At 35.1% G+C, this 72089-nt stretch overlaps 2 protein-coding genes across 2 annotated transcripts; one reads left to right on the top strand and one right to left on the bottom strand.

The window, feature by feature from the left end:
* Positions 1-13178: 13178 nt before the first annotated feature.
* On the top strand, positions 13179-32106 carry spopla (speckle type BTB/POZ protein like a). The gene is given in 12 exon segments (NM_001013447.1): positions 13179-13261; positions 13904-14026; positions 14633-14769; positions 19778-19899; positions 19980-20131; positions 20273-20400; positions 24857-25034; positions 25504-25559; positions 25661-25783; positions 28663-28805; positions 28904-28957; positions 30898-32106. Coding segments are annotated over 10 exon segments (1179 nt in total). The 5' UTR covers positions 13179-13261; positions 13904-14026; positions 14633-14691; the 3' UTR covers positions 31043-32106.
* Positions 32107-37329: 5223 nt separating this feature from the next.
* On the bottom strand, positions 37330-70739 carry nxph2a (neurexophilin 2a). The gene is made up of 3 exons (XM_693430.10): positions 70295-70739; positions 70049-70191; positions 37330-39890 (listed from the first exon to the last, which is right to left on the bottom strand). The coding sequence occupies exons 2-3, from the start codon at positions 70091-70093 to the stop codon at positions 39132-39134; spliced, it is 804 nt and encodes a 267-aa protein (XP_698522.2). The 5' UTR covers positions 70094-70191; positions 70295-70739; the 3' UTR covers positions 37330-39131.
* Positions 70740-72089: the final 1350 nt, after the last annotated feature.

The raw sequence follows: 72089 nt of genomic DNA, 5'->3' as shown, positions 1-72089 counted from the left end.
CCGTGTCAAAACATTAAAAATATGCAACAAAAGCTAGTTTTACCTTCAAACAACACAACTTGCAAACAAGTATATGAGCTCTTTCAATTATTCATTAGACAATGGACAACAAAAAACAAAATACAGATCTCAGTGTGAATTCTATTTGGGCTGTCAAATTGGCCTTTTTGCAAAGAATTGGATCAAGAATAAGAAATGCTTTGATTAAACTTATATTGAATTCATGACATTTTTCAAACTGTGGCTGAAAACTAAAATACCGTAAAAAAAAACTAAAAAATAAAAATAAAATTTAAAAAAGAAAAAAGTAGCAGAAAGAAGCAGAAAAAAGAAAAAAACTAATAAAATATTGTAAATATTAGAGAAAACACATGTAAACCAATATACAGTCAAATATATTGGGAGTATAGGAAATAGCCACTATTGACCTCCTCCATCCATGCTGGCACAGAACAACACAGACCTTCTACCATTTTAATGTTTGCAGACTGATTGCTAAGTGAAGATTTGTGTGAAGTAGTGTCAAACCGGTGCTTCATTGAATTCATACTGATCTTGGTGGTTTCTAATGGTTAGGAATGGATGGTTTCAGTTTGGTTACCATAACTAAAACAATGAAGTTTGGACTGCTTGAATGACATCCGTGTTAACTGTTTTGAAAAATGGTGGGGAAAATGTGTCAACCCAATGAGAAAGGGTTTACACATTTGCAATACCGGTCTTCTGCTCTGCTGGGATAGTGATAATAAAAATGAAGTGGAACTTAGTTTCTTTAACCAGGTCAAAGCAAACAAGAAAAACTGTAAGTCAACAGATCTGTACTTGCAAGGAAATAACCACTGAATGCATAATCCCTGCAACCCTTGTTTACATTGAAGTCAAATTCTTCTTTAACACACAGCAGGATGAGGTGCAATATGTAAATTAATCCAGTCAAGTCAACATTTCAAGATTGGTGCACAGTTCTATTTTAACGTTGCGAAAATGTGCATTTTGTTGAGCCCATTGCTTAAAATAGTGTCAAAATAATGTCTAATGATTATTCGGCGGCTTAAACTGTTGATTTGGTGGAATCTGTAAATGTCTCTAATGCTGAGTTGGTCGGTGGATTAAACAGAGAAGTGCTCAGATGATCTGAACACTGGGCCATTCTCTGCCGTGCTTCAACACAGCCAACACAGTTGTTAAAGAGATTAAAGAGGCTGTATGCACGGACTCTGGGAATGATAGATTTAGCAGGATCAAGCTCATTATACATGCAGAGAGCTGTTAGCGTGTGTGTGTATGTGTGTGTGTGTGTGTGTGTGTGTTAGTGTGTGCGCGTGAAGCTTTGCTAACTCGGGTGTGAAATGTTCTGTGTGGCTCCCACTGATCCAGCTGTGCACATCACTGCCTGTCCACACTGAAAAGGAAACATATTGCTGCTTTATTTGCATATAATGATGGATGCACGGAGACTACGTCTAAATTAGATGTGTGTGTATTGGATAAATATATCAGCTCTTTCTTTATTTTTTTTTTTTGTCTCACCTCATAGACAGAAAGTTTCTGTTTTTTTTCTCTCTAGCCAAGACTGAACTTCACGTCCTTCATCTTTAGTCTTTCTTACCAAACTCTAATTGAATGCATTTCAATTAGATTCGACTTAGACTTTGAAAGGGACATTGCTGGATTGAGGGGCAATTAAATGCTCCGTCCAATAAGAAGAACAACTAATTTTCCTGAAAGGTTATACTGTACCTGTCACAAAATTTGTAGTCTGGAGTCTGTTTTCATATAGGATTGTGAATTTTACTTAAAAGAGAGCAAGACTGCAGTAGACACAATGGGTGTTTTAATGCATATCTCAAGTAGTATCTGGAGGCAGCTTTGCATATGTAAGCTGAGAATGCATATCTCACACTTGCAATGTCTGACACAATACACTCAATGGAGTTAATATCACTGTGAGTGGTAGGCATGGGGTGGTATAAGATTCTGACGGTATGATAACCTTTGATAAAAATATCAAAGTTTCACAGTATTTGATTTATTTGTATTGTATTTATTTACGAACACGTACAAACAATAAACAAAACATTACAGTGTTTATTTTGCTTACTTTTTCGGTCTAGTTGCTTTATTAATCAGGGGTCTCCACAGCGGAATGAACCGCCAACTTATTACCTTCCCTTCCAGTTGCAACCCAGTACCGGGAAACATCCATACACACTCATACACTACGGAAAATGTAGTTTACCAGGTTCACCTATATAGCATGTCTTTGGCCTTGTGGGGAAAACCGGAGCAGTTGTTTACAAAATACTTACAACAGTGCTACCCACTGCGCCGCCACAGTGTTTATTTATCTGTGTTAATGTTAGTTAATGGAAATAGTAATACAGTTGTTCCTTGTTAGTTCAACATTAGGTAACAGCAGCCCAGAGAGTTTAGACTCTAAACTTTAACTCTAACCATTACAGTTTTTGAAAAATACAGGCAGATGACTTTGTTTTTTTCTATGTTTTGAATAGAATTTAACACAATCCCATAGTACTCTGGCTCATCCTGTATTCTTTACATTTAAGTAGTTGCCACGCAAGTCTAAATTGCTCTGAATTATCCTGACTAGAGTCCAAACAGGTCAAGGCAAGAATAACAATGTCTAAATCAAAGCATTAGCTAAAATTACAGCATGTCTTGTTTTTTATGGCGGCTTTAATGAATAAAAGAAAGTATTGCTCACTGTGACTCACAGAGAGAGTACAAAGAGAAGTCTGAGAGAAAGAAAGCATTCAAATTCATCAATGTTTATTCACTTGGCTTGAAGAACTGATAGAAAGTCTGTGTTTTGCTGTCATCTGACGTCTGATTAGGTCAGGCCCGGGTCAGATGCTCACAGTACTTTTGTTTTCCATGGTCATCATTACACGTCCTGCCATTCAGCTTGAGGGAGCTTTTTTGCTATATATCAAAAATAATAATAGCAATGTCTTGATAGCACTGGCGCCAAGATGTGGCACAGATGTTAGATGCACTTTCTACATAGAGCTGTCATTCTGTATATCTTTCAGTAAATACTTTTCTGAGTGAGACTGGACTATCTGCCACACTAGTGAATTTTGATAAATAGCTTATTTCATCAAGTAACTGATGAAATGTTTAGATTTACGCTGTAAATATATATATATATATATATATATATATATATATATATATATATATATATATATATATATATATATATATATATATATTTCACATTTTTGTGATTCATGAATGCTTTTAGTTTATGTATCCAAAAAAAAAAAAAAAAATACATTATGGAACCATGATCTCTGTTTTATTGTTGCAAAGTTTAACAAAGTGACTTTTTTTAAATATACATTTGTATTTTATATAATATCTTATATAACATAATTGCTTTAAACAAGTAAAAATATTTAAATATTCCATAAACGTCACCTTAGTTAAACTATTGTAATTGTTCTACATAAAAAGTTGACAGAACAGAGATAAAGTTCCCGTAATAATAATAATTAATAATAATTATTAAAAAAAATAAAACTAATAATAATAATAATAATAATAATAATTAAAGCTGCAAGCAGCAATGAAAGGGACCTTACACCCGGGCTCACCGCCATCTGGTGGCCTCTGGGGCTGATCACACGCACGCGTATTTACATTGCAAAACGCGAGGAGTTTTTTGCTGACAAGAAAAAACAAGCACGGTACACTTTTAAATGTCACTAGGCAAAGATTGGATCAGCTGGGTATTGTGCGAGAGTGTTGCTGTTGACAATAATTTAACTTTAAAATGTAATAATATTGTGATATTCAAGATTTGTGAAGTCATACAGCACCAGATAACTCAAAACAGCGACCACAAGTCTCTCCTCCATCTTCAAAAGTCTCCATTGTTGTCCTCACAACACTAACACTGCAGACACTTCGACGGAAACCCCGCCTCTGCTTTCCTTTGATTGGAGAATGAAAAATACACGATTGACGAAACGCGCCTTTTCCTCTCAAAGTTTACTTTTTTTCAACTGCTAGGTGCATCAGGTGGCTAAAATGCGAAGAGCACAAGGCGCATAAGCAGCACGCAAAATGCTCACGGCCATTAGTAAACCATTTAAAAAAGGCACCTCTCAATGCATAAAGCACGTTTGGTGTGATCATCCTCTTAGAATGTCAGAGAAGAGTGGACAAAAAAATTTAAGCTGATAAATAGTTTTTAAACTTAGAAAATCACTGATTTACTCCAAACTTCTTTCTGTCAGCAGGTGGCTTAACTGTGTATTGGCATGTAGATGTCTTCAGGAGAGGAATCTAATCGAACCTGGGAATTTTTAGGCAGATCGGACATGGTGTGGCAGAGTTACAAGTATTTCATCCTCCATGGTGATACACTAAATTTTGTCAGTCCGCCATCGACATGCCCTTCGGCGAAAACTCTAGATCTTCACAATTTTACATAACAAAGGGCTTTGTGTCAGAATGACATAACATTAATTAGATCAGATAAAATTTCTAGGAGTTTGTTACAATATAAAACATGTAATTTCCTGTTGCCAGCAGATGGCGCTATAACTGTAACTGTAGATAATAAAAGTAGTAGTAGTAGTAGTAAAAGTATAAAAAAAATGTTGCTTTTAAAGTGATTAATAGACTTTAAAAAGTCAGTAAAAAAAAAGAAGTAAATGGACTGCATGTTTAGCAGTTTCAAGTTACGAGTCAACTTGTCGCTTTTAAGGCAATGCGTTTATTCACTTTTAAGTAAAGTAACTAATTTTCAGCATCCATACTCCAAGATACAGTGTCACAAAATGTTTGAGAAATTCCTTTTTATATGTAATACTGAAATTATTCAATTAAAAAAAGCTTTACAATATCTTAAACCTTGAAACCTTGATGGAGTTTTTCAGGATTAAGACATATCTATAAAGCAAATCTTTCACAGCATTATCAATGTCTTTTCCTTACTCTGTAAATTTAATGGTCAGACTCAGTTCTCTGTAAAATAATAGTTCCCCTTTGGACAGCGAACTTCAATGCTATAAGTGGATTTAATCCACGTATGGGGATTTCGTTTAGAAAGCCAATCATCTAAAAGAATATGTAAACAGGCCAATGAAATTCCAAATGAATTGGCAGCGTCAGCTTGTGCACCTGATGCTTGTTGCAATCAATTTAACATAAAATCACAGCGAAAGGAAGAAGATGCAATCTTTTTGCTTCAGAGACTTCTACAGCCTTCTGAGAGAGTCAATGAGGGTTCCTCGTGCTGATATCCAGCGATTTCGAGCCTGGTCCTCCTGGTCCAGAGTGTGTACACGCGGCGGCAGACGGTCGAGCTGGACTTCTCCCTTGCCTGGCGTTCTTTGGGTTCAGTCCTCCAGAGCGGTGCGTAAAAAGTTGCAAATTTCACTAAAAGAGCAACACAGTCGTGCAGCACGTCCTTTTCAGGATGGTGCTCCGACCATGCTTTTCTGAGTTTGGTGGTTTCCTGTCCCCGGATGATGGGCACGATGACTGCGTTGCATATCTGGGGGTCCAGCATATTAATGCAGTGCCGGACAGTTCATGTCGTCATTGTGATGCCATGTCTGTTGCGCAGTTAAGATCGCGGCTAGCCCTTGCGAAAGGGCGAACCACCCCAGCTGTCCCCTGCACTGCAGCAGGCACTCGGGCTGGTCTGAGGGTTCCAGTGAGAGATTATCCGTCGCCTCCTGGCCCGCGGACCTCCCACTTCTCCAAGCGCTCCATCCAAGCTTTGAGCGAAGGAAGAGTTCCGTCTAACCAGATGGTAGCCCTTATGTTCGATGACACCGGGGACTAGACGTCCACTGCTGAATCAGAGGGAGGGCTTTAATTGTCAGACGAGGATTTAGACCCACTCGCCCCCTCCTGACAGGTGAGGCTATCAAAACGCATGCTGACACGGACATGTTAGCCATGCTTTTCCAGGCTGCTTCGGCCACAGGGTTGGAAATGGTTTATCCCCAGCTCCGCAAATATGCGTTTCCCCCAGTGAGCCTGCTCATGCAGTTACTGTGCAAGGTCAGGGAGGACGAGGAGCAGGTTTTGCTAGTTGCATCCCTCTGGCCCAACCGAACCTGGATGTCAGAGCTCCCCCTCCTCGTGGCGGCCCTCCAATGGCAGATCCCTTTGAGAGAGGACCTTCTCTCTCAGGGACAGGGCACCATCTGGAACCCTCGCTCCCATTCTTTGGAACTTACACATGTGGTCCTGAGATGCGAGGAAGACTTAGGTAACCTACCGACTGCGGTGATTAATACCATCACTCAGGCTAGAACCCTCTCCTCGAGCGCGCCTATGCCCTGAAGTGGAGTCTAGTCACTGAATGGTGTGTCTCTCGCAGAGAAGAACCCCGAAATTTGCCAGATCATCGTTGTGCTTTCTTCCTCCAAGAGAAGTTGGAGAACAGGCTGTCGCCCTCTACACTCAGGGTTATGTGGCTGCCGTCTGCGCTCATCATGACACGGTGGCTGGCAGCACCGTGGGAAGGCATAGGCTCATCCGGTTCCGCAGAGGTGCTAAGCGAATTAATACATCCCGCCCCCCTCTCATGCCCTTTTGGGATCTCGCCCTCATTCTCACGAGCCTGTGTCAGATGCCTTTGAACCTCGACTCAGTATCTTTAAGATTTCTGTCCCTGAAGACAGCTCTGCTGGTCACGTTGACATCGATTAAGAGGGTCAGGGACCTGGAGGCATTTTTCGGTCAGTGACTCGTGCCTGCAATTCAGGCTGGCTTACTCTCACATTGTCCTGAGACCCTGCCTGGGCGACACCTAATAAATTTGCAAGGTTTTACAATCTGTGAGTAGAGTTGGTTTCCTCAAGGGTATTAGGTAACCCTTGGTGATTGATTAAACAACTCATTTAAGTTGTTGAAACACGCTTGCTGCGCCATTCTTCCTAACACGGAGATACGTAAGCTTATTCACTCTGTCAGTAAAGTTCCCCGCTTAGTGGGCCCTGCTGATTCGTCCGAGGCCCCCAGCACTGACTCAGCCGAGGAGTCACTCACTGATCCTTTACCTTGAAGGTCTGCCCTCTGGTCAGCCTGCGTTTTGGGTATAGGTGTCCGCTATGCGTGATCCCATTATGCTTATTCAGCCACGGTGCAGTTCCCCCTCACAGGCGGACCCGTGTCTTCCCTCTCCGCTACCCATCTTATTATATGCGTACTCCCCCTTCTCAGGGCTAGTCCATATATTCTGCCATCATATCTACACATTGGGTAGCAGGTGGCCTCCGCAGCGTCCTCCCCTTCGGGACTGCATGCTTTTCCAACGTACTGTTGAATTTAAATACCTAGAAATTATCAAGAGGCTTGCGGCTCCCGAAAAATATATCTAAATGCGTAAATCTTCTTTGAAGTGGGATAAGTAAGGGCCAGGGATCACATTGGAAGACCACGCCTCTCTCTGATGCAGGTGCGCTCACGCTCTGCCTGGCTATCCTCTCATCAGAGAGGAAGGTAAGGTGCAGTCATTATGGCGTTTGCCAGACATTTCCCATACGTGGATTAAATCCACTTATAGCAAGTTCCCCATCCGAAGTGGGGGTGGGGTAAAATGTTTTTTTTTTTTTTTTTCTATTTACAGGGTTTGATGACATGTCTTCCTTATTTTAGTAAGAAATAAATGTCATTTTGTCTAGAGCTTTTTTTCCAGGAAATGACCATTTCTCCCAATAACATATGTTTTTGTTGTGATTAATAATCAGGGCTGTTCCCCCAAATTTTGTTTCTTGACTCTTCAGAAGTTGGAAAACATTGGTATTGTGTTGTTTTAAAATAAATGTAAATGTATATTTTACTTTAAGAAACACTCTAAATAACAACTTTAAGTGTTGCTGTCATTTATTCACTTTCTTGTCGGCTTAGTCCCTTTATTAATCCGGGGTCGCCAAAGCAGAAAGAAACGCTAACTTATCCAGCACGTTTTTACACAGCAGATGCCCTTTCAGCTGCAACCCATCTCTGGGAAACATCCACACATCCACACACACACACAATTTAGCCTACCCAATTCACCTGTAATGCATGTCTTTGGACTGTGGGGGAAACCGGAGCACCCAGAGCAAACCCAGGGAGAACATGCAAACTCCACACAGAAATGCCAGCTGAGCCGAGGTTCGAACCAGCGACCTTCTTGCTGTGAGGCGACAGCTCTATCTACTGCACCACTGTAGATAGGTTATCCCTTTTTTTCAGATTTAATATAAGTCTTTTGCGTCTCCAGAATGTCTTTAAAGTTTCAGCTCAAAACACCTATCAGATTTTTCATTATACCTTTTACACGATCCTGTTTTATACATTTTTCCACCAGGGGGCTGTTTTGTCATACTGCGCCTTAAAGGCGAGTCCTCCCCGCCTACCATTTCTACGTGCCTTTCTGCGTGCCTTAAGCTCCTCCCTCAGCTGCATCAGACAACAGACAGACTTAAAGGAATAAGATCTCACGTAGCAATTATGAGAAATACTACAGTAATAACTTTACCAATGAGTATTTGTTGTGCAGTTGCATTGATGAGTTACACACAATACCGTTACAAAGTTCACGCGCGCACACACACAGATACACATGCACACACACACACACACACACACACACACACACACACACAAACAGACAGACAGGGCGTGCTTTGCACTATTTTTGCACGCATATGTGACAGGATACAGCTTAATCTCCACTGTTGTATGGATATCGGTTATGCTAATGTAGAAAAAAAACCTGATTTAACATCCACAAACCGTGATTGAAGCATCTTCCTTTATAACTGTTCTGACACACGGCTGTGCTGATGAAGTGAAGCTGAAGTAAATCGCTGTACTTCATTACACACGTCGTGCACTGTCTTAAAACATTTCAAACATGTGAAACTTACTCTTGATCGCATTTGATGATGACTGATGATCCTAGCAAACTGAACAGACCTTTTATTATCGGTTGCTTTGCGCAAATCTGGTCTTGTTGACATGATTATACACATGACTACCGGGACATGTTAATGCGTGCAGCTGTCAAACAATTTGGTTGGCCGGGGGACCGCACTCCTACATCAAGTTGCGATCAGTCTGAAAACCGCTCCAATTGGTCCACCGTTTTTATGTTGTTAAATTGGGGAAAGAAAAAAAAAGGACTGGGTGTGTTTATAAAACCCCAATATGATGGTCTATACACTATGTCTACACATATGTCCGTCCAAACAGCTTGAAAAGTAGATTTTTCACCATAGGTGCCCTTTAAAAAAACAATGCCATTAACACTTTAAACACATAGAAAGCAACCAAATCTGACCTCAAACTTTTAAAGTTTTCTACAACGTTGTAATAAATATAAATGTTTTAGCAACCTACATCCTACCTTGGTTGACCAGTAATCTGAACATTAGAGGGACATGTTGCCCTCCTTCTGAAAGGTCTATTCAAAACCACAGTAAATTGTAGCTGCAGCTCCAGTACACAGATTACTTCCCTTGTCTTAAGCTATAATTACTATAGAACGAGTTTAAAGCAACATCCAAGAATAAGACACACAATTAGACACTTCGATGCCTGTCAAAATGTATAATGATCATTTAACTGTATTCACATCCATTGTGACCTTGGCCCTTGTCAGAAGCAGATCTTCGTTTCAAACTCGCGAGTGTTAAAAAAGAGAATGGCTGATCTGTGCAATTAAGACATTATTCTTCATTTTCATTGCTCTGATTTGCACTTGTTTTCAGTCTGCAACTTTACAGTATTTGTGAATATTGAGTAGCCAAGCCATCATTCTGGAGGTGTTGATAAATGCAAAATGCTTTTCTCTCCTCCATCTGTTGAGAATCATTTAAACTCATTGAGCAAAAAAAAAGATGTAATGTTAGTTAAGGTTCTGTTTTACATGAAGGCAACATGTTCACAGGCAAAGCAAATGGCTAATGTGCAGTTTTAGTGACGAAAAAGCGTAGTGTGGAGTGAATTTTCAAAGACTTTGCTAGTAATTTTATTAAAGTACATTGTTCAGCATGTGATGAAACGAAGAACAGACGCCTCTCTCAAAATGTAATGCCTTTACTATTCTATGTTAACAAAGAAGTCGACCTCATGATCAAGCCATATTAACCGTGAAACACTAGCTCTGGAAACCATGGGGCCAATGTGAAAATGGTGTATCATTTCAGCAGTGCTGATGTGAATGGGAATTAGTTATCACAGGCCTCCAGGGTATAATCACAGCACATTGTTTCGGAGTGGCTTACCCAAAGCTCTTTTTTGTTTGTCAGGAGAATGACATGAGAGCAGTGCGGAGGACAGCGTGAGGGAAGAGTCATCTGCACTCAACTGCTGAAGCTCACTGCACAAGCTGCCACACAAGCACAGATAAATCATGACGCTTGTTTTGCTTTTTAAAAAGCTTGTATGTGTTCTGAAGGACATTATAAACAATTTATTCATTACAAAAATATGTACAAACTAATTAAATAAATTCTAGTACAGTTGTCGGGTAATTGCATAAGCATGGCTGATTTGAAATGAGAGGCTGCATTCTTCAATAATATTTCAAGCCAATAATGTTTTTTTTTTCCTAAACTGTCTCATGTTTAAGAATTGTGCCACTAACATTTTTTTACATTTGTATTTATTATTTTTACTTTTTATTTGTTTAGCTTTTAACAGCTTGCTGTACAACCACTGTCAAATTCCACTAGCTGTGACTTACCTAACACATCAACAACAACATACTGTGCCATTAATGAATTATTATACTACTTCAGTCAACTGACTTTAGTATTCCTAATGATAAATCTTAGGGAAATAAGCCTTTTTTTCTTTATTTTAACGACCAACCTTCATATAAACAGCATTAGGTTTGTGAAAGTTTTCAATGCAATTCAGTTTTAATTTTACTTATTAGAAGTACTGTTAGAATTACGATTGTTGCAAAAAAAAAAAAAAAAAAAAAAAATATATATATATATATATATATATATATATATATATATATATATATATATATATATATATATATATATATATATATATATATATACATATATATTCATTCATTTCTTGTCAGCTTAGTCCCCTTATTAATTCAGGGTCCCCACTGCAAAATGAACTGCAGGGAACATGCAAACTCCACGCATAAACGGCTACGGAGCCGAGGCTCAAACCAACGACCATCTTGCTGTAAGGCGACAGTACTACCTACTGCGCCACTATATATATATATGACGTATACTGTTAATTTACTCACCATCATGTCATTCAAGATGTCCATTTTTCTTCAGATGAGCATTAAGATTATAAAGGAATATTTTTTTGAATGAGACAGTGGTCCTTGGTGATTTTTATAATGCAGTAATGCAGTCAAAAAAACAAATAATACAAATAGAAAAAAAAAAACTGACAAATGTCCAGAATTTATCCCGTACATGAGCTTATTTGTCCTGTTTTGACTGCTATTCATTCATTCATTTTCTTGTCAGCTTAGTCCCTTTATTAATCCGGGGTCGCCACAGCAGAATGAACCGCCAACTTATCCAGTTTTTTTTAAGTTTTTACGCAGCGGATGCCCTTCCAGCCACAACCCATCTCTGGGAAACATCCACACACACACTTATACACTACGGACAATTTAGCCTACACAATTCACCTGTACTGCATGTCTTTGGACTGTGGGGGAAACCGGAGCACCCAGAGGAAACCCACGCGAGGGCAGGGAGAACATGCAAACTCCACACAGAAACGCCAACTGAGCCGAGGTTCGAACCAGCAACCCAGCGACCTTCTTGCTGTGAGGCGACAGCACTACTGTGCCACTGCCTCGCCCTGTTTTGACTGCTATTCCATCGTAAATTGTGAAAAAACCCATTGAAGACGACTTTAAGACTAAGTGAAATCCTCTGTTGGCTGTCGTGATTTTAGCTAAATTTAGTCAATGCAATTCCAACATCTGTGCAAGAAAATATATAATCTGATGAAAGTTATGTCATCTTGTACTACTGACCTACTGTATTGTTTATAAATAGAGAAAAACATTTTACAAGTAACTTTTATTCTTATTCATGAAACAAAAAAAACAAAACTAATCCGTCTATTGTTATGCAAGAACTTTCATTTTAATTTTTACACGAGAAAAATCTAGAAAAATTGTAACCCCATACATTATTATTGTTTATTTATTTATCATTATTATTATTATTTGTTTATTATTATTATTATTATTATTATTATTATTATTATTATTATTATTATTATCATTATTATTATTATTATTATTATTATTATTATTATTATTATTTATAATAATATTAGTGGGCAAAGTCTAACTTAGGAAAGTTAAATGTGCTGGCCAGATTGTTTTTTTTTTTTTTTTTTTTTTTTGCCTAGTAAATGAATAAGCTACAGTTTTTAATAATAAAAAAAAGATAAATCATGTAATAAATTGGTTGGGTTCGACCATCTGACAAGCTATTTTAAAAAAAAGTGCTTAAAATGTCATTAAAATGTAGCATTTATACCTCATAATTAATTAGCCTAAGATGAGGCTAATAACTGCAAATACTGCACTTTTTGAGATAAAGAGTTTTGTCAGGCTATACAGGCCTGTTATAAACACCTATGAGTCCTGACCATTTACAGCAATATCCCTATCCTATGCTAGTGCTAGTACATCTGGAACGCCACTCTTTTCGGCAAGTAAAATGATAATAAAACATTTGTTTTAAAGACGTAATTAATAAGTTGGATTTGTGTCGAAGAAGTGTTACAATTTTAAACGCTTTCCTGTTGGAGCCAATCAAAATCGACTACTGTTAAGCGCTGAGAGATATATAAACTGTACAAACACTGTAATTTAACTGTTATTTCAACATTCATTTTAGCGTTCATCATATTTAGTTCGATGGGACAAAGATATATACAAAAAATATTGACGTCTTGTTTGATATCTTGTGTATCCTTTAATCTTTAACCGACATATATGAGTTGTTGGGCCAAGGCGCGCCCCCGGCCGGCGGGAAGACGTACAGCCGCGGGAACGTGTTGTGCGCATTGATGTGTGGTCACGCTCCTGGGTTTTCGCTTCCTTCATTGGCAGGATAAGCAGCACACACTGCAAGCTACTGTGATGGGCTGTTTTTGAAAAGACACAAATACACTTCAGTCTTAAATAGTGCCGATTTAACTTAGCACATCCACAAGGACCGTCCGAACCTTGACTTTAACATTATTGACAGAATGGCGAGGAAAGGTTTGTGCTTTAACTGATCTACTTTTGTCAGTGTTGAGGATATAGTTTAGCTTGCTAACCACATAGCCAACTAGCCGACAAGAATCTGACTAGCTCAAACAAAAGGCTTGAAACCTTTTTGTCCATATAAGACTAGGTGGTTTCACTGATATACTGGACTTTCAGTTAATGATATTTATCCGATATTAAACAATAGAAGATCGCAGATCTTTTAATTAGATTAGGTGTTTGCATCAAGGCTAACCAGATTCTTTTGCCATATTGACCAAGCCCAGAATACAATCTGATCTAAACAAATGAACCAAACACTACAAAATGATCTGGAATTCGTGTAGCAATAATTTTATTGTAAGTTGCTTTAGATAAATTGGTTGTCAGCATTATTTTAGCGCAGGCAATCCGGATTTGAACTCGTTGAACTCAAGTTGAAATGTAAATAACCCAATAGTGTTTATAGGTAGTCTGGAACAACAATAACGCTGTTCAGAAGCAATACTGGGCAAATATTTTGTATTAAATTGTGATTTTAGTAATTATCAGTCCTCATAATGTAATGCTGATTTAATCTTATTTAAGTTAATGACTGATTATTTAAGAGAACTGAAAGTTTATTGAATGAAAGATATGTATTTATATTCGCAGGTTGGGATGAGAAGCCCTTGGATCATGCTGTAATGTCACAGTAAAACACAAGCTAATTTCTTCAGTGTTTACCTGATACAGTGGCACCAAGAAATGAAAGTCGAGATATTTATTGAAGTTTAGGTGAGTTGCAGGCTGGTGTGCATCATCATTTTTACTCGTGTATATATACTTCTGTAAAGTCAAAGTAGTTAAGAGTGAAATGTTGTTGGGTGATTTTGTCTATTGGTTTACTTAAATTCAACTAAATGTGCCCTTGACTACACCTTGTCAACAAGGGCAGGTTCAGACCTGCCTATCAGGCCTGTGCCAACAAGCCGTTTTAGTCACTATATCAGACTTAACTCATTCTGGTGTGTTTTTGCCATCATCAAGCACAGCTATTTTTAGACCGACAGTTTCTTGTAAGCATTTTCATGGATTTGGAGCACATTTTTGTGGTGATCTTCTGTCACACTACAGACTGGGTTGTCATATTGCATGCTTCCGGTGTCAGAGGTTTCATAAAGCTTATATTCTTTCATTTCCTTCCTCCACTTTGACACCTAAATGTGTTTTGATAGATTCTGTGCCCTGAGAAGGGGTTGGCAATGTCTCTCATTTGACCATAAAATGGCTTGCTGATGGCAAAGTCGAAGATTTGATATTTTCAGGTCAGGAGGAGAGGCAGAAATTGCTGCCGTTTATTTTTTTTCTTATACTATGCCTTTGCTCTATGTTTCCATAAAGGTTAAGTGGTGAACGCTTTGGGAAAGTCAGCGCTTCTGATAGTAGGGAGAGAGTTGGTGATGTCGGGGGTCCCAACCCCTCCTCCTCCAGGGGAGATGTCCAGCGGGCCTGTGGCTGAGAGCTGGTGCTATACCCAGGTGAGATGGACTGAAGCCACCATTTCCAGACTTTGCTGAAGTGTTAGTGAAGAATTATATATGGCAGTTCTCACCTGTTAGCTTATTTACATATTTGCTAAATGCAAACTGTATTATCACATAGATTTAGTGATGTAGGAAATTCTGATCCTAAATGGAAAATTCAGCACACGCTTATCCAAGAACTGAAACAATTTATTTTGAATTCTTGTAATCGTGGAATTAATCAGATTTTTTTTATTTTTTGGTTGTTGTTGTTCTGTTGTTCTGGTCGTTGTTGTGCAAAAATTACCAGGGTGACAACATTGCTTATATGGTATGTCCAGATTACATTAGTAATACACATATTCATTTTATACAGTGCTCAGCGTATTGGAGTACACCCCCCACAAATCTCTTAAGTTCATATTTTCTATAAGATGCTTAACAATATTATTTTTTAATCTTTGTGTATATACATTAGATAAGTCAGTACTGAAGCCAAATCTGGAGCTAATCTAACAAAATAACTTAAAATATAATGGTTCAATAATTAGTTGCACATAGTTATATGTTTGGGAAAATTATAAAATAAAATTTTTAAAAATAGCAAAAATCAAGAGAATAAAAAAAAATGTTGCAATATTTTACATGAATTTAAATGTATTGTCTTTCCATTTCTAAAGATGTTCTGTGACTAAAGTATTATTTTAATAAATATATCTGTTTAATAAATATGTTTTGTTTTTTTCTGTAGCACCAATGTATATTACACATATTCACTAAGAAATGCATAAAAATTTTCAAAATGTGGTGTGCTCGTATATGCTAAGCACTGTATATAGATTGTACTTTTTTTAATGTTTGTGAAGTCATTTAATATGATCACCTGCTCGAGAGTATGCTCTTTTTGACACAACCAACAACTTTGTGGCTAAATTAGGGTTAAGCGATTTATTGAAGGCAATTTTCATGCATGTTTTTTCATGCGTTCAGATGGAGCAGTGTTTACTACACTGTAGAGATTGATAATTACATTGATAAGCTACACAAAAATGGTTTTAGAATGAGATTTTATTCGTCTTTAATGATAGAAATAATCATTCTTTGATAATTCTCAATGAACTACAGCTCTGTAGTAAAGGTTGCATGTAAAATTATTACTTAAAATAACATGGTTTTACTCCAAACTCACATTTACTCCAAACTTCAGCCCAGAATTTCCTGTTTTGTGTGTTTGTGTATTTGGAAAGCATCATGGGTTTTTCCTTGAGAGCTCCTCTGGCCTTCGGAGGAGATTTACTGCAGAACACACCATGCTTCCCTGACAAGATATGCATGACAATTACATTTACAATTTGAATTTGATTAGTCTCTCAGCCCTAGAGCCAATTACTGAAACATTGACTTAAATTAGTAATTTGTGCAATATTTAGGGAGGCAAAACAGAGTTGCTCTGACATGTACAAATGTTTTGCTCTCACTTTTGTTTGTAAATATTTCTGTTGGCAAACAAAACAAAACAAAACAAAGACAATAGTGTTACTGAAATGTAATTTAAACTCTACATAGGTTCATCATGCAGTGAATGCTTTTGTATTGTCAGGGTGTTTTTGTTAATTACTAGGGGGGTAACGATATTAAAACTGAACCGAAATATCGCGATACACCAACCACGATATGTATCGCGAAACTCTCGTGGCGTACCGCGATACTCTCACGCCCCCTGCTGCCCATTGTTGAGGTTGACGTCACTTGTCTCTAACTAATTGAACCAATTTAAACACATCTTTATTATCATATTTGATTAAATTGTTTTAGTAATGATGAGGTTTTTTTCTAAATATTATATTCTAAAGTTAGTATTTTAGTGCATGTTATGTCATGTGACTTGAGTAAGCATCACACTCCTTACGCAGGATGGCTGCTTTACATAGTACTGAGATTGCAGATCCCCCAGACACATTTAAGTCATCTGTATGGAAACATTTTGGTTTTCCAGTTGAGTACAGGAATAGAATTTGTGTCTTAGACAAAGCCTTACTTGTAAGGACAAACATTTAAAAAGTGTGGTAATTTCACAATGTGAGGGTGTAAGCAACAGAACTGCCAACAAAAGTGATTTAATGTACAAAAGTAAAACCAGAATGATGCCCGAATATACAAAAAAAAGAGAAATATTTACACTAATAAAAATAATATAATAAAGTAACAAATTCAAACAAAAGTATCAAACAAAAATTAGTTAAACTTGAGCAAGGGGGTGATAGTGAAGACAAACAAAAGAAATAAATATAATAAAACAATTCTAACTCATGAATAACCCCTCTTACCTCGCTAAAACTGATGAAAAGAAAAAAAAGGTCTTCAGCGCCGTGCGCCGCATTCTTCCCTATACTGAATAAAATAAACAAAGAATACCTTCACCTCTTACCTGATGTCTTTAACAATACATTTTCTACGTGTTTGCAAAATGGAAATCATATGACATTTTCCCTATCCACCTTACACTAAGACTGAACTTGAGGAGATACAGCTATATTGTCGGAGCTAAAAAATAATATACAAATCATTTAAAATAAAAATGTACAAACCTCACAAAATTTCTTAAAGTGGGCAAAAGTAATGCAAAATAATTTTACCCAAACGAAAGTTAAGCAAAAACAATGAAAATCATAATCATGTAAGAAAAATACACGAAAAATGAGATCAAAGGAAAAAGCGCTCTCTCTCCCGCTCTTCCTGACATGCTTTTTACATTCCCGCGCTGCGTCGCCAAATGATGATAGATCGGTCTCTTGACCAATCAGCTGTCAAAAAGGCAGGCCTACAGAAATGACAGCCATCAGCTGTCATGAAGGCGGACCTACATAAATGACCGGCATAGAGGGAGCAGGAGAGAGAGAGATCGGGAGGCAAACATACAGCCGGGTACAACCCTAACATTAGTTTCAGACACAACCGCAATGTATTTTACTGGTGAATATGTCATGAAAAAACACTTTACAAACACATTATATGTATATTTTTCATTAATTTAAACGGAAACTTATCTATCTAAATGAAACAATATAATCAAAAATGAGCGTCTGTGTCAGCACAGAGATCAAGCCTCTCATTGGAGAATGTGGATATTATGGTGTTTTTGAAGAAGATCTTTCACTAGTCTACACTGCAGTTATTTATTTAATTTTAGTTTACTTAGTTAAGATGGCTGCACTAAAGAGAATAGTTTTTTTCTGACTAGTCTATATTGGAGGTATTTATTTAATTCTAGTTGTTTACTCGGGTATCCTGACTGTACTAAAAATGCGATGACAAAGTTAATAAAGAAAAAGTTAAGATGTTCTTGTTATTAAGTGAATTGTCCCTTAGCATTGCTGTTAGCATGACATCAACCCTAACCCCACAGCAAACAGAAACTGAACCGAACCGTGGCTCCAAAACCGTGAACCGAACCGAACCGTGCCTTTTGTGTATCGTTACACCCCTATTAATTACACATTGTTAAACATTTAAAAGGTAGCACATTATGCCATAAATGTCAACATTTTAATAATGTAATAATACCTATACTTCAATCAAACCACATTTTTAATGTTTTTTTTTTTTTATATATAAAAAAATGTAGTCAGCTGTACATCACCATGATCTAAAAAAAAAGTATTTTAAAATTAAGATTTGCATTCCAAATGAACCATGATTCACTTACTATTTAAATTCCATTACAATTTTCTGTTATAAAAAAAACAAAACTTGCATTTCACCAGATCCTCTTATTTAAGCCCTCGGATTACACACACTGCAGCATTATTTTAGGAACATCAAAGCCTTATTTTTAAGATGTTTTAACATTTTTAATAGGTCCTTTTTTAAGATAATATATAATATTTACATTTATGGGCATGCATGGAGTAAATAACGCAAGATTTTGTATAGCATTTCTTTAACTTCAAAACTTTAAGTGTGTGAAATAAATCCTTCTGTGAGATGATTTCATAGTCATATGGTAAAGCTGTTAAATCTTCTGTTTATTCAACAACTGCTATAGGGCTTTCCTAGGTGTTTGGCTTTTTTGTCCACAACAGTGCCCTCTGATCATTGGAGGGCATTGACTACTGACGCTTCCCTGATAAGATGTTCATGACAATCACAGCTTTCTATTAATTGCAATTGGGATTTCATATCAATTGATTATGTTGAGTCTTAAGATTCTATTGTCATTCAAAACTTTCACAGAGAAAAAAAAGTAGACACTTGAACTTTCATACAAAAGTTGAATATGGATCTTTCTAATGTCCTGTCACTGGTATCACTGGGTTTTGCCTTATTTTCACACAAAACAAAATCTGCTGCATGCTGCTCTGTGAAACTGTTGCAAAACTTTTTTCAGTTGTGGTTGGAAACTTCTATACTTTGAAAGGCTGTTCATTAATTTTGTGGTCACCATATGAACAATGCATGGAGATACTAGGTTATTTTAAACATCAACATGATTTTCTGCAAAGCTGCTTGTTACGAATGAAAAGAAATAAACTTAAAAATATGACTTGAATTTTGACTTATTTTAATTCATCTTTTTTAATGATCATTCTAGGAAATTATAAGTGTAGTTTAAGCAAATGCATATTTTGATATTTTGCTTGTTACGGCACTGTGCACAGTTTGATCTAATGAAGGGTAATCAGAGCATTAAAGTAGATAGGGTGACACGTTATTGTGCAAGTGATAATGAAACTCAAGCAGTCATCATAATGTGGTCATGCTGGTTTATCAGATATGGTAAAATGATACTGAGACAAATTTCCGATGGGTAGGTTTTAACCCCCGGCAAACACAAAGTTGATCAGGAGCTATATGGTTGTTGAAGATGTGAATTCAGTTGTTGATAAAAACTAGAGGAAGTGTGTGTGTGTGTGTATGTGTGTTTTCAAAGCGTTTGTTTTGTTGCTGACTAGGAATGACTGCACGTTATTGTGTGCTGGCAGTTATCAGCTTTCACTGATGGTAATCTTTGGTGATTTTATAGGTCAAGGTAGTGAAATTTTCCTACATGTGGACCATAAACAACTTCAGCTTCTGTCGAGAAGAGATGGGTGAAGTATTGAAGAGCTCTACCTTCTCCTCAGGGCCTAATGATAAGATGAAATGGTGAGCAGCCATATTCATATGTGTTATAATGCTGTTATGCTCGAAAATGATAAGGTTTCTCCATCTCTCTTCATCTTTAGGTGCCTGCGGGTCAATCCTAAGGGACTTGATGATGAAAGTAAAGATTATCTATCACTGTATTTGCTACTAGTTAGCTGTCCAAAAAGTGAAGTCAGAGCCAAGTTCAAATTTTCTTTACTGAACGCTAAACGAGAGGAGACGAAAGCTATGGGTAAGTCTAGAGAAATAAATCCTTAATTAGAAAATATTTATATCTTTATTGGAGACTTGTTTTAAATTCTACGTTGGTTTGTTATGTCAAGTGTCTTGAACCAAAATCTAACTTAAACCCTTACTTCCCTTCCAAACATAGAAAGCCAAAGAGCCTATCGCTTTGTCCAAGGCAAAGACTGGGGCTTCAAAAAATTTATTAGGAGAGATTTTCTGCTTGATGAAGCAAATGGGCTGCTACCAGATGATAAACTCACGTTATTTTGTGAGGTGAGTATGCGTTTACTTCATAATCTGCTCATTACCTCAGACTCTAACCTTCCACGCATGACAGTATTGGTTTAAGTCAACTTCACTTGATTAATCATTCCAAAATGAGTTATTTCCCATAAAATTTGCTTGTATATGTTTATGCAGTGTTATGAGCAGATTGTTTTCTCAGTTTATTAGGTTATTCATTCAGGATTGATGCACAACATTATTTGAATATACATCCTGTATGTTTATTAAATGTTTAATTGGATGTATATGATAATACACAGATAATACAGCCACTTTTTTAGGTCTATTTGCCTACTGCACATCTATGATGTGAATCTCCTGCACCATCACATCTCAAAAACTGCTTTATTGGACTGGTATAGAGGTCCTCATGTATACAAATTTGCACACATTTTATGTGAAAACTGTCACACAAGCACGCACAATGATTTTTTAGATCTGTAAAATAGACTTGTATGCTTTAGAAAATACATGCATCAACGCCACCTATAATTTTAAATTAGCCATATATGGACATTATAACTACTAGGTTTACATTGCGTAACCTCATCTGTATATTGTTGTGTATGTATTTAGACTAGGTACAAGAGTATATGGCATAGGGACTTTATTTGTTTGTGCCATGATATTTCATATTACATTGCTAAAAACATTCAATATCTTAATTAAGTTTTAAAAAATAATGTCCATACAAAATACATCTACCAAAATTGTAAAATACATTTCTGAGAAAGTTGTCAGAGATCTCATTCAAACCAAATTGTATATGGTTTTGTTTTGCATCAGAAGTATGCCGTTTTGTTAGTTTAACGCACTTGTCTGACATTAACACATTACTGACAGAGCATTTTTTTAAAAATCACACCAGCCCATCTGGCACCAGCAACCATGCCACCATGGCACTCACAAAATCGCCTAAATTATCTTATTTCCTCTCCATTCTGATGCCTGGTTTGAATTTCAGCAAATCTTCACCACATCTGCATGCCTAAATGTGTGCAGTTACTGCCATGTGATTGGCTTATTAGATTTTTGCATTGTGTTGTGCGCCCTCAGATTTATTCAAGGTGCAAAGGCAGCATTTGTCTTTATTATTTGTTCTATATGCCGTACTTGGCATTTTAAACAAACAATTCATTTGAACGGAAGAGCTTTTTTCACTAATCAGCAAAGAAACCTAAATTAGATTTTGAAAAACTTCTTCCCTGTTTGCATTACCTATTTGCAGCCAGGACAAATCTTTTGTCATTTGCTTGAGTCAAAGTTGCTGCTGTCTTTTAGTTACACTGACATGGTCATTTGTGTGATTTATTATTGATTTTACCTTTAAAACATGAAAAAGTGGCACCTGCGAAATCAGTGACTTTCGACTTCTCTCCTGAAGTAGACCGCAGATTGGATTTCCTGCACGTAGCACTGATCCATTTGTATGAATATGCTAGTAGCCGTTTGACAGATCACCCTTCTCTTCAGAACGTAGCAGGATAGAGACGTCACCTAGAGCGGCAAATGAAATGGGTTGTCAAATGAATTTACTGTAACACAATTATGAGTCTTGCTTGAAAAATAGCCGACATGCCTGTTGAGATCTGCTGCAGGGCTTAATATTTGCAGGGAAATTGGCAATATCACAAGGCAAAGTTGGAACTAAATGTAAATTGCAGATAATATGTTTTCCCTCATTAATTGGACAAGTTTTGTAGATGATTATTGCCGGAAAAACTATTAAACAACTGCAGGATGCTTTCATCAGCAGCGTTTCTGATAGCTGCATTTATATATCATTTTGCTTTTTATTTTTTCTTGCATAGAAAACGAGCCAGATTGCCAGCACTCTAAATGAGTTTGTCAACAGAGAACATATTAATAGTAGTGCTTAGCACTTGCGTAATAATAGGACCTTTCTTTTCCCTGCCCAAGCTTCATTGTAAACTTCATTGTTTTTTCAAACTGTTAAATAATTAAAGTAATAGTTGGTTTAAAAAAATAAAGGTTGGTAGCATTTGCGGTCATTCATGACATCGTAGCTTTTATTTGATTGTATTTAAATGCAAATAATCTTTAAATAAAAAGGATTTAAACACCCTCATGACCTTTTTCCTAAATGACAATGATCATATATCTGTATATATATATATATATATATATATCTGTTAAAGTTTTGACAAGTACCTTCACAGCAGCACAGCCAAACCTGGATGCACACTGACACAGAGAGAGAGAGAGAGCATTTAGCTGTGAAAAACATTCAGTCTTTAGCTATTTTAAGCACACAATGTTGTTATTTTAGAAATTATGAAAGTTAAATGATCACATCTTATAATCTTCTATGATAAAAGTTTAGATTTCAGATAAGGGCACTGATGATAGTTATCAAAAAGTAAAAAAAAAAAAAAAGTAAATAACATTTTGAGAGTATATTAGCTACATTGTTTATATTAGCTAAATTGTGTTTTTTGTCAATATGTGGCAGTAAGTACAATCACTTTGTCATTGAGCTGTTAGTTGTAAAATTAACCTTTATGATTGGGTCATCAAATCATTTGCTAAAGTGAACATTTTTTTTTTTAAATGGACAGCACTGTGGCATTATCATTTTTTTCTAACCAAAGTAAATTGCATACTTTTTATTTTATTTTAGGTTGTCTATTGAGAATTTACTCTATGCGTTTATACAATTTCTAAAAGTAAGTTAATATTGCAAAGTAGCATACATGAGAGTTCTTAAAGTATGCATAAACCTTTTTTATTATTAGTCTGCAGTTCCTAGAGAAACAGAATAGTATATGAGAAGATTGTGGGAATGGCTTTTCTTCTTCTGCAAGCTGATTTGATTTAGTAAAGTAGACATTTCATTCATAAAGATTGGGAAAAGGGTTTCAGGAGAGTTATTACAACCTAACAGACTGTCAAACTGACAGTTGGAGCAGTGTGGTTAACTATGTTAATCATGCCCAATGCCTTAGACAGATGTAATCAGATAATTTAACTGTAAACAAACAAAAAAATGCATTTTCAGATTGATTAAAGATTAAAATGGAAAACTTTTTATGACATGCACAGATGAATTGTTCACCTCAAAACTAGCAGTGTGTACTAACAAAATTAATATAGTTTGTTTTAGTTTCATGTGTTCGACAAATATATTACTACATGCCATATTTTCCTTATCCCTTTACCTGCCCCACCAAGAATTTTTTACAATTTTTTATTGCATTGCATTTTTAACTCACTAGTTAACACACCTTCATTCCTTTTTTTAACACAACCCATAATATCTAATATATCAATCTCTACCAAATGGTAGATATGTCAGTTTATTGTAAAAGTACCAGAATCAATACATAAACAATGAAAATCTGAAAAATATGAAGTGTAAGACCAATTTCTTAAAATAATAATAATAATAATTAGGATAAAACATTTGAATGCTAAATCGGGCAGCATGGTGGTGCAGTGGGTAGCACTGTCGCCTCACAACAAAAAGGTCGCTGGTTCGAGCCTTGGCTGGGTCATTTGGCATTTCTGTGTGGAGTTTGCATGTTTTCCCTGTGTTGGTGTGGGTTTCCTCCTGGTGCACTGGTTTTCCCCACAGTCCAAAAACATGCAGTACAGGTGATTTGAATAAGCTTCTCAGTGTTGGGTTGCAGCTAGAAGGGCAACCGCTACACAAAACAATTATAAATTGGATAAATAATAAATTGGCAATTCATTTCACTGTGGCTAACCCTGATTAATAAAGGGACGGGAAGTATGCCAAAACATATTTCAGATTCTCATTTAACATTTTTTTTCTATTTTTTATTTTTTTTTTTTTCAATAAAACCAAAATCAAGTGTAGTAGTGCAACAGGATTATGTTAGAATTTTTTTTATTTTTTTGTTAACCAACAATACTGTGTGTGTAAACCGTTATTTAAAATAGTCATTCTTTAAATTAATTTCAACAGTCATTATTAAAATATGGTCAACCATTTGTGAGGGCAGGCAGTTAAAGGGTTATTTCATCCATTATTATTACAACTTTATTACTATATAGCGATGCTCATCATCTTTTCAGCCTAATATTGTCATCGACTAACTGTAATCCTTTTATTGTCTTTAAATTTATATTATTTTTGCTAGTTTCTCTACTTGAGTATGTGTGCACTAAATCAATCCACTCCATTTATAGACGCATACAGACATGGAGAACATTCCGACTTCTTGTTGCATTTTAATATTCACATACACCAGGTCACATTCCAATTTGAAATGCTGAATAGGTGTACAATACTATGTTTGTACCATATTTGCCAAATGTGGTCACATTCCACAGCTAAATGAAAAAATATTGTTGCTATAATAGAAATAGGACCATGTTTTGAAAGGTTTTCAGCAAGTCACACTGCAAATCCAGACCTAGTGGTGGTTTAATAGGTGGGCTCTTCTTTTATGTTAATTAGGTAAGTGTTGTTCAAGACTCTGTGAACATCTCCGGACAGTCCAACATGAACATGTTAAAGGTCCCGGAGTGCCAGCTGTCTGATGATCTGGGGAACCTGTGGGAATGTTCACGCTTCACAGACTGCTCTCTATATGTGGGGGGGCAGGAGTTCAAAGCCCACAAATCTATCCTGGCAGGTGAGTCTAATCCAGACCCCCAGCTCTGCTGACCACACCAGCTCAATGTCCTCCTCATCCCGGCGACGCAACCTCAGCATCCACCGTTCTAAGAGCTTCTGTGTGTGTGCACGCGCGCTTGTGTTTGTGTGTCTGTGTGTGTGGTGGGGGAGACAGTTTGTGTGACCTTGGCGGTAGTTTTGTTTTCGTTTTTCTTTCTGAGGTCGTAATTCTTCAATATGACAGATCTAGATTCATCACTGGAAATCTGTAGTGTGATCCACCACTAATGTCCTCTAAGGGCGACTGGGTTTGATCATGAATGTGACTTTTTTTTTTTGTTTGTTTGTTTGTTTACCACTGTGGATTGACTCATGGGTCAGGAATCATGTAATGAAAACTGGACACTTGTCATTTGCTTTTTGATTGTGTCCATGAATCCAGAGATGCTCATATGATGTGACTGACAGATTTATTGCTTTCTTGACAGCGAGATCTCCTGTCTTTAATGCCATGTTTGAACATGAAATGGAGGAGAGTAAAAAGGTATGCATTTGATGCCGTTCTTATATTGCAATATTGTTGCAGATATCTTTGCTGTTATAAAACACACGAGTTCATAAGCTGATTTATTTTTTTCTTTGTAGAATCGAGTGGATATCAGTGATGTTGAACCAGAGGTTTTTAAAGAAATGATGGGCTTCATATACACCGGAAAAGCACCAAATTTAGAGAAAATGGCTGATAGTTTATTAGCCGCAGCTGATAAAGTAAGTCTCAACATTTTTGGTAAACTCAAAATAATGTTTATATATATATATATATATATATATATATATATATATATATATATATATATATATATATATATATATATATATATAGAAGATCCATTTTTGCCATATACACATGCATTTGATTAAAAAATTTTGGGTCTGTAAGATTAAAAAAAATAAAAAAATTACAACAACTAGATTTTTATTTTATTTAATTTTAATTTAATTTGCATTTAATTATAAATATTTTAAATAAAGTTTTATTAACTTATTTAGCAAATTAATGCATTTTTTTATCTTCTTATTTCTCAAATGTTTCGTTTTTAGTATTAAGCAGAATGTATTTTCAACATGACAACACGACTAAGGCTACGTTCACACTGCAGGTCCTAAATCGATTTTTTTTTTTTTTTTGCCCACTTGTGCCTCATATCTGTTTTTGTCTTGACAAGTGTAAACAGCCCAAACTGCATGGAGTCTGATCTTTTCATTTTAGATTTGTGCCACTTTCATATAATAAATCAGACACAGATTTGTTGTTTTGCAAAGCGACTGCAGTGTGAACAGTTATGTAGGATTTTATGTGAGTTTTGCATAATCTTTGAGTGACATGCGTCATCATTCTGTGCTGCAAACCTCATCTAGAATAGCACACGGCAATTACTTTACCACAGAAAGTTGGTTGTTCATTTCTTTAAATTTGAAAGCAAAACTCCTGCTTGTTAACGATTGGGGCACAGGTTGATCGTGAAGCTGAAGAGCGTCAGAGGGTGTTGTGGATTGGGGATGTGTGCGCAAAGGAGGGATTTTAAAGATGAACTTTCTCTCTCAGAGAAAAAAAGAGCAGGTGCTCAAGCACCCTAACCCCCCTTCTGCACGTGGCTGCTGTTTATAACATTGTAAAATGAAATAACTCTGTAAACAGACATAAACCAACTCCGCCTTCACAGTTCAGTCTGCGGCTGCTTATTAACCCTTGATGAGTTCACTACACCGGTGGTCAGAAAGACGTGCACAGCGGTTGCCATAAATCACAAATTATCAGTGTTTTCAATCACAGGTGACTTATTTTAGATTACAATTGCCGAAATACACATTAGTAGTAGCAGAACAACCCTTTAAAGTTTATGAAATACACCACGGTTGTCTGTAAAAGGGCAATAATCATATAAAGCATAATCTGACAACGTGCTTTATACTGTTAACACATTGTGTGCATAATTAGACATTTTGTGCTGTCTGCATGGGCATTGCTAGGCCTATTTTAGGGGGGCTGAAGAAAGTAACCAGCAGGCCCATGTCTTATACAGTACAGATACTTAATAAATAACCTACTATAAATGAAAAGAATTAATGTATGTTTTGTTTTCACAAGCTTTAGAGACGTAACATAAATTAGATAAGTGGGAAAACAACACAGCCAGGAACTATATTTCTAACTACAGCTCCAGAGGTGTAGTTGCAAGTGCTCAATTTTGCAACGCAGATTGCGAATGTTCGTTGGAGTGACAAATTTGGGAAACGGCAAATCAACAAACTATGTTTGTAACAACGGAACTTGCGACCTTATTTAGCTAACGATGGTTTTGGGAAACGCACCCCAGTTTATGATCATGATCTGTTCACACTGCAAATCTGATATTGCCCATATTTATAACAACAATGTGAACAGCTATACAAAAAAAATCAGATCTAAGAAAAAAATCAGATTTAAGCACAAAGCCTCGCAGCGTGAATGTGGCCTAAATGACAATAAATAATACATAATTTTAAAGTACCAAATCAGAATGGTTGTCATTTGGGAATGGCTAGTGTAAATACAGCTTTAAATTACAGGAATAAATTACTACAATATTTTTTTTTTATTTATTGTTTCAGTTTATAATTGAATATATTACAAGATTTACTGCCTTTAGAATCAAATAAATGCAATATTTATCTGTGCAAGATAGAGCTGCACAATATTGGAAATATTGCTAATTGTTTGTTCTCAAGCAATGCGTATTATGCGATATGAATAACATTTCACCCAATGCTTTGAACAGCTCTATTTGGAAAGATTTCATTGATTTATTCAACTGGTGTGATCAAGTCTTTTTCCATGGAGTATATCTGCACAAATTATAATAATAGCTAAAAATAAACAAAAAATAAATAAACTGCGTTTTAAGGTTTTCTGAAGAGTCTAACATTATTCAAGTACATAAATCAAACAGTCAAAGGTAAATAAAGTCATTGTTATATAAATAATAATACAAATAAATATTTTTTAATATCTTTATATTTTAATCTTTAATCATCTAATCCTGCTACGTGACTATTGCAGGTAAACACATTGCGATATCGATGCTCAAACAATATACTGTTCAGCCCTAGTGCAGGACGCTTATTTAAAGCCATTAAAAAAAAAAATCTTACCAACGTTAAACTTCTGACAGTGTGTAATTACCTTTTTGGAAACAATGCAGTAGAGTTAGTGTTACAGAATGTTCACTCAAACTGCAACTGTCATCATTTACTCACCCGTGTGTTTCAAAGCTGTATGAATGACTTGTGGGAAGAAGGCAGGTTAAGCATTAAAGAAGAACAATTCAAAAGAACAATTTAAACCTCTACTACTTTCATAAATGTTCATTTAAATGTAACCTTTTCTCTATTGATATAGTCTGTCTTAGTGATACTTTATAGTGCTTCATCCTGATTGAAGCTCAAATGTTTAAGAAGATTACCTAGTCAGATAATACACAAGTATTGTTTATGTTTTTATGGAAAGAGCATCATTGCTGACAGTCTTGTCGTGTTTTGTCCACACTCATGCTTTTAAATGTGGTTTGAGTGTTGTTCAGTAAGAGTCATGTGTGTCTTTCTCTCAGTACGCTCTGGAGCGCTTAAAGGTCATGTGTGAGGAAGCCCTTTGCAACAGCCTCTCGGTGGAGAACGTCGCAGACACCCTCATCCTCGCCGACTTGCACAGCGCCGAGCAGCTCAAAGCACAGGCCATAGATTTTATCAACAGGCAAGCGCCGCCAAAGAAACTCTGCTTGATAAATTCCTGCTGCCATGGCTGTTTACCAGCCTGAGAATGAGAGTGTTTTTCTTCTATCTTATCCATAGGTGCAGTGTCCTCCGACAGCTGGGCTGTAAAGATGGGAAAAACTGGAATAGCAAGTATGTAATTAGCTGATATGTGTGACACAAGATTAATACCGAGCTCTTATCTGCTCTACTAGATGCATTAGAATTCATTGTTTTAGGTTCTGGGCAGCTCGAGCTGCTTGGCTGGTACCAGCGGTTTGCGCATCTCCTGATACTGGTTATTAATAGACTCTGACTGTCTGAAACGTCGAAGAAGGGAACATTTCTGCATTATAAACATATCACTAAGTCACTATTACAGATCCCCGGCACCCTGCTGATCGTACTCTTCAGTACAGAGTTAGCTTCTGCATTGGTGCCAACTCATTCAATGGAAAATTTAGTCTTTCATATAAATAGAATTGCTTGAATCTTCAATATCATCGCTGTCAGAAGGAAACTCGCTACTGTATTTTTATTTTACAAATTAAATGGTGTTGTCAGTGATTTACATATGGTTAGACTTTAGCATGTGTCAATATATTAACATTCCAGCAGATGGAGTTTATGTTTTGTCTAGAAAACCAAATTTTTGTTGTTTCCGTCATTAGAATGGCTGCCTCTGAAGCATCACATCACATTACATTTTCATCTGCTTACTGGTTATAGTGTTTATTGCAGCCATGCGGGAACTTACTATGCTGTAAAAGTCAATATAGGCTATGAAAACATGGTGAGGCTTGATTAAATGCTATAGGATTTAGCAATCTGAATGGTATGTGAGTACTTTATACATTCACTGCCAGATTTTTGTATCCTTTAAACACAAGGCTTGAAAAACAGATGGAAGAACAGCAAACTGTTTACAAACACTTGTTTGGGGAATTTAGCTTTCAAAATTTTAGTTTAATGAATACAAATACATTGGTTATCGCTAATCATAAATTAAGGAGAAAAATATAAATAATACTGGATCAGTTATAACCTACTGAATGTGTGTGTGTTGATTGCCTGCATTCACCTGTTATCAAATTCACATGAGTTTACTATGAAAGGCTGTGTACACATCTAACATGCTTGGAAAAAAAAAAGGGATGCCTGATCGATAGGCCAGAGATCGGTATTGGCCAATAATCACATTCGCCAATCTGGCCAATCTTATGAATAAATCACAGGTGTTTGTTTACGAGTTTACACACAGAGGAACTAGATGGCTAGTTGGAGAGCAAAATACTAGAATGGCCTTGTATGCATTTAGGCTTTTTTACATATAAAAAAAATATTTTTCGACAATATTGCAAGTTCTGTAAAATCTGGCTTAACATTTTAATGAAATAAAGAAACATTAAAATTATTTTTTTCAACTATTTAATAATATACCTTTTTGTAATATCCTTACTGCAATAAACAAATATGTATTTGTAGGTGTGGATTTTAACAACTGATAAATCAAATATGCGTTCCAAACTTTTTCTTCATTGAGACATGTTAAATTCTCCTTTCATCATTTTCTTACCAATTTATTATCTGTTTAATCTATGATTTTCTGTTAAGCTACTTCTGACCATGACATGTCCACACTTAATGGTTATTAGATACATGTTTGCGGGATTCCATCCAACATCCTTCATTTATTGTCTTAGGTAAGGAGAGATCTTCTCCTAAGTGAAGATTTATGAAACTTGTAAAACATGCTCCAAACTGCACACTACTTCATTTTAAAACTTAGTTGAGGTTTCAGAATTAAGTTATAAGACCTAATCATGAGCTCTTTTTAATAGTTTCCATTGGTTAAAAATGTGGAAAACCAACAGACATGCTTAAAGAGTGACTAATAGTATTGATTTCATTTTTTAAAAGTCATAATCTGTAAATACAAGGTTTTAGTCTGACAGTGATGACATTCACCATTAAATTGAGCTTCTCATTTTTTATTTCTTGTATCCCATTAGACTGGATTAGTCCACATTGTCATTATCGATTTTTAATGTGTCTTGTGTTAATACTGAAACGTCTTCGCTCTTTCCTGACAGTCATGCCACGGACATAATGGAGACCGCGGGCTGGAAGTCAATGATCCAGTCTCATCCTCACTTAGTGGCGGAGGCCTTCCGTGCCCTGGCATCGGCGCAGTGTCCCCACTTCGGCCTGCCCAGGAAACGCCTAAAACAGTCATGACGCCGTTCCTGCTGCTCTAATGGGCCTGTCATTGGGCAAAAGCCAGAAAACTGCAGAGTTTGGGCTCTATCCCATTTTCATCCGACCCGACGGCACATGACTGCGACAGGCTGACTTCTAAATGACAACCTTCTCGAGCAACGGGTTCGGCATCTGAGCTTTATTTTGCGAATCTTTCTGTCACTTCAAACAGCCTTAAACTATCTGCCATGACTCTTGTGTGGAGTATTTTGAATTCTCTCAGTTCTACTCTGTGCCTGCCTTGTCCCGTGAGACCAGGCCTCTTCCTCGTTGCACTAGTTCCCAAAGTCTCGCTGTTTTGATATGGAGCTCTCTAGGAATACGCCAGGAGTTTCATCCACACAGGAAATACTAGATTATATTCCTAATGTTTAGTTGTGCGACTAGACATCAAATAAACGTTAACACGATGAGCGCAAGGTCATTTATTTACACTTTTTGAAAAGCTAGCTATGCCCCATATTGATGGCACGATTTCTATGTAAAGACACCGTTTAACCGTGTGGGCAGGTGAGAATACTAGTACTATTCCATATTGTGAAAATATGCATTTCAGATATTTGTATTGATGTATGTAATGAGGAGTTACTGTTTGTGTCCTGCTCCTTGACCAGTGAAAACACTTAAAAGTGTCATCTAGTCATGGTTTTACAATGGTTTTTAGACCCAGTGTTCCCCTTGAATTGGTCTGACATAAACAGATGCTGTCTGGCCCATTAATGCATTTGTGTAACCTGATTGAACTAGTCAAGACAATCCATGTCCAAACACGCTGGAATATTTGGATGCTAAACATGTCACGTAGATGGATTGATGAAAGTGTGATTGGGAGAAACAGATGAACTGAATTGTTTTTTGTTCAACTGTCCTGTTTCAGTTGAACTGACGGTGATTTGGAGGATTTTGTACATTGCGTCATGCTATACCGACTTGTTCTGGTAAAGGACATGTTTTGTGAAGAGTCTGGAATTTGTTCCATCTTTTAAAAAAAACTATTGTCTCCAAGAATGCCCGCATTAACTCATTAAAACAGTTTTTCAGCACTCAGTGGTGTTTTGTACATGATTTGTTATACTTTTAAAGGTTTGGGGTTGGTATAGTTTTTGTTTGCTTGGTTGGTTTTAAAATACTTAAGGCTGATTTATACTTCTGCTTCAAGCGCATAGCCCTCACTGATGGCGACGCTGACGCTCACCTTTTAAAAAAAATGTAACTACATGTTGCAATGACCTCAAGGTCTCTGATTGGTCGCCTTGGTAGCGCTGACGAGTGTGGGCAAAGGTGAGAGCCGCGAGAGCCTGATGGGGCGAGTGTTTACAGGTGTGGAGTCCTGTGAGGAGCTCTAGATGGGAACTGTTGTTTTGTCTTTACCTTATGATTAAAGTTGTTGCACGTCCACCAATTCCCGCCTCAAAATGAGCGAGTTTGAGCCACTTTTACATTTAAGGTAGCGTTCAGGAAAAAACTTACTCGACACAAACAACACATGTGCCGTAGGTCAACGCAGAAGTATAAACAAGGCTTTAAACTCACTGCTTTTTTTGCACATTTTTCATAAATTAAACTGTTTGGACATGCAATTTTTGTCAAATTTACATTAAAGGGCACCTGTGGTGAAAATTTTCTGAAGTTAAAATGGGATCCAAAACCCCGTGATTTTGAGGCCCACCGCAAAATGACATAGGAGTACAGTTATCCCCGCCCACCAAATTGATTGACAGGCGCCATGTTTCTTAGATAGCATGTATACACATGTCCACAGAACATTTGTTTTGCAAATAACCTGGGATTAAAATATTTTTAAGGTTTGGCCTAACAAATTTAAAGTGGTCTCATTTAAATTCTGCCTAAATTTTATCCTGTCAGACATTTTCTTTCCAGGTTTAGACAGGATATTGAATAAAACGGTTCATTTTGTTTGTCACAGTCAGAAACTGTGCTGCATATCTTTTGGAATTGTCAATTCTCAAAGAAAACATGATACGAGATCTGTAACAAAAAATAGAGAAAGAATCTTATTCATCTTTTGGTAATATCTACAAAGTGTCATATTCACAGATGCAATTTTAACTACCAAAAGCCATTTTATTCTGCTATTCTAAAATAATTACAAAATTATACGAACATCTTAAAGCAAATCACTAATGAAAAAAAAAAAAAAACATTAAAATCTTTTTTTTTTTTTTTTTTTTTTTTTTGCTTGAAATCTTTCAAGATCCTGTAATCTCACAAGACCTTTACCCTTTCTTGGTTTGTTTACTTACAAATATATTTGTTTGTCTTATTTAAGTTTATTTTTTGTGCACCCCTGACCCCTTTTTTTGTATTGTTCTGTACTTTATTTAAGCATTAATAAAAAAAATGTGGTAATGGTGAGCGGGGAAAATAAGCTAATTTTCATTTAAAGCCACAGGCTACAAAAAAAGCTATAGTATACTCAGACACCAAAATAGGCAAATTCTGGAGTCTATAATAAATAATCTGATGGTTCTATCAAGCTGAAACTTTACAGACACATTGTGGAGGCATAAAAGGCTTATCTTACATCTTGTAAAAAGGGTAAAATAGATGCCCTGTAAAGGCCATGTATGTAAAACAATGTTTTAACAATAAATTAAAATTAAGTCTGTAAGAATTCAACTAAAATTCTTTGAAATTTGAAATAGAATTTTCAAGACGCATCTATATTGTAACTGGAGCGCGTCTTTGCTGAATAAAATGTCTGTGTGTGTAAATAAATCCACTGCTTAAAAACACACAAGACTTTTGAAAGCTAGAGATCTTACATTATTACATCAATATAGCTTTGTGATTCAGTCATTTCTTCACTGGTAGTAGCAGTTTCTCTCTGGCAGTCAGCTAAACAGATTTTGTTTTATGTTTAAGAACTAAGATTTCCGTCAATAAGGGCGGTCTATTATTTCATGTTCTCATCCTGAGCAGCTTGTTACAGTTAATACATTTAGCAGTAAGTGAAATGCCATCTGCAAAATGACTAATGTTTTGACATTTTGGTTTGGTTGTTTGCGAATAACACTTGAAGAAGGTGGAAAGAGGTGATGCAGTGAACAATATTAAGAAAATCAGGCATCGAGCTGAATTTAAGATTACAAATTGTTAAACGTAAGAGTTGTTTGTTTGTTTGGTCACACTTTTTTTGATGGTCCGTTTGTTAAACTAATTTTCGTTAGATTATAAGTAGACTGTTAAGTTGGGGTTGGGGTTTAGTGTAAGTTGTACTTGCAAAGTTTCTTATAGTCAGTTAAATGTCTGTTGAAGGAGCAGTATCAGCAGATGTTAAGCACGGTCTTCTAATACTCAAATGGACCATCAATGTTACCATTTGTTTTTTTTTAACATTGCTAAATATTAAACAGCATTAACACAGTTGAACGTTTTTGGTGCCGTAACCACTGTGATTTCTGCAGCAGCTTCAGTAAATTGTTCTCGCACCCTCCATGATGGGGAAATCAGGGCTAATTAAAGCGAACAGCATGCAGTCCGTAATCTGAGCTATCAAACACACATCTTTTTTTCCGGTGCCAACATGCCGCTTCATGCCAAGCGCTTTCCGCGGCTCCTAGGGAACTCGGCGATAACATCACACTATTAGAAAACCTCTCTCCCACTCCTGTCTGTCTGAAAGACAATCTTTAAGTGCACCACTGAGCTAATGAGACGTTGCGGATTCATACACTTGTTCTTTTTTTCTGTCAAAGGACAATTCGGTTTGGTCTTTTGTTCTATTCATTTCTTTGCAAATCAGAGGGTAGGAGGCCGTCTACTGTATGCTCAAAGTCAAAAACATGACAATCCCTTCTGAAAGAAACAACAAAGATGAACGCTTCAGTCGTTTCCATGCGCATTTAAACTAATGTAACACAGGTCCATACATCAGAAAGCCTTTTATTGAATAAGCCCATGTTTTAGAGCTGGATGAAATGAAGCACATATCACAGGATGTAATGTTTTCATCCAGAGGTAATGTGATATTTTACTGATAGAAGAATCAGTGTTTTATGCGATCGTAAAAATGACGGAGAATATGCAGATGCTTCACTACAAATCTCACACTGCCTATATTCTCTGGATATGTTTTTTATTCTTTGTGGCAGTCATATAGAGTAAAGCTATAATTTAACTCTCTATGGTACCATTTTGCTATGTGCTAGCTTCCTTTGCAACAGAAACCAAATTGTTAAACGTTTTCTTGTGGAATGCCCTATTTTTAATGTTATCAGACAACAATTTTCATCTGGAGAGACTTTAAAGGAAATATTTTTAAATGTGAATCCTTCTAAAATTGTACAAATTTTAGTAAAAGCAAACCTTAAAGAATAATTTTATATTGTTATCTTATATATTATCATTATTATTATGTATGTATTTTTATCTTGTGTATTTATTGCTGTTAATGATTTGTAATTGATATAGGCATAGAAGCTATGGCAATAAACTCAAAACTCTCTCGCTCTCTGTCTACTAACAATAGCTTTTTATTTATCAGTCATTAAAAAAGAATGGCTTGTAAAAATGTTAAAACTAAAAGGACCTTTTAAAATTCATAACCGGTATTTTGATGAAATAGGATTTAATTTGTTGACATTAGATAACTACATTAGGTAATGTAAATCGGTCATGAAAAACAGCATTTGTACATTTTATTTCGGGTTAGTTTCGGCATTTACTGATGTCTTCAAATCCAGTTGTTTTAAATAACATATGTTAAAGCACTGTGAAACATGTACAATAATTATTTTACTACTAATAAATGATGTAGAGAATGTATTTATTTAAGTGAAATTATATCTGCGATTAATTCTAGTTGTGGTGTAATAAAATGTGCAAAAAGAAGCCTTTTTATAAAATATTCACTCCTACTCATGCCTACTGGCTATGTTAAAGGGTCTCATTATATAATGATTAGAGGGGGGAAAGTGGATGTAATTTGGCTGGATATTTCTGTCATCAGTTTGATCTATGTAATATTAAATATTGTAAAAGAGTTCTTAAAACGTTTTATTGCTTTAATCTTTCCTAGCTGTCTTTCAATGTTACACTGAAGAACCTCTGAGCTTGAATTTTTAGAAATGCCAACTGACCCAACCGGGACTCGAATCAGTGCGGCGAGTTGCTGTGCGGTGATAGTGTCCTTCTTTGTAAAACATGTACAATTTAATTTTTACTACTAATAAATGATGTAGAAAAAGTATTGGGGATTTATTCTAGCTGTGATGTAATAAAATGTGCAAAAAGAAACCTTTTAAAAAATATTCACTCGCATGCCTACTGCCTAGGGTCTCATTAAATATTTATTTAAGGGGGAAAATGGATTTGTTTTTGCTGGATATGTATGTCATTAGTTCAATCTACGTAATATTTAATTTTGTATAAGAGTTCTCAAAAAGTATGTTTTGTCGCTTTAATCCCAGCTGTCTTTCAATGTTAAACTGACGAACCTCTGGGTTTGAATTTGTATGCCTTGTGAATCGTAAAGCACACCTACTTTGATTTGACTGGTCATTTCAGATGCCAGAGGAAAACCAGCATTAACTAACTTGTTTTGCTATTTAACAGTTTCATTCATTCATTTTCTTTTCGGCTTAATCCCTTTATTAATTAGGAGTTGTCAGCAGAATGAACTGCCAACTTATCCAGCCCTTCCAGCTGCAACCCAACACTGGGAAACACCCATACACACTCTTTCACGCACATACACTATGGACAATTTAGCTTATTTAATTCACCTATAGCAAATGTTTTTGAACTGTGGGGGAAACTAGAGTACCCAGAGGAAACCCAAGCGAACACGGGGAGAACATGCAAACTCCACACAGAAATGAAAACTGACCCAGCCAGGGCTCGAACCAGCAACCTTCTTGCTGTAAGGCGATCGTGCTACCTACTGCAACACAAACATGCCCCTATTTAATAGTTTTACTATTTTTAAATAATTTTGCCACATGACATTTTGTTTTCTCTCCAAAACTCAATTTCTTGTTTTGTTGACCTGTTTACTTAATCAATAGGTTATATGCACAGCTACTATTTTTTCCTCTATAATGTTTAACTTCTGGTGAACGGTTATTGTGACTGTTTTCAATTATATACTGTTTGTTGTACATCGTTGATGTTATAATGTAATTACAATATAATTAGTTAAATAGACTTCAGCATTGATTTAGGTGTTCAAGCATAAAACGAGATGAAAAGTTGTTTACACGCTACACAAATCAGGATCAGCAGGCTAGTGCAGAAACCCCAATGTAAAATAAAGTTTTATATTTTAAAGACATGGCGTGGAACAATGTTATTTAATGCAGTGCTTCCTGTACATTTGGAGATCCACTTTATATTGGATATCGATCAGGCAGAGAAGATCATTGATTTTTAAAGAAAGCAGACCTTAAACATGCCGATTTTGTAATGGTATACAGATTACTGGAAGCGCTTGAGCCAGGTTACTGACAAATTAAAAGTCCTTCTGAAAATACCCTATTAAAAGTGAATTCATTTTAGAAAATATTACACTCTTCAAAATAATTTTACTTGCCATTTTGAATAATTACTTTCTGACTGAAATTTGTTTCATCCCCCTATATTTCCCAGTGTAAGTATGTACCATAGAGGGTAAAAATAAAGATTATTTTACAGATATCGAGGACAAACATAAAGTGAACAGTTTGAAACTGTGAAAAAAAAATAAAGCCATGACAAGTCATGTGATTAATTCTACATCTACTTAATTTTTCTGGCAAACACCAAAAATGTAGAAACATGTACGCTGTATTGAGAGGTTCAAGTAACTAAGTAATCCTTGAAAGGCAAAATACACACAATTTTATAATCACATTTATACACTATCCACAAAATTGTACACAGGATCATAAACTAAATACAATGATAAACAGCTATCTTTGTGTCAACATGTACTTGATGATAATGCTTGTGTGTCGAGACAATTAGAGTACCGGTACAATTAATTATCCACTTCGATTAGAACTGTGATCCAAATCGCTTGCTCCTGATATGATAAGAATTAAATCAGTGGCCAAAATCTGTTTGGCAATCACACAAACATACACACACACATATGGAACCTGAGAATTCCAGTTCTGATTATCAGACTATGGTATTTCAACTGGTTCATTGCGACACACTGACACACTATAAAATGTGCAAACAATAGTGAATCCTTTAGGTGATCTCTAGCTACAGTTTTTGCAGTACAACAAGGTTGACTCACACAATGTGCGTTTGCATAAACGTATATTTACTCCTGAAACATCTTCACTTAGCGAGCACACAAAAAAAGTTTAATTCCACTCCAAAGTCACTGGCATGAATAGAGGTTTTGCTACATGACTGACATGCTAAATTTCAGTTTTTGGCTTCAGTCCCCTCTGTCATGGTTTGTAAGTGAAATTTCCCACTATAATTAATGTTAATTAGAGCCTGGAAATGTGGATCTCTGTGGCGAGACCATGACAAAGGGTTGTTAACCGGCTGCCAGATTCACTAAATCCACCTGTCCAATGAATTGTGCTCTCGTGAGACATCACAAATTACTCTTTGAAATTATACACAGATCTCAATTCACACATAGGGCTTTTGTGAAATGCGAGATGAGGCATTTGTGTGTGATGTCTTTGCCCCGTGATTTAACCCATTCGCACTTATCTTGACAACTGCTCAAACACACACATACACACTAACACACACTAACACACACATAAACCTTACAATAAAAAGGTGTTTCACGTTTATATTCTATCCTTTGTAGGTCTCGGAATTTATTAGCTTGACAATTAGCGAAAAAGATGGAAAAATTCCCAGTCTAACTTCTTGGATGTGGGATGTTTAAAGCCACGAGAGAGAGAAAAAAAAACAAACCCAAATCAGTTTTGCCATCAAACGAACGTCACGACTGCCGTATCGCAAAAGGCAAAGGCAGAGGTTGAAGCACATGCCAGTAGTGTAGCCTAATGCGAAACATCTGGATTTATTTTAATTGCTTCTAAATCAGATGAAACACATGGTGAGGATGAGATAAGTCGTTCTCACTGTTTTAACCTGTGGATGCGTATGGCGTGTCGCTGTGATAGTTATAATCTGGACAGATTTTCTGCACCAGTTTATAGTCAGTGCTGTAAAAGGCGATGTAGATGCATATGACTTTGAAGGGCTTGGAGCACAGCCAGGACACGTGGCTTTGGGTGGACTCTTGGTAGCACACGTTGGATGGGTCATAGCTGCAGTGTGAAGTCTTTTTGCTGCGGTCCGTCTTCTGGTACTCGATGCGGCAGTTGAACGATTTCGTGTCTTTTGTCTCTAGGGTGGACTGCTGGGCGATCTCAAACTCCACCACCTTGGAAGGTGGTACCAGACTGACCGAGACGTTGCCTAAACCTGTGGAGTTGTGGCGGAAGTAAACGCTGAACGTGCCATTACCGTGGTCCACAATCTTGCCTGTTATGAGGAGATTCAGTTTGACAGTCTTGATGTTGGAGTTGAAATCTCCCCAGCCGAACATTTTTTTAAACTTGCCCGTTTTCACGATGGGTCTGCGTTTAGTCCTGCTCTGCGTCTCTCGGACATCTGTCTGGTTAGATAACCAGTCCCAGGAGTCCTCGATGTTTTCTAAATACGCAATCTCCCTCCTGTTGCTCTTGAACCCAGGGGATCCGCGGGCGAATAGGCGCAGGGGGTTTAGAATGCGAGGACTGGCGCTTTTAGGGGAGGGTTGCTCCTCGTTTTCTGCCTCGCCCCAGTCCACAAGACCCACCTCTGGAATATGGACTCGTCTGCATGTGACCTTCCAGCAACACTGGACAAAAACACAAATACACAAATATGAGAATTCATAATATTGCTTGTTTTTAGGTAATATTAACCTATAATCAAATAGTTCTATTAGATTGTTTTGTTTTCAGCAGCTTTTGATTACTTCAGAATTCGTTTTTCCACATTAGTTTTTCAAATATTAGTTTAAGATTTTAAGACTTTCAATCAAAAAATTATTGGTGTATTTGACTTTCTTCTGTCAGACAAACACAGTCTGAGACATTTTTAATTTTATCCTGGCTTTTTCATGCTGTATCATGATGTTTGGTAATGGCCAAAAGCAAGTTTCCCAAAGCAAATAAATCCATTGTAAAACTAAGCCTCCAGTCACCAGGAGGTTACCGCATGTCTTTTTTTTTTTATATAATTTTTTTTCGGGGTTTTCACCTTTATTTTTGATAGGACAGTAGAGAGAATTGACAGGAAAGCATGGGGAGCAGAGAGAGGGGAAGGATCGGCATAGGACCGCGAGGCGGAATCGAATCCGGGTCGCCGCGAGCACCAGAGTGCATGTGTCGATGCACTAACCACTACACCACTGGCGCCAACATTACCGCATGTCTTATGAAGAAGACTGAAGTGGATAATACGTTTTATGTCAAGTCAGAGGTCAGCCAAGAAGTTGTTGACAATTCGCATTTAGCAGCCACCGTAAGTCGATGTTTAAAAATGTTAAATATTTTTGTTACAAAAACACATCGATCTACTTCATGGTGGCGTATGAGATTTATATGCTTTTGGGAGCTTCAAAAAGGCACTCAACACCATTATAGAACATGGATACAATTTTAAAATACTCACACTGTGTTCTTCTGAAAGAAGAAAATCAAAATAAGTTATGGTTGAGTAAATTATAGGGTAATTTTCATTTTTAGTCAACTATTTATTAAAGCGCATGTTCACATTTGTAGTTCTGTTCTCTAGGTTCACTAGATCCGAACCAAAAAGGAAAACAATACATTTGGTACAGGTTCACTCATTATTTACAAAATATTATTCTTAAAAATGAACAAAAACAACAAACAAACAAAAAAGCATTTTAGTTTTAGGAAGAAATATTTTATGATGGAACTTACCAAACATCTATCAATGCTGTATATGAAGTTTATTTATAAACTAATTTAGAGAGGATCACATGCTTATGATTGCAAGTGGCTAGACCCGCATTATCCAATTCTCAATGCACTAATCAGACGACTCCTAAGCTACTACAAACACCCTGGGTTATGTATCCCCGCTATCTTCGTTTTGAAGAATCCCCCCTTCCACCCCTACTCCTCCTCCTTCCTAGATGGTTGACACGGTGGCCCAGTGCTTAGCACTTTTGCCTCACAGCAAGAACGTCTTTAGTTCCAGGCTTTACCAAACCAGCAGATGTTTCCAATAGTATCTGGATGCAGCCTTTATGATGCAAGCTGAGATTGCATCACTCAGCAAAGCAATCTCAGACACAATGCACTCAAAGGAGTGAGTGACGTCACTGTGACGGGTAGGATAAGGGGTGGGGTTAGGTGAGTGCATTAAAAAGCATTGGATGCAGCTCAGTTTGCACAGCACCATGTCTGCATCCAGACCCCTCTCGATGTAACGTGGGTTTCACCCAGGTTTCCTCCCAACAATCAAAAAAATGCAACCTAAGTTTATTGACTAATCCACATCAACACCATAGTCTTGCCCCTACCTAGTACCTATCTCTTTAAGAACAACTACTCTGCTCTTCAGCCACCATGACAGGGGAGTTCTCAAGATCTACCTGAGCTCAAACTCCCCTCTTGCCTTGCAATGGGAGGGAGCCTCAGGCTCGAGGATCTTATGGACTCAGGGCTCTCTCCTGGTAAAGCATGCCAAAGTAGCTTATAATCAATCATCAGCTAAGTGTGAACTCTTGAAAGTATTTTAAACAGTTAAGAACTCCTAAAGATCATAAAAAAGAACCAGATTCCTCCACCACATACACACCACATTTCCAAAACCAGTTGTGAACTAGTAATGCAATAGACAACATTACACCTATAAAAAGATAAAATAAATATGTTTGAACATACCAATAATGTCTTTTATTTTGTAATTGAATGTCATTGATCTGAGTTTAACAAAATTTTCAATCTGCTGATTGTGAACACTAGTATTAGTTTAAGGGGTATTATGAACCAATGTCAAAATAAAATTTCACAATAAATAATATATATATATATATATATATATATATATATATATATATATATATATATATATATATATATATATATATATATAAATATATATATATATATATATATATATATATATATATATATATATATATATATATATATATATATATAAAAATTATATATAAATTAAAATACCAGGAACTACAACTTTGGTATGCATATCTAATCACATAACAAAAATTTCTATAATTTTTTTTATTATATTCCTGTAATGGTTTTACGCCAGCTCCAGTTCTGGAGTTCCGTTTAAGTTTTAATGATCATTCATATTTATGTTTTGGTCTTGGGTGATTTAATTTTGGCCAGCCTATCGAAATCCCACCTAAACTCCTGCAAATCAAAAGCACAGAATTGTTACACCACATTGTTTTTATAGCCATAATTAATAAATAAAAGCAAGTATACAGGCAAAATAACCTGAATATACATCAGGGAATATAAATCAGAACCAACTTTGGGGAAAAAAAAAATAATAAAATATATATATATATATATATATATATATATATAATGTTTTTTATTTTATTTTATTTTTTTGTTTGGTTCAAATATTTTGCTTATGTCTGGTTTGTTTACATGGTAAGGGTGTGGTTTGAGACCTGTAGTGCATCCAGCCACCAGGGGGCGATCAAACTACTATATAGTAAGTGAAAGTGAGTAATTTAAAAAGAAGCATGTCCAAATCAAAGGAGTAAACAAGAAGTACAACTTCCAGCAAGATTCGGAAACGAGGACATAATGGATGTTTTACAACTCCATCCCATGAGATCCACAAGCATTTATGAACAGCAATGAAACGATGCAACTAAAGCTGGTAGGTCAGCTGAAAGGACCTCCCTTGTGTACAGGCTATGTAGTTTATTTACAACATTCAAGTAATGATTTAAACACATTAAATTTATAGCACATAGTAAGTGAGGTCCATCCCTAAAGTTTACTACAATATTGAATCTTCAATATTGTCACTGGCAGCAAAATCAATGTTATAGTTTATGCCCTTGTCAAAAGAGGAGTAAGGCGTACGAACCAATTAAAAAAAAAAAAAAAAGAAAATAAGAATTTAACATGAAATATGATACATTTAAACATTAACCTCCACAGAGGTAAAAGAAAAAAGTTTCAAATAATAATAATAAAGAACTTAAATTACTGCTGTAAGATTAAATAAAGTCAACCCTAATATTCCTGATTTTTGTTTAAATGCAATAAGATACAAGGAACATTTTTTTCATTTTATGTGGGAGTGTGAGGAGGTACAAACATTTTGGGGAAGAGGTGACTCAATATATTTCACAATTTATTTCCATTCCAATTCCTTTAAGACTTGGATTATGTAAATTGAATATGTATAAAGACCGTTGTGCTTTATCTCCTAAAGAGAGAAAATTAATTGATTTATGTTTAGTACAAGCAAGGCGTTGTTTTATTATTATTATTATTATTATTATTATTATTATTATTATTATTATTATTATTATTATTATTATTATAGTATTTTTTTATTACTATTTATTTTTTATTTGTATTTTTTAATAATTATTTCATTTTTATTTTCCCTATACCGGTCTGGGGTAAGTTTTGAGTATTGGGGGCTGATTTATTGTAGACATGTTATACAAACAAACAAACAAATAAATAAATAAATAAATAAATAAATAAATAAATAAATAAATAAATAAATAAATAAATCCTTTGAAATCCTGGAATCACAGAGCACTCCACCCCATATGAAAAATCTATATTTAACCACTTTATATTAAAAACATGGTGAATGTAGAAGACCTGGATAACGTTCATAATTGGTCAAAAACACAGACTGATTTTAAGACGCATTTAAAAACAAGATTGGATTTAGAATAGCAGGGATGCAGTTTTACCATGTGCTGTCTTTATTTGGCTAAACTATTATTCTAGCATTTTGAATTCAGCCTCTGTCTGAGTCAGTAAGTCAATGAATCATTCCACCAGTTCACAGTAAATCAGAAGTGAAACAAGCAGTTATCTTATGAGTGAGTCACTGAACCATTCATCATTTGTTAAGAAGCATTTCACATATCCAGATATGCTTACATACTTTATAGAAAGCAAAACAGTATGTGAGCTGATGTCAGGATTCATAGTATTCATAAAACAGTCAATGAAAGGTACCTGATTAACCTGCTACTTTTGGTGAGATTTTAAAATGCAGATTCTGATGTACACTACTATCCCATGAGGCTACAGATGATTAGATGGGATGTGAATGGCAGTAAACCAGTGGAACTCAAATTATAGGTCACTTAACTGTAAAAACATGGCAGATGCAGCACATCCGAATCGTCATCAGTACATCCAAATCATTCATAATCACATTTTTAACTGAAGCAAGTTTCAAATTAGTATATACAGCATGTATTCTTTAAAAAAATCTGATTAACAAGCTTCCTGTAGTTTGTGATCCATGAGTTTTCATTTATTTCTCTTCTCTGTCAACTTGATGTTGAAAATTCAAAAACATTTTAATTTTGAATTTGACATAAAAAATCAGGTAGCAAGATGCTGATACTTTTTGTTATTGTACATATATACTGTATATTGTGTTATATGTGTTAGGGAAATTAGTCAAGTCAATGTACAACAGTGGTTTGTTCTGTAGACAATCTAAAAATATATATTGCTTAATAAAAATTATTGCTAAGAGGACTAATAATAGTGACCTTATAATGTTTTTTTTATATATTTTTTATTTTTTATTACAGAGGAAATTAAACAAATAAGACTTTCTCCTGAAGAAAAAAATATTATAGGAAATACTGTGAAAAATTCATTGTCACAGGAGGGCTAACTGTGAATTCTAGTATATATACAGTTGAAGTCAGAATTATTACCCCGCTGAATTGTTTGCCCCCCTGTTTATTTTTTCCCTGTTTTCTGTTTAACAGAAAGAAGATTTTTTTTCAACACATTTCTAAACATAATAGTTTAAATAGCTTATCTCTAATACCTGTTTTATTTTATCTTTGCCATGATGACAGTAAATAATATTTTACTAGATATATTTCAAGGCACTTTTATCCAGCTTAAAGTGACATTTAAAGGCTTAACTAGTTTAATTGGGTTAACTAGGCAGGTTGGGGTAATTAGGCAAGTTATTGTATAATCAGAAAAAATAGCCTAAAAGGGCTAATAATTTTGTCCTTAAAATGGTGTTTAAAAAATTAAAAAACTGCTTTTATTCTAGTCGAAATAAAACAAATAAGACTTTTTTTCCGGAAGAAAAAAATATGACCAGACTTCCTGTGAAAATTGATCTGCTCTTTTAAACATAATTTGGGAAATGTTTAAAAAAAGATAAAAAAAAAAATCAAAGGGGGGGCTAATAATTCTGACTTCAACTGTATAGTTCTGACTGTAACAGTTGTCTGATTCTTGAATTTGATTGGCAAAAGGCCGTGAGATATAAAAGTAATGTCAGCCTCTTCACCCTTGTGTATTACTTCATCCACAGAAGGCTACAGCAAGCAGAGGACTACAGTTTGACAAATATTGCAGCTGTTGGACAACATAATGTACTTTGAGACTTTTTTAGGCGACAATATAATTGTTTAGATTGCAACTATACAGTTTATTTTTAAGGACAGTTCCTATTTGAAATATTCATAATTCTGAAGATTCAGAGATTCGGTCAGCCTGCGATACTGAGCAGCAAAACATAGACTATTGCAGTTCCGTTATTAATTGGTGACAAAGACCGCAAAATAAGTCCTTAGGGGAGAAAAACAACAGATTGTTCAGTGTACATTTCCAACTTCTGGTGAACAAATCATCAGAACAGCTAAGTGACATCCTAAGTCAATCTCTCTTTATTGTATTTTGTATTGCTGTATTTATACCACAGGAACTGGTAGTGTTTGCTTTTCTCTGGCTTTTTCGGGCTTAATCATTGTGATCTCCCGACAGATAAACAGATAAATATGGGAAATCTCTGTACACCGATGGCATTTCATGTCATTCAGCCTTACAATCTTAAAATGTGAGCAAAATCACGTTTCGACATACTTTTAGACATTACGCTAGAGAATCATTCAACTACCAGCTCTAAAGTGATGTTTGTGAATTAGTAATGGTTTCTGCTGTTCTGACAGTCAGCTGCAGATGTGAATGAGTGATGGAAGAAAGTAGTTCCACTTGCAAAAGGGTTTTTAAAGACTCTCCGTGTTTAATTTTCTTTTTATGTACACAATTATGCCGTCAAACTGTTGTAAAAACACAATATTTCACTTGTAGCAAGGCTATATGACTGTATTTCATCACTGATGGGAAACTAAGCCACTTGGCCTGCGGCCTTGAGCCATTGCAGTGCCAAAATACAGCCATATCGTACTGCTACTCGTGTGATATTGCTCATATCTATACAGTTGAAGTCAGAATTATTAACCCCCCTGAATTATTAGCCCCCCTGTTTATTTTTTCCCAATTTCTGTTTAACAGTTTTTTTTCAACACAAGTCTAAACATAATAGTTTTAATAACTCACTTCTAATAACTGATTATCCAATCTAAATATTTTATCTTTGCCATGATGACAATAAATAATATTTTAATAGATGTTTTTCAAGACACTTCTATACAGCTTAAAGTGACATATAAAGGCTTAACTAGGTTAGTTAACCAGGCAGGTTAGGGTAATTAAGCAAGTTATTGTATAATGATGGTTTATTCTGTAGACTATCAAAAATATATACAGCTTAAAGAGGCAAATAATTTTGTCCTTAAAATGGTTTTTAAAAAATTCAAAACTGCTTTTATTCTAGCCGAAATAAAACAAATAAGATTTTTTCCAGAAGAAAAAATATTATCAGACATACCATGCAAATTTCCTTGCTCTGTTAAACATCATTTGGGAAATATTTAAAAATTAATAATAATAAAATTAAAAGGGAGTTTAATTTAACTCTGTGTGTGTGTGTGTGTGTGTGTGCGTGCGTGCGTGCGTGCGTGCGTTTGTGTGTGTATATATATATATATATATATATATATATATATATATATATTACTTTATTATATTTGATTTTAAACAGGTACTTCATAAAGAAACATTCAACACCGTTGCTTTATTGCTCAGAGATATTAGTTCATAATGGTACCACTTTAATTTGAGAACGCTCTTGTTGACGAGTAAAAACAGACAATACAGCTGTCAGTATGTGTAAAACGCAATATTAAACTCACACACTTTTAAAACTGTTTAAAAAAAACAGCTTTCACAATGTCATCTGTGCTGTTAGTACAAATATTAGCGCAGGTGTGATTTTCACAAATAACTCCATTTGCAAGGTATAATGTTAACAATCCTAAAATCTGTTGACTTGACTGTTAATTAATAATAAATCTGTTAATTAGATACATGTGATTAAAAAAAAACATGCAAATTATCTGCAAAAGTTTTTTTTTTAAAGTGTAAACAACTAAATTTCTGCATGCACTGCAGTGTTGATCCTGTGTGCCGAATAACCTCTTTGCTCCAGGATTGAGTTCTGGTCCACTTAAGATAAAGTCTTAATAATTTGTAGAAATAAGCCAAACTAGTTTGGCTGGTAATTAGCACAGGCTGCCATCCTGAGGCACGGCTGAGAGGATCATTTGCTGAAGCAGATGTGAAAGTAGGGCTGTTTGAAATCGCACAGACGAGCAACCCTGTATTTTCCCTATAATTACTAATTTTGCTGTAAGCTTAACAGCAGCATATGAGTACTCACTCAGCAAAGGACTACATTCATGAAGACATTTCCATCTAAAACAGTCCACAGCGCATTAGCATTTCAGAGGCTGTGCTTCCTTTTTTCAAATATGGTTAAAATCGCATGTAAACAAAAACCTTTTCAGATTTAGACGTGTGTAAAATGTTGTTGTCAAACAGCATAACAGCTCGAGAACATCATGCATAAAATAATAAATGATGCAAAAAGTCAGTAACAGCCCAGTAATTTGAAAGTTCCCCGTATAATGTGAAATCAATGTGTCTCCCATGGATTGGAGGCTTTGTTCATTTATCATTCTTCACAAAACTTAATTAAGACGATACCTCCACGTAAAAACAGAGAGAGAGAAATGCAGTGTACGTGTCCATAATGAAAAAATGGTCTTCGAGTGAATCTCTCCAGCATCTTCTGAAAGTCCACTGCACATGATGGGAATGGGAAAAGAGAAATTGAGATTTTGGTCTGTGATGAAACATTTATTCACTTTTGCGTCCCCCTGGTCTTGTATGGTGTTCGGTAAACTAGAGCCCTCGAATCTCTGTTCTGGCTCCTGGTTTTGAGTTCATTTTTCATTTCGCAGACCTCAATGACTTGACAAGGAAAGATGAATACCATTCACATTTAGAGAAAATGCAGTGAGAGACATCTTCAGGTGAAGCAGGAAGGAGATGATAATGCTAATGTGGAAGCAGTTAAAGGATGATGAACAACTGGGGAAATTGCTGTGACAAGTGGAGGGATCACAGGCAAAATAAAACGCTTTACTGCCTTGAGAGGAAAACTTAAAAGGTTGTGCTGACAATCGCTCTCTATCCTTTCCCTCTCCCTCCCTCTCTCCTACATGCAGGGTAGCAGTCGTTCTGCATGCTTTTTTGATAATATGTTTGATGTGTAACTCAGGGCAAGGACTAAAACTGTGACTTTTGTAGAGGTACACAAGGTTTGCTTAGAGGAAAGTCTAAAGAAGACGTTAATTAAGACTTAACTAGTATTAAGGCTTAAGTCAAAAATTATAGCCAGATATTTACCTTCCATATTCTTCTTTCACAAATAGCAGTTTAATACAGTCAAGTCATTCTCCTTTCTTATTTTCTTTACATTTTAAGGGGTGTAAACCTGAACAATGGTCCCAGCATATTTTCCGTTTTACATTTTTAATTTCTATAGCTTCTGAGAATCCAAAAAGAGTCACATATTGATAAATGATGTTATGATAGCTGTTTTAACATGAAGCTATGATTGAATTGCCTTTTGTTACAGTTATGAAATTATTTGATAACAAGCAGCAAATGTTCATGTCGAGTTTGACCACTGAAACTGTCCAGATGGTATTTTTGTTTGTGGTATATTTGTAACTTTTCAATTATTGCACTAGCTGCAAAATGTTAAACCTAAAACCTTCGTTTGATGCTACTCAATACATAATTTCCTAAAATAATAAATATTTTATAAAGTTTTATAAATAACTGAAAAAGCTTCCGAAACCTGTGTAAATATACACTGTGAAGATAGTTAATTATTATTTATTTAAAGTTTAATCAAGTGATCTAATCATTTCATCTTTAATTTTAAATGTAACTGATGTAAAATCAAATCAAGCTAAATCTCATTTAACTTGATGAAACGTTGAAACGTGCATCTTATACTAACAATAAACAATTGGTTTGCTCTCAAATATATTAAATTCAATATATTCATAATATTAGGTTTAAAAACTGTGTAGTTAGTAATAGGGATGTCCCGATCAGTTTTTTTTTTTTTTTTTTTTTTTGTCTGTGTCATTTGATTTTAAGTATGGAACCCAATCCGATACTTCTATAACACATAAAAAAAGAATAATAAATGTTTCTTGTTTTTTATTTAATTCACCTTATTTTTAACATTCAACGACTCTGTTAACAAACAGAGCATTTCTGTGAGCTAAATAATAAAAAAGGTAAATAGTAAAAAAATTAAAACAGTAAATATAAAAAAAACTAATATAAAAACAAATAGCACCTCAACTTAAAATACCCGGCAGGCAATCCAAATTACAAATTACATATCTCACAGCTTGCTATAGCAATGGGTTCGTCATCAACTTTATAATACCTCCAGACCGCAGACATTCCGCTTTCAAGCTGCTTCCATGTTCTACTTCTTTTCAGCCCCATGTTCTTCAGTCTGCGACCCCAACCAGACCCCCGCCCCCATTAATAATAACAATAATTAATATTAGAGTGATTTCCGAATAAACATGTGACTCTGAAGCCTGGAGTAATGTAATCTTTAAAATCCCTGGAATTATTTATTTAATTAAATTATAAATATTTTTGAACAGCTATTTTATAGTGCAATAACATTTCCCAATTTTTACTGTATTTTTGGTGAATAAATGCATCCTTGATAAGCAGAATAAGCTTATTTTAAAACATTTTAAAATTGTACTGACCCCAACTTCTGACTGGTAGTGTATGTTGAAACATCTTTGAGCAACTAAACATGTCTTTACAGATTTCTTAATTATGATAAAATAATAAATTAAATAATACAATATATTATTAAAGCATTATTAATTTCTGTTCAAATAATTCTCACCTGAAATGTTTGTTTATACATATACTGTAATCTGTGTCATCAAAGCAGACATTCTATTGTTTCAAATACCTGTGATTTGATAACATTTTGTACAACGTGTCAGTCACCCACACACTAAAAACCTGATATATTTTGGTTGTGACAGCGTCATAATATGACATCCACAAAGTGAGAGAAGAATCAGTCTAGACGTTCATCTGTAATGAGCATTATGGAGCAAGCTGTCTGCCAGTCCCTGGGGTGGACATATCTTTTACGGCTTGACATAAAGGTAATTGCTGTGGTGACCAGAACCAGCCCTCTAGAAAGTTATTAAGAAGTCAGGGACATCTCGGCGGCGGATCATGGATGAGGATGCTGTTAAAATGCATTTCTGCACCTCTGATGGCTGTGATGGCTCTCCAGCCCCGGGGCAGGAATCTGTTTGGATGTCAGACCTGCACCTTCTTGTCATTTTCTGTCCATTTCTCTTTCTTCTGCTGTCGGCCTGTTTCTGCAGCCCCAGAGACTGTTTGTTCAGCAGGGTGGTAACAGCTGTGATCCGTACCTCATTTTGAGAATTTACCTGCTTGAGCTCGACATTTTGCCTTCGTTTACAGTGATGGTTCACCTAAAAAGGGAACTATCATTGCTTTGAGCTATCATGACTTTTGGCCAGATTTGCTGTCTGGACAAATCAATGCTAGTTAACGAAAGTCAGACAGTGAACAGATACTGGCCAGTCAAGAGGTTTTTGTTCCCTTCTTGTTGCCTCAAGCAGTGAATCTGTCCAGTCAAAAGATTCTTTCTCAGCAAGAAAAATGTTTCTGAGAAAGTTTGTTGTGTTTGGGGACATTTTGAAAAGCAGGTAGTTTGTGATCCTCAAATTGTTTCAAGCTGTTTACTTTAGCAATGGAGACAAGATACTGTAATGCTTCAATGTTTACTATTTAGTAGACTGCTTTGGATGATTTTTATAAGGCTGCTATGATGCATTTAACGGTCATCAGCATCTTAAATCCTTTAAAGTTTTTAACATTTAGATTTTTAAATGTATAAACATTTATACATTTATTGTATCTTTTATATATTTGCATCAATTGTGTAAATATACACTGTAATTTGCTAATCTTTCATTTTAAATGTAACTGACTTTAAATGAACTCAAGCTGAATCTCATTTAACTTTAAATAGGTGGAAATGTTTAAACGAGTATCTTATAATAACAATTAACAATTGATTTACTCTCAAAATTTTTAAATTGAATATTGGTGATATTAGGTTAAAAACTGTGTCATTAGTAATATTAATATTTTAAGAAATAACATAAAATACTATTTCGAATGAAATTACTAATTTTACTCCAATCGTCAATGATCAGAAATTATTCTTTATGATGCATTTACTGGTCATCTGCATCTTCAATCCTTTAAAGTTTTTAATATTTAGATTTTTAAATAAATGTATAAACATTTATACCTATTAATGTATCTATTAAATTAAATCAAATTACAAAAAACAAATTACAGCATGTATTGTAAGGACTAGGGCTGCACGATATTGGAAAAATCTAACATTGCGATATATATATATATATATATATATATATATATATATATATATATATATATATATATATATATATATATATATATATTTTTTTTTTTTTTTTTTTTTTTGCGATTAATATTACCATATAAATACAATTTCACCCTATGACCTTATATCTCTATTTGGAAAGAATGTTAGGGATGTTTCTACAGTGAGAGTGCATCTCTATGAAATTTAATAAATAATCGATAAAACTTTTGGGGTCTGCCGACACATTTTCGTTGTTGTCTATGCTACTTGCAATGCTTTTCTGTATTTGCATGTGATGTTTATATATTCATCCACATGTTTAGTCAGATGGATGAATTCATGTTGACTTTTTACATCACCATAAAATCTAATAAACAATTAGGGTTGGGCGATATTGCAAAAAACAATATCATCCAATCATATCATTCAATATAAATAATAATTGAATATTTTTTAACAATACATTTAGGTATATTGTAATTTTTTAGTCATTTAACCACTTTATTTTAATTTACCAGCATTACTAAGACAAATATTTTTAATAGTCGAAAACAAAAATATTTAAACAAAATATCTGATCTCTTAATAAAAAAACATTAAGTGATAAAGAGACTATTAAACTTGATAAATAAAAAAAGTGTGCAATGGTAATGTGCAAACGCTGAACAGTCAAAGCAAACTTTAAGGTAGATGAAAATCTGTAGAGTGTCAATAATAATGATATAGTAAACCTCTGTAAAAACTCTGTAAACAAAACAAATTATGACAATCAAATCTAAGCTTTCAAGTAAAGGGACAAAACATAATTAATCAGATACATATTACAACATTACAAATTGTAGTTTTAGCTATACAAATTATAGTTGAATGACTATATTACCCCCTATGCCAAAAAAAACTTTCAGATCAATTGCTAGTGGCTGATAAGGAAAAGAAACCAAAAATCGCTCCCATCATGCAAGTCGCATGCCTCCATTGTAAATGAAAAACTTACACCCTAAGCTTACTGGCATTGCTTCTAAGGCATGCGCTCAGCAGACACATTTTAATAGAACTAAAGTGCTTCACACCTAAACTACATACCAAACTTTTTTTATTGTCGATATTGACAATGGTGTTCTGTCAATAAATATTGATAGATAGCGATTTTATAACCCAGCCCTACAATCTATAAACTTTGTGGGGTTCCCGACACATTTCCGTTGTGGTCTGTGCTATTTGCAGTACATATCTGTATTTGCTTGTGTTGTGAGTATTTTCATGGATAACAATCTATAAAGAAAATTAGGAAAAAAATACAATTGAAATAAAGTGTTTTATCATTCCCCAAGTCTGGGTCAGTTGGCGTTTCTATATGGATATGTTAGATGTTGTTGTAAATGTTAGAAACTCATAACAATATTTCCATTTTACTAAGGGTGTAACGATTTATCGTTGTACGATTTATTACAATGCAAAAATGTCTCAATATGCATTGTGGCGTTATGACGATTTGATTACGATATGACGTCCGTTTTCTCTTATTAGTTGAGCTGTTTGCACGTGAGCTACGTTCCACCTGCTGTCGCATGTGAGTTCAGATTGCAGCAGCAGTAATGTTAGCAGATCAAGATGAGTGGAGTTATAATAGAGGATGGCCCATCCTCTCAAAATCAGACGTTTGGCAACATTTCGGTTGTACAGTCATTGCTTTAGACTCATCCGCTTTTTGACACGCATACTGAGTCAAACATAGCCGAAGTTTTAAAGTCTTCACAGTGATTTACATACTTTGCACAGCGACATGGATACCTCCTAATGGTGTTGGAAGAGTCACATACTGTATTTATAAGGTACAATTCACCCTAAAACATCATTCTGTCTTCATATAATGATGTATTGGCGGCCGCAAAATCACACATGACGTGAGCTGACAGTGAGCTGTTACTATAGAGGGCGGACTATGATAGACGCGTGCGTGTGCGTCCGCTTCAGTGAACAGAACCTGCAGGTTTAGACTAACAGGTAATAAAGTAGTAAACAACATTCAGTTTGTGGAACAGAGTGATCGTTCAGGAGCCGCATGGGAAGTATGAACAGCAGTGGAAATGAAACCGAAAGCGTGCACATTATTGAAATAATCATATTGAATTTTAGAGTTATGATTACGACGAGCATGAACTCTTTTGATTACAGAAGTACACAAAAATGCACGTCAACATGATACACTTGATAGCGCCGACATCAGCAACGCCGAAGAAATAGTAAACCTGCCTAAACTGCTGAAAAGAACCACGACTGTCCTGTGTAATGAAAAGACGGCCACCCTGTCACTCATCATGCCCAACATGAAGACAGCCATCCATAAAAACCTCTCAGACAGATACACATCAGTTCAGGATTATTTTATAGAACTGCTGATTACCCGGAAATGTAGATTGCACACACAAAAAACGCAAGTAACCAAGCAAAGCCTTAAGCTCTTACTGTTAAATTCAATTGAATTGAATAATTTCAATAATATTTTATAAGAAGTTTTTAAATTGTTTTATTTTCCAGAGACAGTCCTGTTTAATTTATTTTCTTAAAGAAGGTTCAGTTTAACAAGTTGAAACAAAAGAAATACATAAAAAATAGTTTACTTGGTAATTAATTTTTTTTTTTTAATAAAATTTGCATTTCAGTTTAATTTTAAATTTTTATTCCAAATATCGTGATACATATCGAATCGTGAACAGTATATCGTGATACACATTGTATCGTGAGCTGAGTGTATCGTTACACCCCTACATTTTACTGTCAGGGGTGCATTACTTTTCAGCTAACTACATAATTTTTTTTTTTTTTTTGTCCTGTGCTCTACTCTCTCTGTGTCTCACTTCAGTTAATCCTCATGTCACCCCTGTTAGCTACCCCAGTGACTGTCTCCGCCCTCTTTTTAACCTGTTGACCCTTGTGAGTATTTAAGTTCTTAGACTTGGACGCATCAGAAATCGCATACTTCCCTATTATGTAGTGTGTGAGAAACAGTATGTGAGCCGAGTACTGGTCTATCTGAATTTATGGTATTTTTAAAAAAGGTAGTCAAGAAGTACCTGGTGGACCTACCACTTCTATAGTGCACAGCAAATGGATGCTACACTCACACATTGCTGGATGTGTGCATATTAATGATTGTGAGTGATACGTAACAGTTCTGATTTGTGTATTTTTCTGAGGACTTTTGTTTAAACATTTTCTAAACTCTTCTTCTATGTAATTCAACTATGCCTAGGTATATACAGTTTTTCATTCTATTGCACCCAAAACATGGGATCTGCCTCATTTTTAAATGTGCTCTTCAGTGCTCAGTATGGCTGAACAATATATATATATATATATATATATATATATATATATATATATATATATATATATATATATATATATATATATATATATATATATATATATCTCGTTAGGAAAAAGCTTCAACAGAGAATGTACTTTTTAAAGAAAGTATTGTCTTTTAATGGTGTCAACACATTGTTGATCATGTTTTATAGTGCATTTATTGAGAGTATTGCAACATTTTGTGTAATCTGTTGGAATGGAAAGGCTTCTGAGGCCCGGAAGAGGTCACTGGGGAAGGTGGTAACTACAGCCAGTAAGTTGTTGGAAAAAACTAAAGAGCATTGATAGTATATACAAAGAAAGAGTACTAAATAAGGCTATCATGATTGTCAATGATGAAACATCCTTTATCAAACAACTTCCAACTGTAACCATCAGTAAACAAATATACCATAAAAAGTACCATGGTAAACAAATATAATTTATTCTACAAGCAATTGAGTTTTTTAATTCCTCCTCTCTCAGTAGCAGTTGATGGCTAGTAGACGGAATATTTATTTAGAGTAGGGGTATTATGTTTTTAAATCATTTATTTATCTATATGCCAGATGTGAATTGTCAGAAGTCTCTGTGAGTGTATGCTGCAATTGCAATTTCTCTACGAGGACAATTAAATGTGTGTATCCACAATAGTCACATCACAGTTTTTATTTTTTATTAAATATTCAAAAATAAAGATAATTATAAATTTATATACTTTAAAATATTTATACAACGATGACCATGTTATTTTGTTTAATTGTTCAATTTCTATGCTTGAATAGTGTTAGACGCTCCAGAACACTATACAGCACTGTTTTATGACTTTTATTTTTGCTGTCATATTTATATATGCTTGAATTTTTATTTTATTTTAGATGCACTACATTAAAACACTTGATGACCCCAGTGAATCTAAATTAATGAAATCTTTTCAAACAGAGCTATATTTAAATCATCTGTGCAAATATATTCATATCGCAATACATATCGCAGCAAACAAAATACTGCAATCTTTTTTCCAATACCGTGTAGCCTTAGTACTCAGTTTAATGTTTGGATATTTATCTTTGTCTGGCCCATTTCACATGACTGTGAGAAGCTAGCATGCCAGAGAAGATTCATATGGAGAGGAGAGACGGGGTTAAAGTTGTCTTGTTAACATGTTTCTATTACTTTTTTTTATAACTTTTCTGTTATCTAAAATTGTATGCAAATATCCTGAGAGTATGGTGAGAATGTAGAAAAATGAGTCACAATCAAAGTCAACTCAATAAAATGTCTTTCTGGGATATTTTTATGTGCTCTTAAAGGAGTTTCTGAATGTCGCTATTCTATATAGTTAAAATATGCAGAAAGCTAAAATTGGTCAGGAAAAATGTGGAAAAAGTTCTGTAACATGGCCAGAATATGAAAAAACAAGCTTCAAACACCTGTTGTTTCAAAGTCAACAAGTGTATGAATCCTCATATTGTCTTTGGGGGAAACCGGAACACTCTCAGGCAACCCAAGCAAACGCAGGGAGAACAACCAAACTCCACACAGAAATGCCAAGTGAGCCGAGGTTCGAACCAGCGACCCAGCAACCTTCTTGCTGTGAGGCGAAAGCACTGCCTAATGCGCCACTGATTTGCCCCTAAAATAATATATATATAGGATATTTTCAGTATGTCTGATAATATTTTTTTCTTCTGGAGAAAGTCTTTTTAGTTTTATTTTGGCTTGAATAAAAGCAGTTTTTAATTTTTTAAATACCATTTTAAGGACAAAATTATTAACCCCTTTAAGCTATATATTTTTTTGATAATCTACAGAACAAACCATCATTATACAATAACTTGCCTAATTACTGTAACCTGCCTAGTTAACCTAATTAACCTTGTTAAGCCTTTAAATTTGACTTTAAGCTGTATAGACGTGTCTTGAAAAATATTTAGTGAAAGATTATTTACTGTCATCATGGCATAAAATAAAATAATTCAGTTATTAGAAATGAGTTATTAAAACTATTATATTTAGAAATATGTAGAAAAAATCTTCTCTCCGTTAAACAGAAAATGGGAAAAAAATAAACAAGTAATAATTCTGAGACGTAATAATTCTGACTTCAACTGTCTATATGTATATATCTATAGTTATAGAAGTCAAACACCAAGCACCTCAGTATTTTAATGAGTGCCTTATAAACAACAAAAAAAAAGATAAAATAAGAAAATAAAAAAACAATACAACACTCATTGACTTTTTTTTAAATACCGTAGATTTTTAAATAATATGATCATTATTGCCTAGTAATAGCTGTTTGAATGACAGCTGTTTCACTTTGATTACACACACACAGCCAAAGGATCATTATGAAGTGATTATATGAACTTAAAAAAAAGCACACACACACACATACACACACACACGCACACAATCACACACACACACACACACACACACACACACACACACACACACACACACACACACACACACACCAGCAAGTCTTGTTTATCTGTTTAAGTTTACATTACTATGCCTTTCTCTTGTCTTGCCTTGCCGTGTTTGACCTCTGCCTTGTCTGTTTGTTTATGCTGCTCTCCGCCAGTACTGACCAATCGTCTGTCCTGTGACCACAACTCTGGACTCACAGGTGCAATATAAAATTTAATTTAATTAAGCCAAAAGTCTTATTAAATACACAATATAAATCTAAGCCTAAAACATCTATTGTACTACACACATTTGAGCATTTTCCCTATATGCAAATCTTTTGTTTTAGCCAAGTTACTCGTGATTCAACCAAGCTGCAGTTTCTTGTTAAACAGCACTGAACGCGGCAGCAGCTGCCTCTCCATTACACCTGTCCAGCCCCCTGTTCCTCCCCAAAGTCTCTGTCGTTTTATTCCTATCTTTGTCTCTTTCTCTGTCTCTCCCGCTGTTTCTCCAGTGTGGTGTTACAGGGCATTTCATTTGTAATGATTCACACAAAGAACAGTTTCAAGAGAAGGCCCCAAAGGCCTGGAGGAGGCAGGTGGGGGCCCGAGTCCACACACGGCCGCAGAATAGATTGCTACCCTGATGGGTGAAAAAGCCGCATACCCGAAAGCCATCACTCTTAATCAAGAGCCGAGCTGCTAACAAATGGCAGGTGTTCAGTGGAGAGGATCAAAGACAGAAATCCTCACCCTCAGCCAAGCCCAGGTCTGATCACTAAACTGTACGCAGGACTGCATGTCTAATGCCATATAATCCCCACTGTCATTAGCACCTGACCCTTACAGCGCCAGACGCCCGTGCATGGCTGGCTCAGTCACCAGACCCTTAAATCATCCAGCCAGAACTGTAGCCAATCAGAGCTCTGGTCACTTCCAATGACTTGCAATTAAAGTGATGTGAGGCCAATGAAATGCATGCTTGAACATTTGTATGGAGCTCTGCACTTTAAATTTGAATTCGGAACATGTGAACAGTCTTCTTTATTGATAGCGTTCAGAATCACACATGTACCATCATATTATTTCAGCACTTTTCTGCTTAATAATATGATAAGGGCGTTATGGTGCAATTGTTATGGTGTCATTATACATGATGACTAAAAAGTGTTTAATAACATTACAGATTGTTACAACTAAATGTCTTAAAACAGTTTTCCCTAACAGGGATCCTCAGCATGCATTAAAACAAGCTAAAACTACTAAATTATATTTTTATCTAACAATATATTACTTTAATTCAAACTTTTTCTAAGAAGAACCACGGTTATCATGTTTTGTTTGTGGGTAAAAGTCAGGTAGCCTAAACCGTATTACAAACCTTATTTCTAGACCTTGAAAAGTCAATAAATCTTTATTGATGGAATACAAATCCATCAAGAAATTTTTATTGAAAATATATCCACTCAAAAAATATATATTTTTTACTCGTTTAAACTACTTCATTAAAATGAGCTGAAACAACACAATTCTTGATATTTCATTGGGCCAACGTAATTCTTTATGTTTAATCCACATACATTTGTTAAAAGTGTTAACTCGATTTGTGTTGGGACAACATGAATGAATTGTGTGGAACCCTGCATTTTTTACAGTGTAGAATAGTTATGAAAATACTGTAACTACCGGCGCATTACACAGTTTCATTGCGCACATTCTGGCCCTTTACAATATATACAGCTAAACTGTAAAAAAAAAAAAGTCAGAAAAAAAAATTATTTTCACTTTTTCTTGTTCACACAACTTTTGAAAACATCAGCTGCACTGACCTAAAATTAATTGTCAGTAATACAAAAAACATTTAGTTGGGTTAACATAAGATTATTTGTTTTTCTGGAGAAGTGAACTACTCCGTCACATTTAAGTTGTGCCAACTGATTTTTTTTTTGTCTGCAAAACTGGAATGCCTGAAGTTGAGTAAACAAGCAAAACATAATCCTTATTTCCTTTCATTTTTTTTTTTTTTTTTCGTGTACTCAACATTTTTTTCACCTTTAATTGATAGGACAGTAGAGAGTATAGACAGGAAAGGGTGTGGAGAGGAGAGAGGGGAAGGATTAGCATAGGACCTCAAGGCAGGTATCAAACCTGGGTTACCATGAACCACCGTGCCATGTGTCAACACACTAACCACTACACCATTGGCACTGATTCACTGGCCTAAAATGTCTGAAGTTGAGAGAACAAAAAAAAAAAAAAAACTTGTGTAATGGTGCCAATGGTGTAACGGTTTGTGCGCTGACATATGGCAACCCGAGTTTGATTCCCATCTTAAGGTCCTATGCTAATCCATCCCCTCTCTCCTCACACTTTCCTGTCTATTCTCACTCTAATATCAATTAAAGGTGAAATAATAATAATAAACGGTTAAGTCCACAAAAGAAAATAAATATACATATTTTTTGTTCACTTAACTTCAAGCATTCCAGTTCTGCAGACAAAAAATGTTAAATAGGCACAACTTAAAAAGTTTTCTTAGAGAGTAGTTTGTCTTTCCAGAAAACTACACTGTAAAAAAAAAAAAAAAAAAAAACAGTAATGGCAGTAATTTTTTGTCATTTCAAATTATATTCAAAATTTAGTCAAATGACAATTTCTCTAAATTAACAGTTTGACCTTCATTTTAGGTAATTTATCACTGAAGACAAATTACTGACATTTTTGTTTTTTATACAGGGAAATTACAGTATTATTTATATAGTATTTGTTCTGTTATTTTAAATTATATTCAAAAGTCCGTAAAAATTACAAAAATTATTTGTAAATTAACAGCTTTACTATTATTTATGTACTATATAATTAATTACAGTAAATATATGACAAATTACAGTAAATATTTACAGTAAATAAATATTACAGTAAATAAATGACAAACTACAGCAGTTTTCCCCTGTTTTACACAGTGTTTTTTCCAGTTTTTTTGGAGTACATTTAAAATTATATATATATATATATATATATATATATATATATATATATATATATATATATATATATATATATATATATATATATATATATATATATATATATATATATATATAAATGACTGGCAGCTTATCTAAAATAGAAAAAATCCGCTTAAATGCACCTGTTCCAGATTCCGCTGATTGCACACACACACACACACACACACACACACACACACACACACAGTCAGAGGATCGTTATGAACTGATTACATGGACTTTAAAAGCAGCACAGACGCATGCACCAATTGCTTAGTCTTGTTATACTGTGACTGTGAACATTGTTACTGTGTCACTGTGAACATTATGATGCGTTTCTCTTGTTTTGCCTTGCTTTGTTTGTTAAATGTTTACGTTGTTTGCTGTCGGGACTGACCAATTGCCTGTTATTTGACCATGACTTTGGATTCCCTGCATACATCTGTTTGCCCCTATGTTGACTGTTGCTTGCCTGACCATCTCTGTGTAATAAAACTGCATTTGGATCTGCACTCCTTTGTCAGCGTCCCCTCCACGTTACAGTTCCACTTCATTTAAGATTTGTAACTGAATGATTCTATATAACTTAAACCTCCACATGTTTTACATAAATACTATTCAATTAAATGAAACAACTGTAATTTTAAAGTTGTGAGAATTCTAATCAGTTGTATCTCGTTTGTTGTTTTTTTCCAGACTTTTTTGATCCTAAATAAAACTGCTAAATTATGACCATGAGCATGTCTTTGCATTTTATTAAAGAGTGTAATCTTAATGATTTAGTAAAAATTATTTTAAATAACATTGTTTTCTCTTGAAAACAATGCTATTTTAGCGCAGTCACTTTATTGATGGTGTTCGATCATAATAATCTAGGAAAAGTCTGTTAAATACATGTTTCTTTGTAAAACTTTTAGTGTGTAACTTTATTGAATGGATTTGATCGTAATAACAAGTGGTGCTCGCTGCAGAGCCATTTGAGGAGAGCTGAGCTCCAGCGAGGGGGAGCTTAAGCTTGAGCTCCACCTGTTTTGCACTTCTTCTGCGAGTGATGTCACTGGGGGTAGGGTTAGGGGTGGGGTTGGTGTACGCATTAAAACAGCTTACAGGAGGAGGAGCGACAGCTCATGCTCCCCCTCGCTGGAGCTCAGCTCTCCTCAAATGGCTCTGCAGCGAGCACCCTCTCCGTAATAATCTAGGAAAAGTCTGTAAAATAATAGAGTTTTTCTGTAAACATTTTAATGAAAATATCTATAGATTCATTATTTTTTGCACATTATTTAAACAAAGAAATTTTACCGAAAGTTTATGGTTTTTGTTTGGCAGCCGTAGCTGCCAGTCATTTGACCGTTTTTTTACAGTTCTTTATTTATTAACTATTTTTACAGTGTAATAAATACTCTTAGGTTAACCCAAGTAAATGTTTTTTTTTATTCATTTATTTTTTTTATTCTGAATACTAATTTTAAAATGTAAAAAAAATGTAAAAATAATAATAACAATTCCTCACTGGATTTATCATTTAAGTTTAAATAAAGCATCATTTTGTTTCATTCTGCACACTAATAATAATTTTTTATTCTACATTTAAAATAAAAATGTAATCTACAGGGTGGGCCATTTATATGGATACACCTTCATAAGCTTATAGGGAATTTTACAAAAACAGTGGTGTGCTTGGTTTTAAACGTAACTTTATTCTTTCGTGAGTTATTTACAAGCCTCCTCACATATACTAATGTGCCACAAACAGAATGTTAATATCAACAATCATTCCCATTTTATTAAGGTGTATCCATATAAAGGGCCCACCCTGTAGGTTAAATGACAATTGGTCAAAAAACTAACAAAAAAGTCATTTTTTAGACGTTTCATTTTTTAAACAGCAGCAACGCTCATTTTTAGTCATAATTATTACTATGTTGTTCACCTGTGTCTTGTTTAACAAAGTCAGGTAGCTCAAACCATTATTTTAATTTTAGAAATAATTTTATTAAATCTTTAATTCCAGACCTTGAAAAGTCAATGCATTTAAATTGAAAATATATTTAGATGCAATGCTGATGAAATGACTGTAACCACCTGTGCATAAAGCACACATTTTAGGCATATAGACACACTGTATGTACAGCTGTGTTACAAAATTAGAAACTTAGAAATTCTCACTGCATTTATAATTTATAATTTATATTGACATAAACATTTTTGCTTTGTTCTTCATACTATAAATCAGAGATGCCCAAAGTATGGCCAGAGCCCAAAGTTGGCCCTCTGAAACCTTTGATTTGGCCCTTCCTATCTGAGAAGAGATAGAGAGAGCATGTTGGTGGTTGGGGCGAATGCCTTTGAAAGAAATCCTCAATTTGAATTTTGTCCCTAGGGTAGTAAAAAATCACCACCCTTTTAATAGTAAAAATGGTCAAGGAAAATCAATCAATTCAATTAGAAATGTCAATTTGGAAATCATTTTTTGGCCACACTTTTACACAAACTAATACTTTTAGCTCAATTAAATACTAATTAGCTGCTTATTAATAGTAAGTTAGTAGTTGGGTTTAGGTCTAAGGTGATCAAACTTGATCACACATAAGTGCTAATAATCAGTTAATATCTTAATAATAGACATGTAATAACCCTGTAGTAAATGGTGTCAATTGTTCCTGAAGCAAATTTGTTAATTAAGTTTTAAACAGACTGTTACAGTAAATATAATACACTATTTTTTCTGCATTATAGGGTCTGCTGACATCAAGTGGTAGGTAGGGTTTGGGAGAGGATTCATGTGGTAACAGAATGAACTGATTATGATGTCAAATTTAGTAAATTCCTTAACAGCTTTAAACATGTTTAATTAATTGCATGCATTAACACTCATTTGACAGCTCTAAATATAAGTCAACAACTGTGGGATCAAGCTGCTGACAAACGTGAAAACCATCAAGGGGCAACATGAAGGGAGTCAGACAAGGTGTTATAGTATTTCAATTGACTGTACATCATAACCTGTTAATAAGACCAGGATTATTGGGTGAGGAGGGATGTTTTTGTTCTTTTAATACCTGTCCGTTCTTTGTTCTACACTCTGCTGGTGTAACTATCATCCCATCAACACCTCTACAATCCTATTATACACATCTGTCTGATCTCTGCTCCAACAAATGTGTTTGACATTTTCTCAGCAAGTATAACAGCTATGATCACAAGTTTCACATGCAAAAACAATACTGCAGAGAAACAAATGCGAAAAAAATGTGCAGAGCAGTTTAAATTTCCTGTTTGGGAGCACTTCTGATGTTTCATTTGCAACAGTACTTTGTTTAACTTATTAATTTGCCACTTTGCTTTGGATGGAGATCGTACGAATATAAATGGCGAGAAGCACACGTGTGAAGCGTATGCAGGCAGACCTTCCTGTCAGCACAGCGCTAGAACTGACAGTACAGATGTCTCTGTTCTTTGATTAGAATGAATCCTAACTGTTTTTAGACATGCCAGTCCCTTCTGAAGACAATGAAGCAGCAGGAGCCAAAAAAAAAAGATGATAGGCTGACATCATGACCACATCAGAGTGACAGAATAAGAGAAAGGGATGAATTAAAAAATCAAAATAATGTTATTATAGTAATTTTGAAAATGTTCAGAGATTCACTGAAATTAAAAATATCATAGGAAACGGTTTTCATTTGGAATATTATTGTTATTATTTGCTTTAAAGATAATATTACATACAATTGAATTTAATTATTAGCCCCCCTAAATTATTATTCCCCTATTTACTGTTTCCCCAATTTCTGTTTAATGGAGAGAAGAATTTTTCAACACATTTCTAAACATAAGTTTTAATAACTCGTCTCTAATAACTGATTTATTTTATCTTTGCCATGATGACAGTAAATAATATTTGACAAGATATTTTTCAAGACACTTCTATACACTTTAAAGTGACATTAAATGGCTTAACTAGGCCAATTAGGTTAACTAGGCAGGTTAGGGTAATTAGGCAAGTTATTGTATAATGATGGTTTGTTCTGTAAATTATCGAAAAAAAAATATTTGCTTAAATTTCCCAGAGATGGGTTGCGGCTGGAAGGGCTCCGCTGCGTAAAAAACTTGCTGGATAAGTTGGCGGTTCATTCCGCTGTGGCAACCCCGGATTAATAAAGGGACTAAGCCGACAAGAAAATGAATGAATGATATTTGCTTAAAGGGGCTAATAATTTTGTCCCTAAAATGTTTTTTTAAAAAACATTTTCTTCTAGCCGAAATAGAACAAATAGAACAAATAAGACTAAAGTCCAATTTAAAGGCTTAACAATGTTAATTAGGTTAATTAGGCAAGTTAGGGTAATAAGGATAGATTTTGTGGTTTGTAACAGTGGTTTGTTATGTAGACAATTGAAAAAATGCTTAAGGGGCTAACAATACTGAAATTAAATGAATAAATAAATAAATAGATCTTAAATCTGCACACAGATGGAAAGTTAATCTAAAACATAATTCATTATAACACCATAATTTTAAAATCACTCTTTTTTCTTTTATTTTATAAAGAAATCTGTTATCATAGTTCCCTAAACCTAAAACTAACAACACAAAACTAATTCAGTTTTGATTCTTGTGTTAATTAAAAAAAATAATCATTATTCAGCTAGTTTTCAACAATACAAAATAGAATTTGATGTCATTTTGATTTAATTTCGAATATAAATTCACGTCATTTTCATTTAATTTAAAATATAAATTCATGTCATTTTTATTTAACGTCAAATTCATTTATTAATTTCCTTCGATTTAGCCCCTGATTTATCAGAGGTCCTCACAGAGGAATGAACCGCCAACTATTCTGGCATATGTTTTATGCAGCAATTGCCCTTCCTGCTGCAACCCAGTAGGAAATTAGTTTAAAATTAAAAAGATTAAACTATATAGGTTTGTTTTAAGATGTCCCTATAGAACCCATCATTGCATATCACACGAGTCTCTTGGTTTTCTTCAACCTAAGTTCCGTAGATAATATCATTGGTATTTGTTTCCATTGAAATGTGATAGTTTTAGTTTCCCTTCTTTATTTAAAACAGTTTTTTGTTCCATTTACCTCTTCATATTCCTTTCGACATATCCAACAGTATTACTTTTTTGTTCCAAGTATTACAACAGAAAGTGGTCATAGGTCCCTTTAAAGCTCCTTTTGACTGGAATAATCTTCCTTCTTCTTTTAAATCAATTAAGACATTTAGTCTTTTCAGGACTAATTTATCATCTTTTTTGAAAACAACTTGTAAATGATATTAATATTGGTTCCAATTTAAATGCTTAATATTCATTTGTATATCAAACTGATGTAGTTTTGATTATATGTTTTTGTTTGCTTTTTTGGGAAGTGTTTCAAGTGTTTCAGATAAAGTGTGCTTGTGTGTTTGTTTTGATTAGCTGTATGTTTGTACTGATGTGTTGTACTCTGTTTGAATTATGTACTTCTTAGAGACCCCCTCGGAAATAAGATGGTTCATCTCAAGGGGCTATCCTATTTAATGAATTTAAATGTAGACAATTAAAAAATATCAATTACATGTTGCTAAATTAACAATTATTATACTATAAATTTATATATGTTTTTGTGTCTGTACTGTAGGTGACATTAATACAGTGTAACAAAGACATATAAACAAGGAAATTAGTGAAGTAAGTAAAGGACCACAGGCTGATAAGTACATGACCATAGTCATAAATAATCCACAAACACATGCCGGCCCCTGTCGCACACACCGGGTCACAGAGATGCTCAACAACACATCTATCACTTTGAAAAGCCTGAAACACACAGACCTGTCCTTCAGCTCAGGAACACTCCGAAATCACACTTTCCAGCCCATAAGTGGAAAAGCATTGATTTTATATCTCAGGTAATGGATGATGCTGGTATTACATCCACGACAAAAATAAAAGTCAGAACTTTGACAAATGACATAAACATAAACTGTCTGATGTGCGATAAACCTTTTTTAAGACTAAATATTAGAATTAGCTATTCATATGACTGATGAATTAAACTTAAGATCTATTTGAATTAATTTCCAAATTCTTAAAGTAACAATGAAATCTTATTTGTGAAATTGAGTTTTTAATTAAAACATCATATTAGAATTCCAAAGCCAAAGATTGCACTGCAGGCTAATTCTTGCAGCAACTAAATAAATGAAATTAAATGATATACATGATTGTTATTGTATGTCATTCATTGCCATTTTGTTTGGTAAATATCATTTTACAAGAAATAAAATAAAAATAATATGATAAGATAAATTATTTTTAATAATAATAGCAACTTTAGGACATAGAAAAAGAGTCACAGTGATTGGGGGGAAAAACCCCTTTTTGACCAACTTTCCAACATCACGTTCTATTTGACAAATATGTCAATATTCATTCATAAAACATTTGTCTGAAATTAAAAGTCTATTACTTATAAAAAGCAAAAGTAACCTATGAATGACAGGAACACAAATGGCATCTGCTCTCGAGTGTGACATGGGTTTCTTGTATTTTTCCACACAAAATTAACAAACATGCCAAAGCGCACACCGCCCAGCGTCACTGCGTATGGCGGTAAATGTCACCGACAACATTGTTTATGAGGGATTACTGAGGCCAAGCTTCTGGAAAACAACAATGACCCCAATATAGACACAGATACACATCACTGGTGTAAAAACCCAACGCTGATAATGCCAATCTAGAGTGAAACGCTCATATTTACAGACACACTCGTCTCAAAGCCTCATGTAATCTCTCTCACAGGAATTTCTGGGTTACTGGACCTATAAAACACATTTCAACACATTCTGGCATTCCTTTTCCCTCTCATTTGGTGTCCTCGGCCCAGTTCTGAGAGCCCGATGTACGTTCTCCTGTCACATGGCAAATCCAGCAAGAGCTTGATGTGAAGACTCGGGCTGCAGCAGGTTCTGAAGAATATAAACAGCGTTTTCATTGTCCGGAGGGACGGGTGTGTGAAAGAGACGAGGGCCTTATCACAGCCCAGCAGCTCTGTAATTCGCCTCCGTGATACAGCACCAGAGCGGAGAACCTTACACGGCTGGCACAATCCAAAGACGGATTAGTTTTTCTGACATAAGCTTCCTGAAAAACTAATCAATCAGGCCATGCGGCATTATCAGAGGCATAAGATTAAAGCGTGGCTCCTAATCCGAGCACTGTAAATTTTTAGTAAATTCTCAACCGCTAGTTTTCCTCCAGTAAATAAATAATGAAATCAAAGCTAATTGCATACAAAGAGAGCTGGACGACCTCGCGATAGGGAATTTACTGTGAATCATTATTCCGGCTTTAAATTTGCTCTCTATAAACCATTAAAAGTCTGTGTATGCAACTGTGCTGAGATTTCAGTCAAGGAAGGGTTTCAGATGAAAGAACTAGTGCAGACTCCTATCAAAACCACACATTTCTCTGCTGACATTTTTCTCAATCGCTTGTATAATGAACATCTGGGTGCTGCTGGAGTTGGTTATACGGACATTGCACGCCACCTTCCTAAACGACTCATCATTTCAATCAACGAATCGGCGCTTTGTACAAGCTTAAGCACAAATTGATGGCTGTTATGTTTCTTATGCGTGAACAAGGGTACAGCAGAACGGCGGGCGATCTAAAGAAAGCGGCGCTCTGGCAGAAAAGGCCAACCGTGCTGAACTTTCTCAGCCGTGCAGAGAACGATCTTTACACAAAGATGAGGAATGAAAGGAAATGTGTCTAAACAATAGAGTCGTGGGGTTGTGCTCGAGCGGAATTAGTGCTGATCACATTGTTCTCCGTCCTGCTCTCAGAGGTTGACTGCAGCAGATGTCATGGAATGAATAGTTATAGTGTGTAGGCTCTGACCCTCTTATCTGTCCCCAGGGTGCAGCACAGATGCTGGGCTGCTTCTCCAGTAGTTGAATCACTCTGTATGTGTGTGTGTGTGTGTGTGTGTGTGTGTGTGTGTGTTTAAGAGAGAGAGAGATACTGTAGGGACTCTAATCCATTGGGACGCTGCCTTTAGAGGATTGTACCAAAGTGGATGTCCTCTTAGACAGAACCCATTCCCACAGGTACCATTCCTCAAGAGTGCAATGGACAGCCAAAAATTAAAAAATGATTATGTGCAAGGCTATGCTTCCTAATTAACTACTAACTGAAAATGATGTTTGTGCTGTTTTTTTGACACTTTAAGTGATTTAGATCACTAGTCGAGAGCTGTGTTTTTAATTTTAATGTTTTTCTCCATTAACACACATGGCTAGACATTTATTTACAATAAAAACAACAATAAATGGTAACACTTTACAATAAGGTTCATTAGTTAATGCATTTACTGACATGAACTAATCATGAATAACACATGTACAGCATTTATTAATCATAATTGAACATTTACTAATGCATTATTAACATCCAAGTCCATGCTTGTTAACATTAATGCACCATGAGTTAACATGAACTAACAATGAACAACTGTATTTTCATTAACTAACCTTAACTAACATGAACAAATACAGTTGTAAATGTATTGTTCATTGTTTGTTCATGTTAGTAAATGCATTAATTAACATTAACTAATGAACCTTATTATAAAGTGTGACCCAATAAATGATACACACTTTTCCTTTAGCCTATAACTATAATCAGAAAATACTAAATACTTGTTACATTTTCCCTCAACCGACTTTACCTGGAATATTGACAATATTTTGCTTTATCTGTTGTCTATCCAAGCTTGAATCAGGTAAAGCTTAAAAAAAGTTTTGAAATGTGAAAATGAAATGTGCTATATAAATAAACTTGACTTGCCTTGCCTAATAAATTCAGCATTCCTCTGACATGATACACAACCTTATTTAATTACCATTCTTCTTTGCAGAAGCATGCAATATTTTATTTATTGCATAAATAAAATCAAGCCCCAGGTGAAACAAATAGCTCTGTCAGTCTGAAGTCATTAACAGTATGCTGTTGTTTGATGTCAGCATCTGATTGCATGCATGAGAGAAATAAAAAGTTGGTAAATCTCTAATGACATTCTGAAAGGTAAAATATATACAAAACAGACAAAAACAACTGATTATGATATATTTAAAGCAGCTAGCTTTACTAAAATACTTTAGCTTTATAGCACTATGCAATATATATATGTATAATATATGACTATTATTGCTTAAAGTTGGCACATCTGCAGTCATTTTCACATATTTGAAAACAGAAATGTTATCACTTACCTTGTGCAAACAAAACATGAGCAACACGGCTGAAATAATCTGCATCTTGATCACACAAATTTGTCTTTGAGTCTTAGTTGAGGTGGGAGACGCAAATATCCAGATAACAGGTTTTATAACAAGGTGCCATTGCTCTCAACTACCTGAATAAAAATAAAAAAACACGAAAAATGCATGCGTTTGTCAGGAAATTATAGTGTGGAGATTTGATGGCATCAGATTCCGTAAAGCAAAGTGTTTGCTTACCCTTGGCCAAAGGTGTTGATCATGTTGAAAAGTGACGGTAAGCAGCGGGGTTAATGACGGCACAGCTGGAAAAGGTCCCACATGCGCCTGTGATGTTAATAAATGTGTTCGGGACAGGACATGCAGCTTTTAGAATAGCATTATATTGGAAAGTAGAGTCCGAGTGACTGTTCGATAGTTCGACGGAACGCGTTCGATGATATACGAAACGCCCCGAGTCCGGTCAGTGCGAAGAAGTGAAGCCGCGCTGCATCTTGCGTGATTGATGCGACTCCTCGCTCGCGCCGTCCGCCGTGAGTCTTCCTGTTTATGTCAGTTTGTTTTGATTAAAGTTTTACACAGCCCCCAAGTAGTGTCGATCTATTACTAAATGCTCAATATCTGAGTTTGTCCGTCTGTGGTTTGATTTGTGAGCGTCTATGTGTGGTGATGTGAATCCTTCTTTGAAGTGCTCTTCAGATTTAGCGCCTGTGAGGAACTCGCAACTGAGAGACGTAACTGATTAACCCATTAGACACGAGTCTGTGCTGTCTTGTCTTTTTATGTGGTGTGGGTTTCATGAAGACACCATAACAAAATGACAGCCTGTGTATTTGCATATGTGTCATATATTTATATTTACTATTCGTTTTAAGTTTTTGTAAGATTCCGAGTTCACTTGCATGATTTGAGGTGAATAACAAGTGGCGCCCTGCTCACACTGTCCATAAAACAATTTATGTAAGATTGTAGTGTAAGTTTTAATAGGTTTATTATGTAATTAATGTTACCGAAGGGCAGGCTACATAAGCTTATTAATAGCATTAAAGAAAAGTAGAGAAAGGGATTCAGACCTACGTTCAAACCCAAATGAAATATAGTGCATAATAACTAAATAACATTGTATTTTTACAACTCATCGTAATATTGAACTTTCATAACAAAAACGGCATGTGTGCAAATTGCAATGAAAACTTCAGACGTTAGACGTTAGGAGTCCCACTTCAATGCAGCGAACGCTCTACCTGTTCACAGGGATAAATGTGTCACTTGCGCCACCACGTGTTTAAAATGCGTCAAAGCATTTCTGTATTAGCCTATTATGGCGAGGAGGGGGAGACTGCAGACTTGGATTTTGGCAGATCTACGGCCTAGACAGTTTTCCGGCCCGGGCAGTTTTACGCCCCTGTTGTGTCCAATTTTTAAATAATTGAATAAGGCATTTTGCAGCAATATTAGAATGTATGTAACTGTCCAAAAGAGACTTTAATCTGCACACCTACAAAAAAAAATTACACACAAACACACACACACACACACACACACACACACACACACACACACACACACACACACACACACACATATATATATATATATATATATATATATATATATATATATATATATATATATATATATATATATATATATATATATATATATATAACTTGTAGAAGCTGTAAACACTCTTCTAAAATGCATTATAATACAATGTAAATTAGATTTTGTTATTGTAGAAATTGTAGGAATTTCATCAATACCAAGCAATCAGAGTTTAACAGCGGTAAAGAAAAGCAACACATGCTGTTCCCTCTACCATTGTCCATTCTGCCCTATAGAACATGAAACCCTCAAAAAAAGTAAACTGGAAACTCATACATATATATATATATATATATATATATATATATATATATATATATATATATATATATATATATATATCCTCTGAGATCGCAATACATTATTCCTCCAAAATTGACTTTCTTTAATTTAAATTTAAATAACTCTAAACAAATGTTATTAGATCTGA

Source organism: Danio rerio, chromosome 9 (assembly GCF_049306965.1).
Source record: "Danio rerio strain Tuebingen ecotype United States chromosome 9, GRCz12tu, whole genome shotgun sequence".
NCBI lineage: Eukaryota > Metazoa > Chordata > Actinopteri > Cypriniformes > Danionidae > Danio > Danio rerio.
Note: the sequence above shows the minus strand (reverse complement) of the source record. Positions and strands in the feature narration are given on the sequence as shown.

Coding starts and splice junctions, on each gene's coding strand:
- nxph2a (XM_693430.10), bottom strand. CDS start 70,093: ATGCAGATTATTTCAGCCGTGTTGCTCATGTTTTGTTTGCACAAG. Junction 39,891..70,048: donor TCATGTTTTGTTTGCACAAG/GTAAGTGATAAC, acceptor GTTTTTGTCCAG/TGTTGCTGGAAGGTCACATG.